This window comes from Bubalus kerabau, chromosome 2 (genome assembly GCF_029407905.1).
Source record: "Bubalus kerabau isolate K-KA32 ecotype Philippines breed swamp buffalo chromosome 2, PCC_UOA_SB_1v2, whole genome shotgun sequence".
NCBI classification, from domain to species: Eukaryota; Metazoa; Chordata; class Mammalia; order Artiodactyla; family Bovidae; genus Bubalus; species Bubalus kerabau.
This window is the reverse complement of record NC_073625.1, coordinates 47,474,677-47,546,765: the sequence shown is the minus strand read 5'-3', so window position 1 is coordinate 47,546,765 and position 72,089 is coordinate 47,474,677. Positions and strand designations below refer to the sequence as shown.

Below are 72,089 nucleotides of genomic sequence, written 5' to 3'. Positions count from 1 at the left end.
GGGACACTAGCTAACACTAATCCTTGAATCCCCCTCCCTGTTCTCTGCCTTCCCTCCTTCCTTCCTTTCTTCGTTCTTTTTTTCTCTAAAAGTTGACAAGAAGTAAATATGACAAAGGCACTCCCCTGATCGCTCAGTGGGTAAAGAATCTGCCTGCAATGTAGGAGGCACAGGAGACTCAGGTTTGATCCTTGGGTTGGGTTCTATCCTGGGTCGGGAAGATCCCCTGGAGGAGGAAATGGCAACGCACTCCAGTATTCTTGCCTGAAAAGTCCCATGGACAGAGAAGCCTGGCGGACCCCAGCCCATGGGATCGCAGAGTCAGACACGACTGAGCATCTAAGCATGCATGCAGACATGACAAAAAGTTAACATTTGTTAACTCTAAATTGCAGGAATATGGAAGTTTAAGTTATTCCATTATTTTACATAATTTTTATTTTTTATTGTAGTATAAGTTATTAACAATGTTGTATTAGTTTCAGGTGTGCAGCAAAGTGATTCAGTTATACATATTCTTGGATCCGTTCTTCTCCAAATTCTTTTCCCAATTAGGTTGCTACATAATATTGAGGAGAGCTCCTTTTACTATAAGATAGATTCTTGTTGGTTATCCATTTTGAATATGGCAGTGTGTTCAACTTTGAAATCTCCAAAAGCAGAAACCAAACCAAACAAAAACACCCCTAAATGTTATACAAATAAATAAAATAATAAACTATTAAAGCTCTGGTTAAGGGAAGTAAGGCTTTCCTGGTGGCTCAGCAGTGAAGAATTCACCCACCAATGTAGGAGACGCATGTTGGATCCCTGGATCAGGAAGATCCTCTGGAGGAGGGCATGGCAAACCACTCCAGTATTCTTGCCTGGAGAATCCCACGGGGATGAAGAGTCGGACACCACTGAAGTGACTGAGCACACAAGGGAAGTAAAGTAAACAAAGTGTGATGCTGCGTACGCTGTGTTCCTGAGACGGGAGCGATTCCTCACAGTTGGGAGTCCCCACTGGCTTTTCAGCTGGAAAGTACCATATAGACATCTGGAGCTGAGCCCCTGTTTTATGTACCTTGTGAATGACCTCCAGTCTCTTGAAACACTATGGTAGGGGAGTCTTCCTCCAGTGCCGGAAACTGGCTGCAGTGTTCTGAAGCAGGTGGTTCCATTTCCCAGTAGCTTAAATGATTAAGGGAAATTCTTATTTCTGAAAAGCATTCTATTCCTGTAGCTTCTGTTCTTTGGTTTCATTTCTTTTCTTTTTCTTCCCCCTGGAGCAGCAGAGATTAAATCCAGTGCTCCTTTAACAGAAAAGTCTTTCAAAATGTGAAGACAGCTATCCCACATTTATAAGTTTTTACATCTAATCATTTAAAGGGCTTTTTAACACAAATACAAACATGCAAGCACCACATGGAGACATTGCAGTAAAATACAAATAGGCTGAGAAATTGAACTTTTAAAATTCTCTTTAAGAACATGGAAGAAACTAACTTGAGAACGCAGAGATCTTGGTCCATCTCGGGGAATGAATTTTTCTCTGGTCTTACAGGCAAAGGGGTCCCCCTCTCAGGAGGGAGAAGAATGTAATTGATGACCAGTCCTTATCAGACTGAAAGGGCAAGATGTAAAGGGGAACTGGATGACTGGTTAGGAATGATACTTCAACAGACATAAGTGGAAGGTTATTATCTCCATTTTAATGACATTGTATATTTGATGAGAGTAGCAATGCCTTGCAAACTTCAGTGCCCATGTGAGCTAAGAAAGGGATCTAAATGCTGACTTAAGAAAGTTAATCTTAAAGGCAAAGGCCTCTGAAGACACGTCCCCCAATAGATTGATGTTTATTGCTTGGTTTCTTTCTGAAAGTCTTTGAAAAGTGACCAATGCACAAGAGAGCCTGGTGGCATTCAGTTGGAGTGTTTATTGGTTGACATTGTTCAAGTTACCTGAGACACTGTATGTCATTGTGGGTAAGAGGAAGAGGGGAGGAAAGAATCTGAAACTTAACTTCCCACTGTTAGTAGTGGAACAAGGCTTCCAATGCAAGTTCTTCCTGGAAAATAACTGTCCCTCATTTTATTTACTTTTGTTTCAAGCCTCACCATCTCAAAGAGACTGTGAAACCGCAATAGCAATAACACAAATATTTAATGACTGGTTTCATCCAATCAAAATGGACCATGGTTGCTATGCCCTCTGGGGATATCCTGGTGGAATACCTGCCCTGTTCTCAGCTCCCATCAGTCAGACCCCGGGAAACCCTTCTGAAGGTGAAACAGAGCAAGTGAAGCTGTCTTTGTCTTTGATAAAGCAGCTTTATGGCACTCCCTGAAGTTATAGTCGATGTGTTAAAATGCTTGTTTGTAAAGCCTCTCTTTAGAAATCACTTCCGTCTGCAGAAGGAAATAAAGGAGATTTATTTTCCCTTTACAGGGAAGGAGTGGTTTAGAGTGACTCTATTTTGGGTTGACTGACAAAGCTCATTCCTTCTCAAATGTCTCCGGGTGGCCAGAACTAAGAGAAGGGATGTAGCAACCTTTCTAAGACTCTTCAAAGTCTTCTACCCCCATGGTTCCACCTTTGGAGAAATTTCTTCTCCAAACCCCATCCTCACGCTCTGCTTGCCACCATCTTACTTTCCGAGTCATCTCTATGCCACGCCCAGCATGTTGCTTTCCTTTCCTCTCAGCCGGTTCCATTGGCCCCTCCTTCCCGTGGTAAATCCATTTCCTAATCCTGACATCTCCCCAGGGGATAAATAAATCTTTAGGTGGTGGTTCCGACACATCATCCCATAATCCGGGGGTGTCATGACCACCTAGGATGGAAAAGTAATTTCACAACGATTCCCTCACTCTTCCCCTGCCCTCTCCTAATTGCTCATGTTTATTTTTGACTCTAGACAATTAAAATCAGTTCTGTTTGGAGGATTTCACAACACTCCTCGACATTTTTGGAGATGCAATGGAGAAAAACTGAAGAGAGAATGAAAACCTAAGGTCTGTGCAGCATCTCCCAAGTTGGTGGGGCTTTTCCTCTTGGTTGTGCAAACCCAGTCCAGTGGGATAGAGACATGACTGCCGCAGGAAATGCATTTTTCTGTTAGCCAAAAAGCAGTGCTGTTGAATGGCTTGATAGACCACAAAATTACATTCCTCCACTCAGCACTGGGAACAAATGTAATGGGAAAGTATATTACCAATTTGCATCACCTGGGTCCACTACAGCCAGAGGTAAAGAGGTTAATCCAACCCACTCACTTACTTGCACTGGATTAATTTGCTGTGAGTGTTTTGGAGTCTTTGTGCTATCTTTTGAGTCAACCACATAACTGATGAAATTAAGCACTGGAGGTTGCCTGGCTTCTTAGTTTTGAGGCCGCTACCTCTAGAACTTGCATCATTCAGATTAAGAAAGAGATTAAGCTAATGAGGAAAATTCTGGACTGAGTTCGCCACAGACATAACATTTGGTGTCAGTCCAACACTGGCCCCAGTATTTTAGGTGCATGAAGACTGGCTGGCTTCTCAAGAAGTTCCATGGGCTGGTGCCCACTTAAGAAGTCTGCTCTCCAAAGCTCAAACCTCAGTAATTGTAAAAACTTATTGGAAATACTTGCAATATTTTCAAGTTGAAAATATGCCCATATATTTTAAACAATCCCAAAGGGATCAAGAATGGAGGAATGGCAGGGCTGGGTAAGAAGCAGCCTCGTGCTGAAGGCCCAGGAGGGAGAGTGCCAATGTCAGACTATTGGATGAGATTTCTGAGCAAGAACCAAATATTTTAGTCCTCCGGCATTTGTGGAAATTATTTTAGCAGGGAACAGCAGTGGCACTAAGACAATGATTTGTTTTCTCAAAATCCAAATTAAGAAATTGTATGGCTCTGTGTTTACCCTCTAACTAAGAATTTAACCTTTTCTTTCAAACACTGTGCCTGAATTATGAGAGCCCAAGAGCCAGAGCTCTATATTTTTAAATGGCAGGGGGGTCTTAAAGACCCCCCAGAATTGCTTGGTAATAGATCAGGGATCTCCAGCCTCAGATAACTTCCACATATATAAATTGCAAGCCAGAAGGAGGCACTAAGGAGAAGAACAGAAAGGTTTGTTTGGAGAGCACCACAAATAATTATAAGTTATGGGAACAGAGAAGAAAATAAAACATGCTGATTAGAAACATCAGGATGAATTGGCATTGATTTTGCTGTATGATAGAAAATCGGTTTCAATTTTTTTTTTCCAACAGATGCATAGCATGGTGAGTGAGGAATTAAATTTTATTCCAGGTTCAAATTTAAGTTTGGAAATGAAATTTGGGAAGGTAAGCCTCATTTCACAGAAACTAAGCAACTTTCTGAATACTCTTATATGAGGTATCCAAGAGACGACTGATTTGATTATCCAGTATCTGTAGCCTCAGAGAAATTATTCTCTTGCTTTTGAGTTTCAGTGCATGTTTAGTCCTTTTTTATTCATTTAGTGATGCTTTCTAACATTCTTTTCTGTGAATCTTTGCCTATTCTGGTTCTGTCTTCTCATCTCTGAGAAAACCAGAACTGGCAATAAAGCCCTTGCTTGTTATAAGGCTGCAGAATGTGTCAAAGCATCCATTCTGCTCAGTTAAATTGCTGCTGTTAGTTTCTCTTTCCTTGTTGTTTAGTTGCTAAGTTGTGTCTGACTGTTTGCAACTCCATGGACTGCAGCACACCAGGCTCCTCTGTCCTTTATTACCTCCTGAAGTTTGCTCAGATTCATGCCCGTTGAGTCAGTGATGCCATCCAACCATCTCATCCTCTACCACCCCCTTCTCCTTTTGCCTTCAATCTTTCCCAGCATCAGGGTCTTTTCCAATAAGTCAGCTCTTTGCATCAGGGGTCAAAGTATTGAACTTCGGCTTCAGCAACAGTCCTTCCAATCAATACTCAGGATTGATTTCCTTTAGGATGGGCTAGGTTAATCTCCTTGCTGTCCAAGAGACTCTCAAGAGTCTTCTCCAGAATTCCTTAAAAAGCTGGAAATAGAACTGCCATATAACCCAGAAATTCCACCGCTGGGCATACACACTGAGGAAACCAGAACTGAAAGAGACATGTGTACCCCAATGTTCATCGCAACACTGTTTACAATAGCTAGGACATGGAAGCAACCTAGATGTCCACTGGCAGACGAATGGATAAGAAAGCTGTGGTACATATACACAATGGACTATTACTCAACTATTAAAAAGAATGCATTTGAATCAGTTCTAATGAGGTGGATCAAAGTGGAGCCTATTATACAGAGTGAAGTAAGTCAGAAAGAAAAACACCAATACAGTATACTGCTGCTACTGCTAAGTCGCTTCAGTCATGTCCGACTCTGTGCCACCCCATAGACAGCAGCCCACCAGGCTCTGCCGTCCCTGGGATTCTCCAGGCAAGAACACTGGAGTGGGTCGCCATTGCCTTCTCCACTGTGTGAAAGTGAAAAGTGAAAGTGAAGTTGCTCAGTCATGTCCGACTCGTAGCGACCCCATGGTATATTAAAGCATATATATGGAATTTAGAAAAATGGTAATGATGACCCTATATGTGAGACAGCAAAAGAGACATAAATGTAAAGAACAGACTTTTGGACTCTGTGGAAGAAGGCAAGGGTGGGATGATCTGAGAGAACAGCACTGAAACATGTATATTACCATATGTGAAACAGATCGCCAGTCCAGGTTTGATGCATGAGACAGGGCGCTCAGGGCTGGTGCACTGGGATGACCTTGAGGGATGGGATGGGGAGGGAGGTGAGAAGGGGTTCAGGCTGGGAAACACATGTACACCCGTGGCTGATTCATGTCAATGTATGGCAAAACCACTACAATATTGTAAAGTAATTAGCCTGCAATTAAATAACTTTTACAAAAGAGTCTTCTCCAGGACCTCAATTAGAAAGCATCAGTTCTTCAGCGTTCAGCCTTCTTTATGGTCCAACTCTTCACATCCGCACATGACTACTAGAAAAACCATAGCTTTGACTATACAGACCTTTGTTGGCCATTTCCCTTTAGGTTCTTAATAACTGGAGTAAATACAAAGGTGACATGAATATTTTCTTTCTCCTTTTTAGTGAAGTGTTGGTTACCATCATCAATTCTGTGTCTTAAAGTATCTGTTTCTGAAAGTAACTTGCGGGCTAACTTTCTTCTCAGAGGTACAGGTCCTGTGATGTCATGACTGGGTAGACCTGTCACTTGGCCAGCCAGGGCTGCAAGCATGTTCCTTTGGCAGAACTGGCAGATGGGCACAGCCTCTGGATTTGGTCATGGCTGTTCCCTCTGGCCTCCTGAGAATATCTGTGTGTCGCAAGAGCATCTGTCCTCACCCCGGGCTCCACTGGCCTCCCCTGGCCTCCCCTGGAACCATACCACTTAAAGGCCACTCAGACCTCACCCAGTTGGCCTCCCTCTGCCCAAATCTTCAACATAGGCTGATGTTAAGTGTTCCCATGTCCCCGCTCCCAAGCCTCAGAAGATCCCTGCTCGTGTGTGTCTGTTTGCAAAGTGGTCTTGGGAATCTCTGCAGGGCTGGTGATGAAGTCCAGGGAGTGCCAGCCCTCTGCCCAGGGCAGCTGCTCCTACCCTGGGGCTCCTCTGAGCCCCCCATGCCCTTGCCACTGCCCATCTCATTTGTACCATGGACACGGGTCCTAGGAGGAGACAGGACAACCCACGAGAAGACAAGCACCATGAAAGCTCATGCCTGGGCTTACCGATGCCCCCTGGCCTAAACGTACCTGAACCATGCCTGAAACACCCTCTGCGCTCAGAAAAGTGTTGTTTCACATGAGATGAGCCTCCCTTCCTTCTTTTTACCTCTTCCCTTCCTTCCCCTTGGAAAAGAAGACGTGGCCTCTCTTCCAGTCGAGGAGGATCTCACCTGCTGTGCCAGTCTCGCCTCTAGAATCCTAGCCCTTCTTTGGTTTCCTTCCTAGAATTATCAATGTCAACTTCTTCTTAGCCTCAGCATTATCCCTCTTCCAATGACATTCTTTTGATACTTCTCCCCTTTCCCACCATTCCATACTCAAGGTTGACAACTTGTTCTTACCAGGGTAAATAAAAATGCTACCACTCAGAGAAGGGACAGGCACTCTCATAAGGAGCTAAGAGGATACTACATGAAGGGACATTGGACAGTGGCTTTGAAGTGTTCAGAATTAGTTTTCAGCATTAAAAAACAAATAAGATATTTCAGCTACCTTACCCTAGTAGCTCAGATGGTAAAGCATCTGCCTACAATGCAGGAGACCCGGGTTCGATCCCTGGGTTGGGAAGATCCTCTGGAGAAGGAAATGACAACCCACTCCATACTCGTGCGTGGAAAATCTCATGGACCAAAGAGTCTGGTAGGCTATAGTCCATGGGGTCACAAAGAGTCGGACACGATTGAGCAACTTCACTTTCACTTTTCTTTCAAGATATTTCAGCTAAGAATCAGATTTTTGCAGGCTGCATATGTGCTAAACTACTTCAGTCATGTCCAACTCTTTGCGATGCTATGGACCATAGCCTGTTAGGCTCCTCTGTCCATGGGCTTCTCCAGGCAAGAATACTGGAGTGGGTTGCCATGCTTTCCTCCAGGGGAATCTTCCCAACCCCGGGATTGAACCCATGTCTCTTATGCCTCCTGCACTGGGTTCTTTACCACTAGTGCCACCTGGGAAGCCCTTTCACAAGTTACTCCTGAAAAATTAGATCTGATCATGCCAGGCTTATATGTCCACATCTCAACTGTCCCTTTCCAGAAGGTCTTGCACCCAAATGGATGCCACACGTGTCATATCCTGCACGTTCTCCTGCAACGTGGCCTTGCCACTCTGCCACCAAGAGATGGGGTCTGATTCCTCTCGCCTTGAGTCTGGAGAGAATCTTATCCTCAGTCACTTGCTTGCAACCAATAGAATACAGAGGGAGGAGGTGCTGCATGATTTCTGAAGCCAGGAATGCCCACAGTTCGCCAGAGAGAGGATCTGCTTCCATAGCTGCCATGTGTACATGTGTACAGAGATATCACCAGTTACATAATCCTTGTGGGCAGACACCCTCTCTGGTCCCTGTTTGTGTTGTTGTTGCTGTTCAGTCACTAAGTCATGTCCAGCTCTTTGTCACCCCATGGGCTGCAGCACACCAGGCCTCCCTGTCCCTTACCATCTCCTGGAGTTCACCCAAGTTCATGTCCATTGGATCGGTGATCCTACCCAACCATGCACTCTGCCACCCTCTTCTCATTTTGCCTTCTATCCTTTCCCAGCCTCAGGGTCTTTTCCAATGAGTCGGCTGTTTGCATTCATTCCAGCATCAGTCCTTCCAATGAATATTCAGGACTGATTTTCTTTAGGATTGACTGGTTTGATCTCCTTGCAGTCCAAGGGACTCTCAAGAGTCTTCTCTAGCACCACAGTTTGAAAGCATCAATTCTTTGGTGTTCAGCCTTCTTTATGGTCCAACTCTCACATCCATACATGACTACTGGAAAAACCATTGCTTTGACTAGCTAAGAGTTTTTCTGCTGAACTTGGATGTGGGCTGTTGGACTTACGGGTGGAGAGAGGGAAAAACTGAGCTATTGACCCCTCTTCATTCTGTCCTTCTATCTCCAAGATCTCACCTTTCCCCACAAAACTACCACAACCGTCTCAATAAAACCCACCTAAGCTTCCTCACCATCCATGAAAACCACACTCTGAAAGACAGAACCAGGCAGAGACAAGAGACCTTTTGTTGGTGAAGCATTTACTCCCATATTTTTGAGAGATTAACAGGCATCAGGATATGAAGAGGGGCTAGATGCAAATACCCTCCATAAGAATGTATTTAAAAACCTGATTACAAACATAATTCACATTGGCTACAGAAAACTCAAAAACACAAAGAAGAAAATTAAAATGACCTCTCTCATCACACCTAGATATAAATATCTTATAGATATTTAGGCTACATCCTTCTGCTTTATTTTGTATTCCTATAAATGGAACAATAATGTTTCAAAGTTCAGATTTTATTGTAACCCCATGTCCTGAATATTGTATATATTTTCCCATGTTACTAAATATTCATGTACAGTGTGATTTTATATATACTTTTATACATAGTATTCTATTTATGAAGTGTCCTAATGTATGTAATCATCTCCTATTATTTGATATTAAGTTATTTCCAGTTTTCTCTTATTATCCATAACATGGCAGAGAACATCCATCCTTGTCTACATATCTTTTCACTTGTCCTTGATTGTTTCCTGGGTAAATGTCTATAAATGGGATCACTGAGTCAAAGAAACCATATTTTCAAGGCTTCTGCTATTTATTGCCAACTTATCCTCTCGAATCATGTTCTTACCAACAGGAGTGTCCATTTCATCAGATCTATACCAGATGGAAAATATCTTCTTATGCTTTGGCAAATCAACAGTTCTAGGACTTTGGATTCAACAATAATTTGCCAATAGACAATGAGAAAGCACAGAAAATGGAACAGAAGAAATCTCTGAGAATGCAGAATGTCTCCTTTACAGAGGAGGAAAGTGGGACCCAGGAAACGAAGTGATTTGCCCAAAGTTATACAGATAATTGATGGGCCTCTCATTGACACTGGTCATTGCAACACAGTGACTGATTCTGGTCACCATGTTGGATCAGTGAGCTAATGATTAACTAGGCTTTCCTGACCTCCCTGTGCCCCTTCCATGTTAAAGAATTGTATTTAGGCAGCTGCACATACTGGTCTTGAAGGGTCATGATGGCTAGAAGTTCTCTTGGACCCCCAAACAGTGCCAAATCCTCTCCATGTTTGCTTTTCAGTATATATTCTGTGTCTGGTCAAACTTGCTAACAATGAGCCTTGTTTCAGGTTCAAAGAAGGGCTAAATGGTCCATGAACTAGGGTAGCAATGTTCCTAAGGAAGAGCCCTGACAGCCCCCCCCCCCCACCAAAGAAGAGTCCTGTCCTCCCCAAAGAAGAGTGCACACAATGGTATCTATTCAAATTCAAGATGCAGGACACGCTGTAGACACAAGCAGCTTGGAAAGTTGAGAGAAGCACTGTACATCCAGCCTCTGTCCCTTGAAAGCTCACTGCCCCATTCCTCATAGCTTGCTCATGCAAATCTGGCTCATCCCTGGTTCTTAAGGCTCTAGTGTCTACATCATAGTCCACACTTTGTGGACCTTCTTTCTCCTCTGATTACTGTGATACCCATCTCTCTTTTTCTCAGTTTTTGTCCTACCTTCTTATGTCTATTGCAAAGTCTCTGGCTTTTCCAGTAGTCATGTATGGATATGAGAGTTGGGCTATGAAGAAAGCTGAGCGCTGAAGAATTGATGCTTTCAAACTGTGGTGCTGGAGAAGACTCTTGAGAGTCCCTTGGACAGCAAGGAGATCAAACCAGTCAATCCTAAAGGAAATCAACCTTGAATAGTCATTGGAAGGACTGATGCTGAAGCTGAAGCTCCAATACTTTGGCCACTTGATGCAAAGAACTGACCCATTTGAAAAGACCCTGATACTGGGAAAGATTGAGGGCAAAAGGAGAAGGGGCAACAAAGGATTAGATGGTTGGATGGCATCACTGACTCAGTGGACATGAATTTGGGCAAATTCCTGGAGATAGTGGAAGACAGAGGAACCTGGCTTGCTACAGTCCATGGGGTCACAAAGAGTTGGATGTGACTAAGCAACTGAACAACTCTTTCTTTTAGCCTTAAATATGTGGCAGACATCTCAAATCCTGAACTCAGAAACATGCATTCTTTTTAATTTAAAAGAAAACCCAAATTGATTTTACCTTCCACTTTAAGATCCTGTTTTGCCAGATGGTGGAAAGTGAAACGTCAGTGGCCTCAGGGTGGTCTCACATCCTTGCTCGCTGCCCTGCTCCCCCTGCTCTGGGACCCTTGTTCCTTCTGCGGGGAGGGGGCTGGCATCTGTTCATTCCTCATCATTTTCCAAGCACACTGGCACACCTCGGGTTCCGTCACCCCTGTCAGGCCTCTGTCCTCAGCAGTGTGTGTCACCACAGTGTCCTCCTGGGCCCCCTGAGCTCTTGTCAGAACTACCCCTCCATTCGTCTCACCCTCTCCTTCCTCCCCTCATAGGCTAGTGTATGTAAAATATATAGGCAACGAGAATTTGCTGTATGACCCAGGAAGCTCAAACAGGGGTTCTGGAACAATCTAGAGGGGTGGGAAAGGGTGGGAGGTGGAAGTGAGGCTCAAGAAGAAGGGGACATTTGTATACCTGTGACTAATTCATGCTGATGTATGGCAGAAACCAAAGCAGTGTTGTAAAGCAATTTTCCTTCAATTCAGTTTAGTTCAGTTCAGTCGCTCAGTCGTGTCCGACTCTTTGTGACTCCATGGACTGCAGCATGCCAGGCTTCCCTGTCCATCACCAACTCCCGGAGTTTACTCAAACTCACGTCCATTGAGTCGGTGATGCCATCCAACCATCTCATCCTCTGTCATCCCCTTCTCCTCCCACCTTCAATCTTTCCCAGAATCAGGGTCTTATCAAATGAGTCAGTTCTTCGCATCAGGTGGCCAAAGTACTGGAGTTTCAGCTTCAGCATCAGTCCTTCCAATGAATATTCAGCACTGATATCCTCTAGGATGGACTGGTTGGATCTCCTTGCAGTGCAAGGGACTCTCAAGAGTCTTCTCCAACACCACGGTTCAAAAGCATCAATTCTTCAGTGCTCAGCCTTCTTTTAATCCAACTCTCACATCCATACATGGCTACTGGAAAAACCATAGCTTTGATTAGATGGACCTTTGCTGCAAAGTAACGTCTCTTTAAAAATAAGTAAATAAATAAAAGATGCTGGCTCTCTGTCCATCACCTTTGTGCTACTCTGGGGCACGTGAGAAACATCTAGTTACTCTCAGAACTAATGTGGGTATGGGGAAATTGTGCTGTAGGACTGGACCATCTGCTTGGTGACGTGGACCCCATTTCTGCTTCTCCAGTACTCATGCTTGGAATGGAAGTGCCCTCCTAGGCTCTCCCCTCTTAGGAATCCTCTTGGGTAGGATCCTAGAGAAGAGCAGTGCTTCACACATGAGCTCGCTGTGCCTCTGGGACATTGCTGTCATTCCTGTTCCCACCCTGTGCCCCACCCCCATCATCACGCATCTTCACTCCCACCTCGCACCTTGGCTGGATCAAATTAAAAATTCCTAACTTTGGAGTGCCCCAGTTTACAGAATATGAGAAGTAGCTGGTGAGCAGAAAAAGGAATGTCTGGAACTAAAAGCATTACTTTTTCTTTAAAAAATTGAGGTATATTTGATTTACAAAGTGTTAATTTCTGCAGTAGAGCAAAGTGATTCAGTTATACATATGTATACATTTTAAAAATATTCTTTTCCACTATAGTTTATTGCATGGTATTGAATACAGTTCCCTGTGCTCTATAGTAGGCTTTTGTAGTTTATACATTCAATACGTAATAGTTTGTATCTGCTAACCCCAAACTCCCAGTCCATACCTTCCCCACTCCTCTTCCCTTGACAACCGTAAGTGCATTCTCTGTGTCTGTGAGTCTGTTTCTATTTTGTAGATAGGTTCATTTGTGTTGTATTTTATAGTTCACATATAAGTGATATTATACAGTATTTGTCTTTTTCTTTCTGACTTACTTCACCTAGTATGATAATCTCTAGTTCCATCCATGTTGCTGCAAATAGCATTATTTCATTCTTTTTTATGACTGAGTAAAGTATTCCATTTCTACATATATACCACTTCATTATCCATGCATTCGTCAATGGACATTTGGGTGGCCTCCATATCTTGGCTATTGTGAAGAGTGCTGCTATGAACATAGGGGTGCACGTATCTTTTTGGATTATAGTTTTGTCTGGATATATGCACAGGAGTGGGTTGCTAGATCATATGGTAATTCTATTTTTTAGTTTCTTGAGGAACTGCCATACTGTTTTCTATAGTGGCTGCACCAACTTACATTGCCACCAACAGTGTAGGAGGGTTTCCTTTTCTCTACACCCTCTCCAGTATTTGTGATTTGTAGACTTTTTAATGACCATTCTAACTGGCATGAGGTGGTACCTCATTATACTGTTGATTTACATTTCCCTAATAATTAGCGATGTCAAGCATCTTCTCATGTGCCTATTGGCCATCTGTATGTCTTTGGAGAAATGTCTAAAAATGCTAGAAATCACATCACATCATATTATTTAATCCGTCACACCATTGTTGTGCTACCCATACATCTATTGTCAACCCTCGATACTCAAATTCCTTCTGAGTTTGTCCCCATTTAGCTCTGATATGTGCTCACATCATCTTTCCATAGCTCGGCTCTCAACAGCTACCCCAGATGTGATGGTTGCACCTCACATGTGTCATGGCCAAGACAGAAATCAATTTCTACCTCTCTTATTTCATTTACTCCAACAGACTAAAACTACACCCCACTACCCATCCCTTTTGATTCCCTAAGGTCCACCCTGCCACCCTGCTTCTTCCTGCCAGGAACTTCACCTGACCACTCCGTCGCTCAGTAATGGCATTCTTCTCAAGTCCTAGAGCGCTCACTCGCTTCTCGCTGAGCACTCACTACATGGTACTGTTGTTTTATGAGATCATTGCCGTCTAAGGGGCAGAGACTCTGCCTCTGTCACTGCTGTGTCCCCAGGACCTGGTACAATGCTGGGCACACAGTAGGTACTCACCAGACATTTTCTTAATAGATGAATTCTGTTAACAAGTTTTCAGCCTCAGTAGAAAAAGCTGTGTCTTACACCTCTAGAGAAGCATGGAGTCTGAAAAGTTCATGGCTTTGAATGAATCTTTGCACATGATGGTGGTTCAGATAATAAATCTGTCTGCAATATAGGAGACCTGGGTTCGATCCCTGGGTTGGGAAGATTCCCTGGAGAAGGGAATGGCTACCCACCCCAGTATTCTTGTCTGAAGAATTCCTTGGACAGAGGAGGCTGACAAGCTATAGTTAGTGCAGTGGTAAAGAATCTGCCGGCTAATGCAGGAGATGAAGGAAACGTGGGTTCAATCCCTGGGTCGGGAAGACCCCCTGGAGTAGCAAGCGGTAGCCCACTCCAGTATGCTTGCCTGGAAAATTCCATGGACAGAGGAGCCTGATGGGGTTGCAAAGAGTCAAACATGACTGAACATGCACACACTACTACTTTGCTCATGATGGTGATGATTAAATGAGGAAAGGGTATAGTGCTTATCGTTGAATTGAGATTTTTTAAAAATTTTAATTTTTATTGGTGTATAGTCGCTTTACAATGTATTATTTTCTGCTCTACAGCAACAGCAAAGTGAATCAGCTATGCATGCATGCTAAGTCACTTTAGATGTGTCCGACTCTGTGCAGCCCTATGGACTATGGCCTGCCAGCTGTCCATGGAATGCTCCAGGCAAGAATGCTGGAGTGGGTTGGGTTTTCTTCTCCAGGGGATCTTTCCAACCCAGGGATTGAACCTGCCCTCTCTTACATCTGTATTGGCAGATGGGTCTTTACCACTAGCGCAACCAGGGAAGCCCTACATATACATATATCTCCTCTTCTTTGGATTTCTTTCCATTTAGGTCACCAGAGAGCATTGAGTGAGTTCCCTGTGCTATGCAGTAGGTTCTCATTAGTTATTTTATATATAGTAGGATAAAAGTGTTTTTAAGTTAGGGAAGTCCTGATAAAACACCCCCATCACTAAATACTCAAGCATACCCTACCTGGGTCTGCTATATTAACTCCTCCCTTAACAAAACTTTGACTTTGTTTATTGGGGTATCTGTAGTGTAACAGAATCATTCCATATGCATCTGAAACCACTCAAATAATGAGCATGCATTGAGTATCTAATATGTGTCTAGCACTAGGCATGGAAAGAGAATGAAAAAGAAAGGAAGATTATTTCAAGAAATATGCTTGTCTCCCAAAGATTTTACAATCTACTTAGGGAGTCAAGAAAATAACAAGAGGGAAAGAACTTGGTTACAGAGCAGAAACTCAAGAAGAAGGCCTAGCAGCTGAAGAATTAGGAGATAAGAAATTCCTAGAGGGATTAAAGAAAGCCTCACAGACATGGTGGGGCTTAGGTTGGAGCTTATGTTCCTAGGTCCTTGGTAACAGGAGAATGCCTTTGCAAATATTCAAGAGCTTTGAGCATAAAGAACAATACTATGTGTGGTTAATCAAATGCACAGTTTATTAATCTCATAAGCCTATTAAATACTATTATTCTTCAAATGCCACTTACCCAACCAATAACATAAACAAAGATTAGATCTGCTAGACAAAGTGCCTGAAGAACTTGAAGGATGGAAGTTTGTAATGTACAGGAAGCAGTGACCAAAACCATCCCAAAGAAAAATAAATGCAAGAAAGCCAAGCTTATCTGTGGAGGCTTTACAAATAGCGGGAAGAATGAAGAGACGTGAAAGGCAAGGGAGAAAGGGAAACATTTACCCAATTGAATGCAAAGTTCCAGAGAACAGAAAGGAGAGATAAGAAGGCCTTCTTAAATGAATTAGAGCTTCCCTGGTGGCTCAGATGGTAAAGTGTCTGCCTGCTATGCGGGAGACCAGGGAGATCTGGGTTCGATCCCCGGATCAGGAAGATCCTCTGGAGAAGGAAATGGCAACCCACTCCAGTACTCTTGTTTGGAAAATTCCATGGAGGGAGGAGCCTGATAGGCTATAGTCCATGGGGTTGCAAAGAGTCGGACACAACTGAGTGACTTCACTTTCACTTTCTTAAATGAATAATGCAAAGAAATAGAAGAAAACAATAAGATGGGAAAGACTAGAGATCTCTTCAAGCAAACTGGAGATATCAAGGGAATATTTTGTGCAAGGATGGGCATGATAAAGGACAGAAACAGTAAGGACCTAGCAGAAGAGATTAAGAAGAGGTGGAAGAATACACAGAAGAACTATACAATAAAATTCTTAATGACCCAGATAACCATGATGGTGTGGTCACTCACTTAGAGCTGGACATCCTAAAGTGTGAAGACAAGTGGACCTTAGAAAGCATTACTATGAACAAAGCTAGTGGAAGTGACACAATTCAGCAGAGCTATTTAAAATCATAAAAGAGGATGCTGTTAAAGTGCTACACTCAATGTATCAGCAAATATGGAAAACTCAGCAGTGGCCACAGGACTGGAAAAGTTCAGTTTTCACGCCAATCTCAAAGAAGGGCAATGCCAAAGAATGTTCAGACTAACATACACTTTCTAGCAAGGTTCATTTCACATGCTAGCAAGGTTATACTCAAAATCCTTCAAGCTAGTCTTCAGCAGTATATGAACTGAGAACTTCCAGATGTACAAGCTGGGTTTTGAAGAGGCAGAGAAATCAGAGATCAAATTACCAACATTCACTGAAGCATGGAGAAAGAAAAGAGTCCCAGAAAAACATCTACTTCTGCTTCATCAACTATACTAAAGCCTTTGACTGTGTGAATCACAACAAACTGTGGAAAATTTTTAAAGAGATGGCAGTCAAGATTATTTTACATGTTTCCTGAGAAACCTGTATGCAGGTCAAGAGTTCAAAGCAAGGGTTAGAACTTTATATGGAACAACAGACTGGTTCAAAATTGGGAAAGGAGTAAGACAAGGCTGCATATTGTCACCCTGCTTGTTTAGCTTATATGCAGAGTACATCATGTAAAATGCTGGACTAGATGAATCACAAGCTGGAATCAAGATTTCCAGGAGAAATGTCAACAGATGATACCACTCTAGTGGCACAAAGTGAAGAGGAACTAAAGAGCCTCATGATGAAGGTGAAGGGGGAGAGTGGTTTAAAACTCAACATTCAAAAAACGTAGATCTTGGCATCCAGTCCCATCACTTCATGGCAAATAGAAGGGGAAAAAGTGGAAACAGTGACAGACTTTATTTTTTTGGGTTCCAAAATCACTGCAGATGATGACTGCAGCCATGATATTAAAAGATGCTTGCTCCTTGGAAGGAAAACTATGACAAACCTAGACAGCATATTAAAAAGCAGAGACATGACTTTGCTGAAAAAGGTCTGTTTAGTCAAAGCTATGGTTTTTCCAGTAGTCATTTATGAATGTGAGAGTTGGACCATAAAGAAGCCTGAATGCCAAAGAACTGATGCTTTTGAACTGTGGTGCTGGAGAAGACTCTTGAGAGTCCCTTGGACTACAAGGAGATCAAACCAGTCAATCCTAAAGGAAATCAACTCATTGGAAAAGACCCTAATGCTAGGAAAGATTGAAGGGGATGAGAGAGGATGAGATGGTTGGATGGCATCACTGACTCAATGGACATGAGCTTGAGCAAACTCTGGGAGATGGTGAAGGACAGGGAAGTCTGGAGTGCTGCAGTCCATGGGGTCCCAAAGAGGCGAACATGACTTAGTGACCGAACAACAATAGTATCTGTGGCTTTGGTAGAAGCAGATAGGCGTTCAGATGCTCTGATGCCTGAAGGAGTAACTTTGCCTGGCTAGCCAAAGGCAGGGGCAGGAAGGGGTCTCAGGGGAAGGGTGCTGACTTTCCAAGTTGGTGTCCAGTTTGGTCAATGTGGCCCAGATGGCTGACCTCAGGTATTGGGCCTGCCTTGGACACCTCCTGCAGGGAGGGGATGAGGGATCTCTGAGTAAGGGGTAAACCATCCAAGATGACAAGCTTGATTCTGGGACCAGGATGATCCTTAAGGTGGGACTTTTCCCTTCCAGGATGACCATGGACCACCAGCAACAAAAGCATCCATGAAAGCCACGGACATAGAAAGCCTTTAAATAAACTGCAGGCTATTGGCTGCAGTCAGGAGCTCAGCAGAGCCTAGCTGTTCCTTTATTAAATTGGCATCCTTCCTATCATTGCCTGGCTTCCAGTGTGCTCCCTAAAGGCGAGCTGGTGATTTGCGAGGTCCCGTCTGCCTGGACAAACTGGAGAAGGAAGGCAATTATGCAGATAATTCAAGCAAGAGCCTGGCTCCACCGAAGCTCTAAAATCACCTGAAGAGCCTGTTTGTCAGAACATCTCCAATGGCACAATTCAGACAAAAAGAATTTTGTTTTCTGGATGATTGCCTCACTCTTTTGGCAGTGTGATTTTAGCCCCAGTGGAAAACTGATATTTATCATACTCTGGTCCTAGAGCCTGCGGAATCAATAAACAAGATGTCGCGATTGGGACCGGTAACAGCTCCAACTGTGCAGAGCAAAAAAACAAAGAAAGAAAAAAAAGGAAAAAAACCAGAGCTGACTGTGCTTCCTTTGCATAGCTACCTTCTCGTCCTGCTCCCCGCTTCAGGGCCAGGATTCATACAGGCCTCAGAAACCTGCCTGGGCCTGGGCTCTGCCCCTCCTTTGTTTCTTTTCTGGCTGTCGGTCACCACTGCAGAACTCAATCTTTCACAGAACTCATTTAAGTAGCACAGGAACCTCTCCTGCCTCAATCTGACTCACGAAGACCTTAGGCCAGTGTTGTGTGTGTGTGTGTGTGTGTGTGTGTGTGTTAGTCGCTCAGTCATGTCCAACTCTTTGCAACCCCATGGACTGCAGCCCACCAGGTTCCTATGCCTGTGTTAGGGAGACGACTCAGCACTTTGTGCCGGTCAGCTTGGTGGCACTTAACTTGGGCCATGAGTGTGATCAGGACGTATGGGCAGCTATCTTGGTGAGACAATGTAGAGGGTGCGAGGAAGGCCCCTTGGCCTTCCAGGGTGCCTGGAATTCTTCTGTTAGAGATGCATTTATTTAGCTCTCCAAGTGTTGTCTACCTCTAAGAGCCTCCTGGGCTTCCCTTGTGGCTCAGCTGGTAAAGAATCTGCCTGCAATGCAGGAGACCTGGGTTCGATCCCTGGGTTGGGAAGATCCCCTAGAGAAGGGAAAGGCTACCCACTCCAGTATTTTGGCCTGGAGAATTCCATGGACTGCGTAGTCCCTGGGGTCACAACGAGTTGGACATGACTGAGTGACTTTTTCACTTTTTTTCCAAGAGTCTCCTAGTGAAATACCACCACTAAGAGGAGGAATCATTCCTTAGACCACAGGAGAACGAATAACCAGAGCTGGTGCTTACTCAGTGTTACTTCATCCTCACCGCGTTCACAGGAGGGAGGTGCTGCTATCACTCCCGTTTTACAGATGCAGGGTCCAAGGCACAGAGAGGTTTAGTGACTGGTCCCAAACCACACGGGGAAAAAGTGGAGGGGCCGGGACTGAACCTGGGCAGTCCACATGGACACTGCAGCATAAGGGCCCCTCCCTTCTTCCTCTTGGGGACAAAGTTGGGTCTCTGTCCGATGGTGACAAGTCAGGAAGGGAAGCGAGCGCCTCACAGCTAGCTTTGGTTGGGGAGGAATTGAGGACAAGGCAGAATCCAGGACGTGAGTGAGGTGTCAGGGACCTCGCCTGTGAATGTCAAGGTCTTCTCGAGATGGCTTGGGGAATCCCTGGAAGAGGACAGGCCCCTCTGGCCCAAGGGTGCCCTGAGTGGGCTGGGGGTGTGGAGTGGCACCCCAGGGTCACACGGTTGGATGGACACAGGACAGCAGGAGGGTGAGGCAGACGTGCTCAGTGGAGCCTGCTTCTTGACCATTGAGTTCTGGCTCTGCTATGTTTCAAAACGGAGGCCCTAGAAAGTAAAGTTTATCCTCCTTGGGACTCAGTTTCCTCACCTGTGAAATGGGAATAAGTATGGCAACAGTACATACTCCATGGGTTGCTGGGAGGACAGAATAACTGCAGGATGACCTGGCCTGAGGTGGGTATTCAGTGGAGCTCATTGGGCCTGTAGGGCAGGGCGGAGCAGATTGGGTGGAGGGAGTCTCTAATGGATGTGGGAAGATGCTGGGGAGGGGCCTGATTAGACTGGGGGAAAATTGGGCAAGACTTGGAGGAGATGGAGACAGGCTGAGCAGGCTGACACATTTGGGGTAAAGGAAGTTGTGGATCACAGAGGAAAAGGAGGTGACATGTCTAGTAAGCTGATGATTGACCTCTGGGTACCTCTGGACTTTCTGGAGTTTTGCTGCAATTCTGTAATCTCCCCACAAGGCCAGGGGTCTCAGCCAGGCGTGGTCTCTCGCTCTCCTGCAGGTAGTCTATCCTTCTTCAGCCTCCCTCCCCAGGGTGGGAGTCTGCCCTGGGGCTCTATCTTTGGGCTTGAGAGTAAGACTTTCATTTGATGGAGCAGTTAGATGATAATCAGACTTCAGATGTTCCAGAGTGAGCAAGTGGTTGTGAGATGTGGTGGTGGGTGAAGACCTTGTGATGAAGAATCTTGGTGAAGAAGATGTGGTACAGAATGGCAATGGAATATTATTTGGCCATGAAAAAGGAAATTCTGCCATTTGAGGCAACATAGATGGACACTGAGGGCATTCTGCTGAGTGAGGTAAGTAAGAGAGAGAAAGACAAATACTCTATGAGCTCCCTTATATGTGAAATCTAAAAAATCCAAAATCCTGAAAACAGAGAGTAGAATGGTGGTGACCAGGGGTTGGGGTCAAGGAATTGATGGGGGAGATGTTATTTAAGGGTATAAACTTGTAACCAGTAGTTAAATAAGTCCTAGAGGTCTAATGCAGAGCGTAGAGATAGGAGTCAACAATACTGTGTTATAAAGTTCACAGTTGCTGAGAGTCTAGATCTTAATTGTTCTCATGACAAAAAAGAAATGCTAAATTATGTGATGAGATACAGAGGTGAACTAATGCTACCATGGTCATCATAATCATAAGTGTATCAAATCAATATATTGTGCCCTTACACAATGTTACGTGTCAATTATATCTCGATAATGTTTTTAAATTTTCATTTCATTTAATTAAAAAAAAGAATTTTGGCCATGAGAGATGGTCAGCTAGGGAAGAGCATAAGCTTAGGAGAAGATGGTTTTGCAATGTCAGGAAGGAGACAGTGGGGAAGGAGCTGACAAAGGTGTATGAGGAAGGTCCTCTAAGGTGAGGGCAGGCAATGGGTGAGAGTTTAGTCAAAGTTGTTGGCCCTGGGGAGGGTGGATGTGCTGCTTTCCTGAGACCAGGTGGAAGGAAAGGGTGACCAACATGGAGTAAAGTCATTATCAAGAACAGAGAGTGGTCCTTAAAAAAATAAAAACAGAACTACCATATGACCCAGCAATCCTGCTATGGGGCGTATACCCAAAGAAAACCATGATCAAAAAGACACATGCACCCCAATGTTCATAGCAATGCTGTATACAGTAGTCAGGATGTGGACGCAACCTGAATACCCGTCAACAGAGGAATAAAGAAGATGTGGCACACATATGCAGTGGGAATACTACTCAGCCATAAAAGAACAAAACTGGGTCATTTGTAGATATGTGGATGGACCTGGAGATTGTCATATAGCATGAAGTAAGTCAGAAAAAGAAAACAAATATCATGGATTAACACAATATGTCCATCCAGTCTAGGAAAAAATGGTTTAGATGATCTTTTCTGCAAAGTTGAAGTAGAGACATAGATGTAGAGAACAAATATATGGATACCAATGGGAAAAGGATGGGGTGGGATGAATTGGGAGATTGGGATTGACATATAGACATTATTGATAATGTGCATAAAATAGATAACTAATGAGGACCTACTGTATAGCACAAGGAACCCTATTCAGTGCTCTGTGGTGACCTACAGAGGGAAGGAAATCCAAAGAAGAAGGGGTGTATGTATATGTACAGCTGATTTACTTTGCTGTACAGTAGAAACTAAGGCACCATTGTAAAGCAACTATACTCCAACAACAATTAATTTTGAAATAATAGAAACAAATAATAATAATAAAAAGAACATTGCTGTGTGGCACAGGGAGCTCAACCCAGTGCTCTGTGACAGCCTAGAGGGGTGGGGTGGGTGGGGGGTGGGAGGGGGGTTCAGGAGGGAGGGGACATGTGTATACCTGTGGCTGATTCATGCTGATGTATGTCAGGAATCAACACAAGGTTGTAAAGCAATTATCCTCCAAAAAAAAAAAAAAAAAAAGGAGAAACAGAGAAGTAGTTGGTGTAAATGAAGACAAGTCACTTTTCATGACCTGAAAATCCTGGGAAAGTTGTCAGCCAGGGATGAGAGAGTATATTAAAAGTTGAAAAAATAATTAAACATAAAACTGTACATTTATCTCTGGTGTCACGGTTTCCCAAGTGCTTATTGTACATCATCTCATTTAAATAGAGAGGAGAAGTCTGAAATAGATGCCGAGTTGAGCCAACTTTGCACGGCATGAATGTTTACAGAAAGTTATGTCTAAAAGGAGTAATCAGGCAGAGGAAGCGGAGCCCTCAGAAACTAAGAGCCAAGAGGGCCCTTTCATTCAGAGACACGAAGGCAGAGACCTGTGGCCAGGATCGGAGCCAGCGCTGGCTGCAGAACTTTTAGGGAGATTGTAATTAATCAGATTGGAGGTTTAAATTCAGGAGTGGTCAAAGTCCAGTATTTTCAACGACTAGCAAAGTAAATGTACATCAATGGCCAGGACTGTTGGTGAAGGATGGAACCCATCATTATATGTGGTCATGGTGTCCCCGGAAACCCTACTCCACAAAAAAGGCTCAGTGTGCATGTCACATGGCACAGAATTGAGAGAAGACAGAATCACTGATCTTTTTAAAAAATGATCTTTTTAGTGGAAAGAAAACAGACTATACAAGAACAAAATCATGCCTGGCCAATCTATTAGAATTTGACATGAAGGTGAGTAGTCTTCCGAATGTAACTTATATAGAATTTCAACACAGCTTTGTCTTGTCAGTGGATACTATGTGATATGGACTTTCTGTGAAATAGGTAAGGATGTAAAGTTATGAAAAGAGGTCAGTTTAAGGAGTGAATGTACCCTCTGGAGTCAGGCAGCCTGGTGGCCCAGAGAAAGTGACATTTCCAAGGGTTGCCAAAAACACTAAATTCTTTGGTGCCAAATCATCAGATCAATGGATAGAGACCCTAGCTACATTTAATAGGGATTCTAACATGTTTAATAAGCAACACATGGGGCTTCCCAGGTGGCATAGTGGTAAAGAATCCGCCTGCCAAAGCAGGAGATGTAGGAGACGCCGGTTCAATCCCTGGGTTGGGAAGATCACCTGGAGAAGGAAATGGCAACCCACTACAGTATTCTTGCTTGGAAAATTCCATGGACAGAGGAGCCTGGCAGGCTACAATCCATTGGGTCGCACAGAGTTGAACACGACTGAGCACTCATGCACGCAGAAGCAAAACATACACATTGATTGGTCTCTCTTAATAGTAATGACAATCCTAACATTCACAAGAATTTAGTAAGTATCTGCTCTACGTCAGACCCTGCTCCAGGTGCCTTGTCATCTGTAATCCTAACCCTCCCAAGAGCTCTGCAAGGCAGAAACAAATATTCCTAATTTACAGATGAGCAGCAAAAGCTTGGAGAGGGCTCCTGGATTTCTGTTCTTTCTCCAGTGTATTAAATTGCTAGGGCTGCATACAGAATACCACAGTCTGGATGGCTTAGACATCAGACATTTATTTTCTCACAGCTCCGGAGGCTGGAAGTTCATGATCAAGATGTCAGCCTATTTGTTTTCTCCTGAGGCTTCTCTCCTTGGCTTGTAGACTTCCGTCTTCCTGTGGTGCCCTCAAATGGTCTTTCCTCTCTGTCTGTATCCTAATCTCTTCTTATAAGGACACCAATCAGATAGAGTTGGTCGTTGTGTTGTTCAGTAGCTAAGTTGTGTCCGACTCTCTGTGACCCCATGGACTGCAGCAGGCTTCCCGGGCCTTCACTATCTCTTGGAATTTGTTAAAACTCATGTCCATTGAGTTGGTGATACCATCCAACCCTCTCATCCTCTGTCATCCCCTTCTCCTGCCCTCCATCTTTCCCAGCATCAGGGTCTTTTCCAATGAGTCAGTTCTTCGCATCAGGTGGCCAAAGTATTGGAGCTTCAGCATCAGTCCTTTCAATGAATATTCAGGGTCAATTTCCTTTAGGATGGACTGGTTGGATCTCCCTGCTGTCCAAGGGACTCTCAAGAATCTTCTCCCACACCACAGTTCAAAAGCATCAATTCTTCAGTGCTCAGGTTTCTTTATGGTCCAACTCTCACATCCATACCTGACTACTGGAAAAACCATAGCTTCGACTAGACAGACCTTTGTCCGCAAAGTAGTCTCTGCTTTTAACTTGACACTTCTTTGAAGGCCCACCTCTGAGGACAGTTACATACAGAGGTGCTGGGGGTTCAGGCCTCAACATGTGAATCTGGGGTACATGCAGTTCAGCCCACAGCTAACAGCTAGTAGAGTAACATAAGGGAAAACTGGGGTAAGCTGGTCATGGAGCCTCATAAGCACGCCTCTCAGAAGCTGTGAAGGTGTGCTTTCTTCCCTGGGGGGTTGGGGAGGATGGGGACAGTAAATGAACCCCACAGTAAACTTCCAGAATTTTCTAGGAGGTGAAAGCCTCTCTCTCCCCCTCCTTCCCACACACCCGCCCTTCCATCCCCAAATGAAGTCTTTCCTCTAGGTCAGAAGTGCTGAGTAACGTTATTCCTTTCCTTCACCCCAGGGTCGAAAACACAGAGTTAAAACGAGAGACCCGGCCTCCCCCACCCCAACTCAGGGCTCAGTCAGAGCTGCTGGGGAGAGGCCCACAGAACACAACTGAGGTGGGGTGTGCGGAATGGAGCCGACTCCAGAGCCGCCCAAGGCACAGAAAACCTCTCTGCATTCAATTTGTAGCAAAGTAAACAATTTGCAGCAAGTAAACAGGGCACCTATTGTGTCCGGTGTTCTGTGGACTGGGCTTCTAAGAGGACTTTTGTTCTAAAGGATATTTTAAACTTCTTCATTAGCTAGGAAAGCTATTTTAAAAACTATTTCCCAGACACCCAAATACCTATCATAAAAAGAAGAAGAAAAAAATCACAACACTTATGAATAAGCAGGAATGGTCATGTGTAGGCCCGGCTTCAAGACTGAGACTGATCAATGTGGCTTCCCTGGAGGCTCAGGGGGTAAAGCATCTGCCTGCAATGTGGGAGACCTGGGTTTGATCTCTGGGTTGGGAAGATCTGGAGAAGGAAATGGCAACCCACTCCGATATTCTTGCCTGGAAAATCCCATGGATGGAGAAGCCTGGTAGGCTACAGTCCATGGGGTCACAAAGAGTCAGACATGACTGAGCAACTTCACTTTGCTTCACTTTGCTGTCTACTCCTGAGTGAGGCTTGGAGAGAGATGCAGGTGAGGAGGATAAGTCTCTTGCCTTGAGGGCTAAGCGGGTGACGAGGATGAGCCATTGGAAACTGGCTGTGAAGGACAGCACCACTCTCTCCCCCGCACACAGCTCTGCTTGGGAGGAAGTTGAAAGGGGAGAGGGATTAACTACACAACTCCAGGGGGCGCCCTCCACCTCGGCAAAGCTCAGCTATTTGTCTCAACTCCTGTGGAGAAGGAAATGGCAACCGACTCCAGAATTCTTACCTAGAGAATCCCATGGACTGAGGAGTCTGGTGGGCTACAGTCCAAAGGTTGCAAAGAGTCTGACACGACTGAGCGACCATGTATGCCGTGTGAGAGGAACCCCTCTGGGAGTTAAACTGAGGAGGTGGGAAACAGGGCTGAGGGGCCAAGGAACACCTCAAGGAGTTAGGACCGGAAAGAAAGGGGTGGGAGGGGTCTGGGTAGTCCCTGTCTAGGGGCTTCCCTTAGGGACACAGGAGAAGCCCTAGCAAGTGTCCTACCAAATCCTCATTATGGCACCAAAATGCTCCCCCAGGCATGCTGAGAGCCGGCAGCTTATGTCCCGTCCCGAGGGCCCAGCAGACACCGTGGCAGCCTTCCTGGAGGCCGCGGCAGGTTGCTCCTTGGAGGGGGTGCCACAGCTCTCAGGCTCTAAGAAGCAGGCTACCCGTGGGATCACTACATCTTCATAAACACACCCAGCTCCTTCTCAGGGGCTCCCGAGAACCTCCAGCAGACCTGCCACCCAGGGCTGGCCACGAGGGAAGCCACATCAGAGTCCCCTACATGGTACCTACCTCTCTTCACCCTGGGGGAGGAACTTGAGACCCAGCAAAGGAAGCCGACACACAAGGCATCCGGGAAGAGAAGTTGGAGAGGTCATTGTGACGCTTGCCTTCTCCTGCTCTGGCTCATTCTTCAGTTTCCTCAATGAGAGCTGTAACCTTTTGATGTTGTTGTTTAGTCACTCAGTTGTGTCCCGCTCTTTGAGATCCCATGGACTGTAGCCCGCCTGGTTCCTCTGTCAATGGGATTTCCCAGACAAGAATACTGGAGTGGGTTGCCATTTCCTTCTCCAGGGGATCTTCCCCACCCAGAGATCGAACCCAGGTCTTCTGAGTTGGCAGGAGGATTCTTTGCCACTGAGCCACCTGGGAGCCCCCGCAACCCTTTGTCTGATGGCATTTACTCTCATTGTAATGTCAATACACTGATACTTGACCTGTGATCAGGATAAGGACAGTTCCATCAGATCCTTTCCTAGGAGCAGATTGGGGTGGGGAAGGAGGGGAGACCCTAAGCCATTCTTGGTGGTGGTGGTGATGGTGATGGCGATGGGGTTGTGGACTAGCAGGAAGGTGGGCAAGAAGCAGGAAGAAGGCAGAGAGGAGCCCAAAACGAGTCTGCCCACTACACAATATTGCCTCCATCTGGCCTGGCTTGGACAGGCTGAATGATTGTGATATTATCCAGAATACTAGGCCACTGACCAAAGACGTCTCCAGATGCTCAGAAGTTGTACTTCCAAGCATAATTCTTGGCTGTCTGAGAACCACAAGTAATTGATGACGCGCCCCCCCCCCAACCCACCCCCTTTCCATATCTTATTCTTTCCAGCTCCTGGACAGATACATTTTCTTGTTTGCAGACTCATTCATTCCAGGTTTTGCAGCAATCTCAGACTTGAAAAATGCAAGCGCAGTGTGGTTGCGTTCATCTGTGGTCACCTGGTCCTCATTAAGGCCATCGGAGGCAGCCAGGACCCGGTTTTGTGATTAGCGGTTCTCCTCCATGTAGGCTTGAGAGCTCTCAGTGGGCTCTCGTTGTTTGCATGAAGTCCTCGGAGGACAATGCCAGGCTTAGCTCCACGTTTTCCACATGACCGATGGCATTCAAAGCTTTGCAATCCCAATAGGCACATTTCTTGACTGGCTTTGTTTCTCATGGGTTCAGGTGGAATAAAAAGGTTTTCTGCTGCCAAGAATGTCAGTGTGTGGTTGGGAAGTTGGCATTTTTCTCTAGGAGGAAGGGAAGTCAGTTGGTAAGTGACTGGATGTCTGATGCCAACAGTGAGAAAGGTTGTTTCAGTATTTCTCAGTTTTAGTGAAACTAGAGTCTGCCATCACGGGTAGGAAGGGGCCAGGAGTCTTCCTGGGGGGCTTGTGAATGTCTCCCGCCAGCAGCAGGCTGTTGTTAAGCCCTGCTGTGTACATTCTCCTGAGGCCGCGTGGAGGCTGGGGCTGGGGATGGGGTAGGGTGGGGGGTGCGCTGGGATTCTTCTTTCATTTCTGCAGCTGGGAAGATGGCTCGGCCTCTGCCAAGGCCTTTTGTCCCATTTTTCTCTTGCTTCATTGGGACATTTCCGGAACCAAATATATTCAACTAATCCTCAGCTTCAGGAGGTGATTGAATATCCAAATGCTGGCCCTTCCATTGTCCGATGACTAGGACCAGCTGAAACACTCAATTTTGCAAAACAGTCACACTCCAGCCATTGGCCCAATTATCTCTTCCAATTACAATGTCTTCCCATCCTCTTCTCATGGAAGTGTTTGAGGCCCCCCATGGATTCTGGGAATTCTCAGGCTGAATTCCACCCTTCATGCACCAGAGACACGAGGCAAAGTCACCTGCTCCATGGGTGTTTGGTTCTACTGTACTTTGACATGGATTCCAAAGTCTGTGTCTTACTGAAGACAGGCTATTGTTGTCTTTATTATTTTGAAATGGACACACTGCTGAGCGCCTGGATCTGAGCCTGAAGATAAATACGGGCACTCAGGGGCCTTGAAATCCATTCTTGCAGCTTGCTAATCCTTGCAGGCCTGTTAGAACAGAGCCAGACTAAACAGAGAGCTGCCACTCCCTCCCCGGGGCCAACATTTTGGGGCTTTTGTCAAGTGGGCAGGAGTGCAAATCCTTGAAGATACCCTCCATAGAAAGCCTGTTTCTTTATATTCTTTGGCTCGGACCTTGGCCAATGTTGGCAACGTGGCCTTGTGTGGCCCTGGAGAACCTCGACATTTCTTCATTTGAGTGTCCGGGGTCTAGACTCCAACTCGGCTGCTTGTCTCAGGGAGCAGGAAGGAGGTGTTCTCAGCCTCTGAGATTGAGAGGAAGCTTTGGAATTAGGAAGAGTCCAGTTTCTGACAAGACAGTGGAATGGGAGTCAGGGAGGAAGGCTTTGGAGTGACAAGACAGGGAGGGAAGATGGCGAACAAGCAGGCAGTCCGTGTTGATCATCCTGTGCTAAAGGCGCATCTGGTGTCACTCAGAATCACTGAGAGCTTGGGGAACTGTATCCTTTCACTCAGCCAGGTGCCTCCCAGACACGCAAGTGCCAGGTACCACCTGCCCCCTCAGACATACAAGGGCCAGGTAACCCCCCCCCCAGATTTTATGCAAGGGCCAGGAACCCCCCCAAACATGAAAGTACCAGGTATCCTCCCCCTGACATCAAGGGCCAGGTACCTCCACCCAGACATGCAACTGCATTAGCTCTGCAGCTATATATGATGCTTCACCCAATGTGGCGACCTCCAGCCCCACTGAGAACCACTCACAGACTGTCCCCTGGCAGAACCTGGCACTGCAGGGTGGTCCACAGTTCCTCCTGTAGGGGTTGCCTCTCCATCTTCCCCTCCACTTCTCCTGTGGTGTGTGTGTTAGACGCCTGCCTGCTGCCTGCCTGCCAAGTCGCTTCCATCGTGTCTGACTCTGTGCAACCCCATGGACTGCAGCCTACCAGGCTTCTCCGTCCATGGGATTCTCCAGGCAAGAACACTGGAGTGGGTTGCCATTTCTTTCTCCAGTGCATGAAAGTGGAAAGTGAAAGTGAAGTCACTCAGTCGTGTCTGACTCTTAGTGACCCCATGGACTGCAGCCTACCAGGCTCCTCCATCCATGGGATTTTCCAGGCAACAGTACTGGAGTGGGGTGCCATTGCCTTCTCCCGTTAGACGCCTAGCCGTGTCCAACTCTTTGTGACCCCACGGACTGCAGCCCTCCAGGCTCCTCTGTCTATGGGATTCTCCAGGCAAGAATACTGGAGTGAGTTGCCATTTCCTCCTCCAGGGGATCTTCTCAACCCAGGGGTCGATTCCTGCCACACTGCAGGCAGATTCTTTACTGTCTGAGCCACGTCAAAAAGCTTTCTGTATCCCCATCGCTCTTCCCTTATCTGAAAGACACCAGTGAAAAAGGGGAAAATCCTCCTGTTTGGGAGAGCTCCCTCTTTTAGTTCTTTCTTTGAAACCGTACCTCCAGCAGTCCCTTGCCCCAGCTGGGTGACACTGTTTCAAGACGACCCACTTTGGGGACCTGATTTCACTGTCTTTGGAAAGCCACCCTGAAAGGAGAGTCCAAGTTCAAATTCAGCTCCTAAGAATAAGGGAATCCACACATCCACTGTGACTGGGATGATATGGGGGACTTATGTGGACGTTGGGGGCAAGGATCAGGGAAGGGAACCAGGTGGGGTGGGGGCGGGGTGGCAAGTCAGCCATCTTGTCTCAGGAGAACCTCAGCTGAGTCACAGAAGTGCCTCTATGGCTGTCATGGAAACCTCTGGACTACACAGTAAGCCCCCTACATATGAATGAGTTCCATTCTGAGAGCACATCTGTAAGTCCAATTTGTTTTTAAATCCAACAACATCAGTCTAGGTACCCAACTAAAACATTTGACTACATAGTGCTATACTGTAATAGGTTTATAATAATTTTCACACAAATAACACATATGAAGCAAACACAAGAATTCTTTTTTTTTACTTTACTTTTTTTTTCTTTTTAATCAGAGGATAATTACAATATTGTGATGGTTTCTGTCATCCATTAAGAAGAATCAGCATTAGGTGTACATATGTCTCCTCCCTCTTAAACATCCCTCCCACCTCCCTCCCCATCCCACCCCTCTAGGCTGTCACAGAGCACCAGCTTTGGGTTCCTTGTGAAAGTTGCTCAGTCATGTCTGACTCTTTGTGACCCTGTGGACTATACAGTCCATGGAATTCTCCAGGCCAGAATACTGGAGTGGGTAGCCTTTCCCTTCTCTAGGGGATCTTCCCAACCCAGGGATCGAACCCAGGTCTCCCACATTGCAGGCGGATTCTTTACCAGCTGAACCACAAGGCTCCCTGTGTCATACAGCAAATTCCCATTGGATATCAGTGGTAAAGAACCCTGCTGCCAATGCAGGAGACATAAGTGACGCAGGTTCGATCCCTGGGTTTGGAGGATCCCCTGGAGGAGGGCACGGCTCCCCACTCCAGTATTCCTGCCTGGAGAATCCCATGGACGGAGGAGACTGATGAGCTACAGTCCAAAGGGTCGCAGAGTCGGACTTGACTGAATGGCTTAGCATGCACACATGCACGCATACATTCCAAAGGTGGAATTCAGATCCTCTCAGAGGTGAGAGTTATACAGTCTATGAGTTCACAAAGAGTCCGACACTGCGACTGATCAGTGTCCTCAGTCTGAGTGACTGAGCACACAGCGCACACATCTACATGACATATGATAACATATATGTTTCCATGCGACTCTCAAATCATCCCACCTCTCTCTCCTCCACACTGTGTCCAAAAGTCTATTCTCTATGTCTGCATCTCCACTACTGCCTTGAAAGAGAAAGACACATACCATATATTAATGCATATATATAGAATCTAGAAAGATGGTAGTAAAGAAAACATGATTAATCTTACAGCTGGTCCCATCACTTCATGGCAAATAGATGGGGAAACAGTGGAAACAGTGTCAGACTTTATTTTGGGGGGCTCCAAAATCATTGCAGATGGTGACTGCAGCCATGAAATTAAAAGACACTTACTCCTTGGAAGGAAAGTTATGACCAACCTAGATAGCATATTCAAAAGCAGAGACATTACTTTGCCAACAAAGGTCTGTCTAGTCAAGGCTATGGTTTTTCCTGTGGTCATGTATGGATGTGAGAGTTGGACTGTGAAGAAGGCTGAGCACCGAAGAATTGATGCTTTTGAACTGTGGTGTTGGAGAAGACTCTTGAGAGTCCCTTGGACTGCAAGGAGATCCAACCAGTCCATTCTGAAGGAGATCAGCCCTGGGTGTTCTTTGGAAGGAATGATGCTAAAGCTGAAACTCCAGTACTTTGGCCACCTCATGCGAAGAGTTGAGGAAAAGACTCTGATGCTGGGAGGGATTGGGGGCAGGAGGAGAAGGGGACGACAGAGGATGAGATGGCTGGATGGCATCACTGACTTGATGGACGAGAGTCTGGGTGAACTCCGGGAGTTGGTGATGGACAGGGAGGCCTGGCGTGCTGCGATTCATGGGGTCACAAAGAGTCGGACACGACTGAGCGACGGAAATGAACTGAACTGAACTGACAGTACCTTGAAAAGTACAGTAGTACCGTATAACGGCTGGCACACAGGGGCTGGCATGGAGTGAACAGGCAAGAAGGGTTACTGACTAGAGGAGAGAGAAGAGGCGGGAGATGGTAGAGCTGAAGGATCATCACCAATAGGAGATGGAGGGCAAGCTGTAATTTGACTCGCGCCTGATGTTGATGGCACAGGTTCGGGTTCCTTGCTCGATTCAATTCTATCTATCCTCTTGAGTGGGTTGACTTGCAAGAATAGCACTGAAACACATGCATTCCCACATGTAAAGTAGATAGCCAGTGGGAGTCTGATGTATGATGCAGGGAACCCAAAGCTGGTGCTCTGTGACAACCTGCAGGGATGGGACAGGGAGGGAGGTGCAAGGAGTGTTCAGGAGGGAGGGGACACACATGAAAAAAGAACACGATCCAGTGATGTCTGGGTAGCAGCTGTTTTTTCTCATCATAGATGACATGGCAGCACTGGATTGCATTCTGAACGGCTGCTGAACCATCCATGAACCATTCTACATTTGGGTCCTGGGTCCCAAAATCTAACGGTGCCCCCTCAAATAAAGAAAGCACCCTTGCCGTCTCCAGTGTCATGAATCTCTTTGGTTCTTCAGTTACTTCTTCCTTTCTCTCTCTCCATGCTTTCTCTGGATCTCCAACTCCATCAGGTCTTCATTAGTAAGCAGCTCAGGAGTTCAAGGAAGTTGTCCTCTTGCAGATCTGGCTTGAAATAAAGACTCTGTACTACTATACGCCACACAGTGCTCTAAAGTACACAAAAGCACAACCACTTGTAGGACACGTGTGCACATGACAACATATGCCAATAAGTTACGTGACTGGACATATGAACACATATTCACATCTTTGAAATTTCACAACTTGAAGAGTTTGTATGTAGGGAATTTACTGTAGTGTCAGGTCACCTTTTTTTCACTTTTCACTTTCATGCATTGGAGAAGGAAATGGCAACCCACTCCAGTGTTCTTGCTTGGAGAAACCCAGGGACAGTGGAGCCTGGTGGGCTGCCGTCTATGGGGTCACACAGAGTCGGACACGACTAAAGCGAATTAGCAGTTAGCAGTAGGTAGGCAGATGGAAGAAATGTACACGATCTTCTGCAGTCTTACCGTTTCCCCCCAAAATCAGCAAAGAACAAAGGCCCAGAGGCTCAACCCAGTGGAACAAATTCAGCTCTTGCCTGACTTACGATCCTTGAGAACAGGAACCATACCTACTCATCATGTCAGTTCAGTGTCAAATACAGTTCCGGGCTCAAAATCAAGGCACAAGGAGTGCCTGCTGAGCTGAAGGAGTCCAGGCTGGCCAGGGCCCAAGTGTGAGAGGAAAGACCAATGACATTAAGACAGTTGGGAATTGGGTCCAGAGCCATGCATGCCATTAGATGCTGGGCTAAGAGTGTCCATTGACAAATGAGCATCATGAGAGGGCATTAAAATATTTTTCTTTGTCAATTTTAAAATAATGAGTACTCATTTTTATTTGCAAAACAATGCAAAGATATAGAAAGAAAAAGTAGTCTCTCCCTTCGTTCCTCTCATCTTCATAAACAAATTTTCTCATCCTTAGAATTCCAAGGTTTCACCAAGTTATGTCTAGGTGTTTGTCTTTTAAAAAAAATAATCCCATCTGGAACTTGGGCTTTTCAATCTACAGGCTTAGATCTTGTGTCACAACATGGAAAATTTCTTCTGTTATTTAACTATTGTTTCTCCTTCATCATCTGTCCTCTCCTCCCAACCCACTTCTGAAACTGGTACTGTCTGAAAGTCATCTCTTGTTTGGTCCTCTAAGTCTCTTACTGGTCCCGACTGGTTTCCATCCCTTTGTATTTCCGTATCATGAGCTATTTCTTTCCCTTGGTCTTCTAGGCCTATAATCACAGCTCAGCAGTGATTATCCTCTTTTCTGTTTATTTCTGAAGTTTATAAAATAAAGAATAATTTTCTTTTAATAGTTCCAAGAAGTCCATTTCTCAGACCCTAGTTGTATCCTCTGAGCATCCTCATTGCTTGTTTGTTGAAGCTCTTTCATCAGTCCTCCTCCAACGGGGGTAGTGGCTTGGTCTTTCCAGCCCTCATCACAGAGACCCTTAAATGCTCCTGATTTTGTAGTCCACTGGCAGATGGATCAGGATGAAAGCATTTGCAGTGGCAAAGCCCATAGGCAAGGGAAGGTTCAGCAGTTTCTGCTTGTAGGAGCTAGCCATAAGTTAACTGATCAACCATTTCTCTATTGCTCTGAGCTGATCAACCTCTCTTTGAGCTCCTGGAATCAGGGTCTAGATCTTAAAGAAGGTGAAGGGGTGGGAATTTAAGAGCACAGGTGGGAGAATTGGCTTCAAAGAGGAGGAGAATATACCTTCTTCTGACCCACAAGACTGGCAGGAGGGGTTATAAATACAGACACTGCACTTGTCATTTTGTGAGCAGTAAATTGGGGGAATTCATGGTCCATGGCAGAGATGTGTTTGGGGTAGCCATTTGACTGTTTCTCTGATTCAAAGAGAAATAGCCACTGAGCTATGTTCTTCAACCTCCCAGGGTGTTCATCTCTCACCATCAGCTAAAACAATCAATGGCTTGAACATCCATCTTTGCCTTGTCCAACATGATGTCAGGTGCTGTGAGGAACAAAGTATGATAAGAACGCAGAGTTCCCACTTGGAAATGCTACCCCTGACCCTCAAGGATCGGCTCAGTTGCCGTATTCTGAATTCTCCCTCTTCCAAGGGACCAGGATCCTGTCCCTCCACGTGCTCCACGTGCTCCTTCTCTGGGGACATGGAAGGATGCTGCAGCTGCCCTGGGGGCAGTTCTCTGTACAAACACACTGGTGTGGGGTGGTTTGGTAGGAAGTCCCTGAGGCTTTAGCTTTCCTGAGCTGTCTTTGGTTTACCTGTGGTGCGGTGAGATTAAGGAGGAGCCAGGGGTCTGGCTAGAGTAGAACAGGGGAAGTTACAGCCAGACCTCAATAGGGAGGCCAAGTCATAGGAAGCAGGTGGCTTTGCATGGAGCCAAGAGTTGAAGACTGACCACATGGCCTTGGCTTTTGGCCACCATTTCCGGCATGATGAAGTTCAACTTGCAGACAAGGGCCATTGCCCTGGAGCCAAGCAGAAGCAAAAGTCACCACCCTAAAGATGCTGAGATGTCCCCTCTGCCTTGAGGTTACTGAACCATCACCACCCCATACTCTCAGAGGCCATGACTATCTTCGGATCAGAGAAGAGAAATCTGAGAATTTGAGTATGTTTTGTTTTTTTCTAGAAAGACTGAACATAACTGACAGGACTGTTTAAATTTGGGGGTCTAAATTATAGAGCAGAGTGAATTAAAAATTAATCTATTCCCATTAGCCAACAGTAAAGACCAAAAAGGAAGACAAATTACAGACAAAATAAAGGAGCTTGTTTTATTCCCTGCATATTCAAGCTGTACAAGGAATTTGAATATGCATAAACACACACACACACATTTTCATATCTTTGGATTTTTTCCTGACCCCATTGGTTAGAAAATGACCCAAAATTCATAGGGTCACAAAAAAGACAAACCACAAAAAAGACAAACAACCCAGTTAAACAATGAGCAAAGAACTTGAAATGAACAAAGGACTCAAAAAAAAAAAAAAAAAAAAAAGAGGTATAAATGACCAAGGAGCACATGAAAAGTTGCTCAATGTCATTAGTCATCAGGGAAATGCAAATCAAAACCACAACGAGATATCACTTCAAACCCACTAGGCTGGCCAAGACTTTTATAAAAGGGTGAAATAGAAAGTGCTGGTGAGGATGTGGGAAAATGAGAACACTCATACATTGCTGATTGAAATATAAAATGGTGCACTCTGGAAAATAGGTAATTCCCCAATAAGTTAAATATAGAATTACATGCCACCCAATAATTCAACTCCTACATATATAACTCCCAAATTGAAAACAGGTGTTCAAATGTAAACTTGTTCACAAATGTTCATAGCACAACACCCCAGAAGTCAAAAGAACCCAAATGCCAATCAACAAATGAAGAGAATAACAAAAATAGCGTACCCATACAATGGAGTTGAGCACGACTTAGTGGCTGAACAACAACAACAATACAATAGAACATTGCTGCTGTTGCTGCTAAGTCACGTCAGTCGTGTCCGACTTTGTGCGACCCCATAGACGGCAGCCCACCAGGCTCCCCCATCCACAGGATTCTCGAGGCAAGAATACTGGAGTGGATTGCCATTTCCTTCTCCAACATTATTTAGCCATAAAGAGAATGAGATACCAATACATGTTACAGCAAGAATGAACCTTGGAACCATCATGCTAAGTGTAGAAGCCACACACGAAAGACTATATACTGTGTGATTTCGTGTATTTAAATAACCAGAGTAGGCAAATCTATAGACACAGAATGCAGATTGGTGGTTTCTAGAGAGGAGGAATAGAAAGGGACAACTTCATGGGTTCAGGGTTCCCATTTAGGATGATGAAAAATTCTGGGACTGGAACATGGTGGTGGTCGCACAACACTGTGAAGACACTTATGCCCCTGAATCACACACTTCAAAATAGTGCATTTTATGTTATGTGTGGTTTGTTGTTTCAGTTGCTAAGTCATATCCAACTCTTTTGCGACCCCATGCACTGTAGCCTGCCAGGCTCCTCTGTTCATGTGATTTCCCGGGCAAGAATACTAGGGTGGGTTGCCGTTTCCTTCTCCAGGGGATTGTCCTAACCCAGGGATCGAATAAGTGTCTCCTGCGTTGGTAGGCAGATGCTTTACACCTAAACCACCAGGGAAGCCCTTATGTTATGTATATTTTACCGTAATTTAAAAGAATTCGTAGGATTAAATGGATTAAAGATCTAAACATAAGACCAGAAACTATAAAAATCTTAGAGGAGAACATAGGCAAAACACTTTCTGACATACATCACAGCAGGATCCTCTATGACCCACCTCCCAGAATATTGGAAATAAAAGCAAAAATAAACAAATGGGATATAACTAAAATTAAAAGCTTCTGCACAACAAAAGAAACTGTAAGCAAGATGAAAAGACAGCCTTCAGAATGGGAGAAAATAATAGCAAATGAAGCAACTGACAAACAACTAATCTCACAAATATACAAGCAACTCCTACAGCTCAACTCCAGAAAAATAAATGATCCAATCAAAAAATGGGCCAATGAACTAAATAGACATTTCTCCAAAGAAGACATACAGATGGCTAACAAACACATGAAAAGATGCTCAACCTCACTCATTATCAGAGAAATGCAAATCAAAACCACTATGAGATACCATTTCACACTAGTCAGAATGGCTGTGATCCAAAAGTCTACAAGCAATAAATGCTGGAGAGGGTGTGGAGAAAAGGGAACCCTCTTACACTGTTGGTGGGAATGCAAACTATTACAGCCACTATGGAGAACAGTGTGGAGATTCCTTAAAAAACTGGAAATAGAACTGCCTTATGACCCAGCAATCCCACTGCTGGGCATACACACCGAGGAAATCAGAATTGAAAGAGACACGTGTACCCCAACGTTCATTGCAGCACTGTTTATGATAGCCAGGACATGGAAGCAACCTAGATGTCCATCAGCAGATGAATGGAAAGGAAAGCTATGGTACATATACACAATGGACTATTACTCAGCCATTAAAAAGAATACATTTGAATAAGTTCTAATGAGGTGGATGAAACTGGAGCCTATTATACAGAATGAAGTAAGCCAGAAAGAAAAACACCAATACAGTATACTAACGCATATATATGGAATTTAGAAAGATGGTAACAACAACCCTGTACGCGAGATAGCAAAAGAGACACAGATGTATAGAACAGTCTTTTGGACTCTGTGGGAGAGGGCAAGGGTGGGATGATTTGGGAGAATGGCATTAAAACATGTATAATATCATATAAGAAACGAATTGTCAGTCCAGGTTCGATGCAGGATACAGGAAGCCTGGGGCTGGTGCACTGGGATGACCCAGAGGGATGGTATGGGGAGGGAGAGGAGAGGGGGGTTCAGGATGGGGAACACATGTACACCCGTGGAGGATGCATGTTGATGTATGGCAAAACCAGTACAATATTGTAAAGTAAAAAAAAAAAAAAAAGAAAAGATGTTACACCTAAGTCATCCAGGACCAGAATATGAAAATGTAAAACTTTCAATAAATATCATTATCATAATCAATAAAATTTTAAAAAATTAAAAATAAATAAATAAATAGAAAAAATTCGTAGGAGTGATGCTATGGCTGAAATATCTACCCCCTGCTGTTAACAGCCTGTATCCATTGGGTGCTTACTGCCTGCTGGGCATTTTACAGAGATTATCTCATTTTGTCCTCAGAGCAATCCTAGGAGGTGGTGTCATTATTCCCATTTTGCAGGTGAGAAAGCAGATTTAGACAGCTGAAGTAGTCACCCAAGACCCCAAGCAGTTAGCCCTCTCACCATGCAGCGAGGTGAGAGAGCGAGGAGCTGCCAGGATCTCCCCCAACCCCTGTCCTTAGAGTAGTAGGTAAGCGTTCAGGACATAGCATCCAACCTGTGAGGGCAGAAGAGGGTCCTCCTCAGACTCGGTCTGGGAAGGGGAAGGCATCATTGCAACTGCAATTGCATCATTGCAATTTGCTCTCTCATGTAGTGAACCCCAGAGAGGGAAAGGGATCTAGGAGGTGCATCCCAAAGGCCATTGGAAGGAAACCCAAGGACCGTCATCCAGGAAGGAATGGCTGGTGTTACCTGGATCCTGAACTAAGGCCCTTCTCCTCTGGGAAGATTGTGGACCTGACCCCAAGGGAAGCCAACTTGTAAAGCATTTCCCAGCCCGGATGGCCAGAGTGACCCCAAACCAGAGCTACATACTAGTTTCTTATGAACAAGTGGACAAGCAGGGCTGCTGAGAAAGAGTGAGGGAGAAATCCACAGCCAGAATCATTGTGGACAGGGCAGCATGAGAGCCTTTCAGGGTGGTAGCCCCTCTGTCCCTGCTGCAGCAGACTGGACGCAAAATCTGCAGTTGAGGAAGTCTCTGGTGGTTCAGTGGTGGAGAATCCACCTGCCGACGCAAGGGGCGTGGGTTTGAGCCCTGGTCGGGGAAGATTCACGTGCTGCAGGGCAACTAAGTCTGTGGGCCACAACTACTGAAGGCCCTGCACCCTATAGCTGGTGCTCTGCAACGAAAGGAGCCACCACAGTGGGAAGCCTGTGCCCCACAACTAAAGAGTAACTCCCGACTCATAGCGGTTAGAGAAAGCCCGCATGCAGCGAGGAACACCCTGCACAGGCCAAAATAAATAAGTAATTAAAAACGTAAACGCTAAATTGAAATAATATTTTTTTATTATACAGAGTGAAGTAAGCCAGAAAGAAAAACACCAATACAGTATACTAACGCATATATATGGAATTTAGAAAGATGGTAACAATAACCCTGTATACGAGACAGCAAAAGAGACACTGATGTATAGAACAGTCTTTTGGACTCTGTGGGAGACGGAGAGGGTGGGATGATTTGGGAGAATGACATTGAAACATGTACAATATCATATATGAAATGAGTCACCAGTCCAGGTTCGATGCACGATACTGGATGCTTGGGGCTGGTGCACTGGGACGACCCAGAGGGATGGTACAGGGAGGGAGGAGAGAGGAGGGTTCAAGATGGGGAACACGTGTATACCAGTGGCGGATTCATGTTGATATATGGCAAAACCAATACAATATTGTAAAGTCAAAAAATAAAATTTAAAAAAAGAGAGAGAGAGAAAAAAAATAAACCAAAAAAAAAAAAAAAAAAGAATATTTTTTTTAATCCCCAGTTGAAGGACAAGCTTCAGGTACAAGCTCAGTAAACAGAAGAGACATGCCCTTGGCATCAGCTGACCCAGCCCTGGGCCACTGCGCCCGGGTCCCTGGTGAAATTCCGCCCTGTGTCATCTTCTCCGAGGAAGATCATCACCAGAGCCCACTCTCTGGAGAGCAGCGATAAGCATTCTCTGTTTGGTCGGTAATTGGCATGAAAGGCCACAGTCCTGAAGTAGGACATCACTGGATTCCTGTCGACGCAGAAACTTTGGTGAGATTGTAACTCTGGCCTCTTCTGAGTTACCAAAATAGAAGTGGCAAATATTTGTCAGCTCTCCTGCCAATTCCTGTTCATTTCTAGTGGCTTCCTGGGGTACAACGCTGAGAAAGATCCTGAGCCCATGTCTGAGGCTCAGTGGAAAAGATAACCACTGTTGATTAGCAAGGTCTGCAGTAGATGAATAGCAGAAGCACAGTAGTGGAGGCTGGTTCCTGTCCCGTGGGCATTGCTGCTAAGTCGCTTCAGTCGTGTCCGACTCTGTGCAACCCCATAGACCGAAGCCCACTAGGCTCCCCCGTCCCTGGGATTCTCCAGGCAAGAACACTGGAGTGGGTCTCCATTTCCTTCTCCAATGCATGAAAGCGAAAAGTGAAAATGAAGTCGTTCAGTCCTGCCCAACTCTTAGCGACCCCATGGACTGCAGCCTACCAGGCTCCCCCGTCCATGGGATTTTCCAGGCAAGAGTACTGGAGTGGGGTGCCATTGCCTTTTCTGCCCGTGGGCATTAGACGCTGTCAAAGGGTGGCTCAGGGGTCCTCCCTGGTGGTCCAGTGGCTAAGACTTTGAACTCCCAAAGCAAGAGGCCTGGGTCCAATTGCTGGTCAGGGAACTAGATCCCGCATGCTGCACATTAAGTTCTCATGCCACTGCTAGGACTTGGTGCAGCCAAATGAATGAATATGTGATAAATGGTGGCTCAGTTGTGGGCTGGGATGACAACCCCTATTATTACAGATATTCTTATAAAGAGTGACCAGGGCATCCACTCCAGTATTCTTGCCTGGGAAATCCCATGGGCTGAGGAGCCTGGTGGGCTATGGTCCCTGGGGTCACAAAGAGTTGAACACGACTGAGCACACAGCACACACACACAGGACATTCATGCTGTGGAAAAATCTTTGGAGGTGATGATCTCTCCCTTCCATTTGAGGAAAAAAAGCTTCCAGAAAGATGCCTTTCTTCTCCGTTATCTGAGCTCCTGAGAAGGGCAGCAGGTCAAGGGCCATTTCCTCCTCTATCCCCCGAGGAGTGAACTGATGGTTGCCAGCAAGGGCCTCTTTCTCCAAGGCTGTTCTGGATCTCTTGTTTGCCCAGGGCAGCTGCAGTCACACAGTTTGTTTCTTGTCATGGAAAGCTGAAACTTCTCAGAGCCCAAGCTAAATACTGGCTACGGCAGAACATCCAGTTTTTTTTTTTTTTTCCATGAGCCCCTGCTGAATTGAAACCCAGAAGCCAGTGGCCCACCTGCCAATTATTACAGTTAATTCTGTGCAGGCTTGACTCAGGAACCGAGACAGAGAGTTCTGTTTGCTGCTGGGGGCACACAGGGCGGGCGGGAGGGGCCGTGAATGCCCGTGTGTGTGTGTGCCTGGGCTGGTCCTGGCAGCCACGGCGCCCTCCCCTGCTCTGGGAGTCTGGCATCCAAGTGTGACTTCAGTGGGGCCTCCTTCTCCTTGAGTCGGCCTCTGAGATCAGAGATGTTGACGGTCAAGAGCTTCTCTTCCTCCTGCTCCACACCACGGCCACCCGCTTCTTCTTCAGAACTCAGTGAAGAACACTTGTGTTTATTTTTTTTTTCCCCCAAAGGAAAAGAGAGAAAGACATTCAGGTTAAAACTCTGGGAGTTTTCTGTTGCCTTTTCTCCTCTGACCCCACTGCCTTGTAAGATCCCATTAACTCGGGGAGAGAACAGTCGCTCTTTGTTCCCCAGAAGCGAAGAGTGAGTTTTGTGGTGGACCACGGGATGAGTTCCAGTTTGGTCTCGCCTGAAGGTGACCTCAGTCCTGGTTGCTCAGGGCTCTCTGTCCTAAGTTTCTTCAGGTCTCCTTCAGTGATTCATGAGTTTATCCATTCATCCATTCATGTGTTCATTTGCTCCTAGTAAGCCAGACGACTAGGTGGGACATCTGGTTGACCGTGAAAGGGAGGAGGAGTTCCTGCCCTCTGGGAGTGAAGTGGGAAAGTAGAGAGTAAGCAAATAATTACAGGAACAACCAAGGACCGCGTGGCCAGCACTAGGTAGGGGATGCTCGGGGGAAGACCTAGCTCTGTCCTGCAACAGGGGAGTGAGTGCACAGAAGAGGCTAGAGCAGCCACTCGGGATGTGGTGCAAACCTGTTAGGAGGAGACAACATCTAGAAAGTTCAGTTCATAATCTAGAACGTTCAGAAAGGAAGTGGTCCCTAACTTCCTTGTTATTTTAAGTAGAGAGCTGAAAGGGGAGTTGGATGAAGCAGAGAATGGATCTGGGTAGTGGGACAGCAGGTCTCAGGAAAGGAAATAGTGTACAAAGGCCCCCCAAGACCCACGGTCCTTCCAACCACTGAAGTCTACAGAGACCAGAGCATCGAGGGTGGCAGTTGGGGGAAGTCCTGAACGAGGTGAGCTGCAGCAGGCAGTAGGGCAACCACGCTCGGCCTCATGAGTCTGGAGAACCAGGGCCTCCTTCTTCAGGATGCAGGGAGCCATGGGGTGAACTGAAGCTCTGTTCATAGCATTGCTGTTCCTGCTCCCATCCTGTGGTCCCTGGATATTTTCGGTGGTGGTTTCATTGCTAAGTCGTGTCCAACTTTTGCGACCCCATGGACTGTAGCCTGCTAGGCTCCTCTGTCCATGGGATTCTCCGGGCAAGAATACTGGATATTGTCTCCCCCTAATTCAGCAAGACAAGCCATTGGCCAAAAGTGACTGCCCATGGTGGACACTGTGCCAGGGCCAAGGCTGGCATAAAGATGACAAGACCCAGGCCTGACTCCAAGGTGCTCACCCATGAGTGGGTGGATGGACCTGGAGGTGGGTGCCCTTGTCACCCCAAGGAGGGAGCCATGACTTGTTCCAGGCAGGGAGGGGTGGGAGGATGTCTGGGGGAGGAAAGGAGACTTGAATGAGTCTCGTGGAGAAAGCCATTCGCACATGGAGGCTGGAGATCCAGAGGTAGGATGGCCATGGTGAGTTTGAGACCAGGGATCGCAAGGTATATTTAACTGGGCTGTCTGGCCCCTTAGCCTAGAACATTTGAGCCTTCTGACTGACCCAGAAAGTGGGTGGCTGATTGGAACCACATGTTGGCACCAGCCTTCTCCTGTTGATGCAGGAGGGGGGCTTCATGCCAAACATGGTGCTGAGAGAGGAGCGGCTGGTGGAGGGGGGCAGTGCTGGGCTGGTCTCTCTTCTATGAAGAGTGCTCCATCCTCCGTGATGGACGGGAGGCCAAGAATGTCAGCTTATGACTCCTGCCCTGCATTTTAGACGTGACCACCCTGGGAGATTTCTAGACCCAAAAACTCATCTTAAAAAAAAAAAACAAAAAAAAAAACCCACACCTGCCCAGGGTCCCAGGGGACACTGTGCCCTGTGCTCCCCTCTGGTCTCAGCTGCAGCAAATGTCTCCAGACCGTGGCCACCTAATCACACGGTATAAGCGTCTATTTTAGTTACATAAACAGAGTTGTCTACATTTGGACTCCGGGGCTGGCTGCAGGAATTTGTAAACAGCGTGGCGTACGCGTCTCACAGAAAGTTGCCAGGACATGCTCCTTTCCCACTGCCTGTTGTCCAGTTTTCCCTTTTATAGAGAGTCTGGCTGGGAAAGGGAGACGGAACTTATTTGGGAACAGGAGACAATCTCTCAGGCAAATTCCTCTCTCCCGTTTCTGCAACCACTACCTCCTCTTCTGAAATGTTGAGGTCTGGTATGGAATGAAGGCTGCTCCTGAGTTATGAGTCCCTCGTAAATACTAGCTTCTCACAAATATAAATATCAACCTCACGCAAAACAAATTTGGGGAGTTGTTATTCTCGGAAGGATAACAAGGGATTATGAAGCTTGAGGCAGGTTCTAAAAGCTGTTGGACAGCACTGTTTCTATCAGGGCCAAGACCCAATGTGACATCACAACGTCTCCTTTGATACCCCCGCCTAAGAATGTTCTTCAGCTTCAAGCAGGGGCTGAGAAGGTTCTAGAATGAAGATAGGCTTGGAGCCACGGAGAAGTGGTAGCCTCAAGGGGGAGAGGGGCATTCTTCCTTTTCCTTCATTGAACAACCATTAAGGAAGCATCTATTCAGATTAGATGCTGCATTCAGCACTGTGAGCCTTAGAAGATGTCTAACACACACCGTCGGCATCAGACAACATCAGCGAAAGGTGGAAACATGAAGAGTCACGTAGATGGATTTGGACTGGCAAAGGGAGTCGAGTTTTACTTAACATGTACGTGTCTGCTGAATGAATAAGTGAATAGATGAGTGAACAACAGGTCTGTGACTGAGAATGAAGCCTGCTACAGTGGCTGGAATTGAATGCTAATCTTAATTTCATTGCAAGTTCACTTTTACTCAGACTTAAAGCTAGAGTCACAAGCTGTCCCTTTCAGCCTGGAACTTAGGGGGCAGGATGGAAAGCAATTCCCAGGCAAACCAGCACAAATTGCTCCTCCTGCTCAAAACTTTGAAGGAAAGAGAAATAGGAAGAAGAAAAGCTCCCGTCGATGAAATACCTAAACTGGGGGGAAATGCGAGGAAAAATCAGAGGTCATTGAGACATACAGCATATATACAGCAGTTGTGTCTCTCCTTTCATGTTTAGGAGAACAAAGAAGCAGAAAACAATTTAGCCACGTAGAAAGACACAGGGAAATTAGTAGGTTATGGGGAATTGGGCACTGACAAGCAAAACAAGAGGGCTTCAGTTCTTAAAATATTCTCAAACAAGCTCCACAGTAAACAAAGCTGCTGCTGCTGCTGCTGCTAAGTCGCTTCAGTCGTGTCCGACCCTGTGTGACCCCATAGATGTCAGCCCACCAGGCTCCCTCGTCCCAGGGATTCTCCAGGCAAGAACACTGGAGTGGGTTGCCATTTCCTTCTCCAATGCATGAAAGTGAAAAGGGAAAGTGAAGTCACTCAGTCGTGTCCAGCTCTTCACGACCCCATGGACTGCAGCCTAGCAGGCTCCTCTGTCCATGGGATTTTCCAGGCAAGAGTACTGGAGTGGGTTGCCATTGCCTTCTCCAAAACAAAGCTACAGGTAGCCTTTTGTTTCATCTCTGCAGAGAATGGCCGAGAAATCAGGACTTTGAGTCACTGAAAATGTTGTATATGTCTGGAACAGTTGCCTATGTTTCAGGAGCATTTACACAAGGAAAAACTGAAGCTACAATAAGCAGGAATTTAAAGCAATTAATGTTTAGTGTAAAGGTTCTATCTTCTGCCTAGGCATTTTATTTCTTTAGTTTTTTCTGTAAAGTGTAACCCTTTTAGAAAGGTGGGTGGGTGTTAATATTTAGTGATTTGATTTTTAAGGAAGCAAAGGTGTCTGCTCATTTAATAAAAGAGTTTAATGTGTTAGAGATGCTGTCACTGAGTGGGAAGCAGCAGGATGTCAGAATCAGTGACCATGCAGGGAGACAAGTCCCGTTGGTCCACGGGATGAAAAAGCTCAGCTTTGGCGCCACCTAGTGGCACTCACCTAAATAAGAGGGAGGCATATTGTTCATTTAAGCTCAGAAAGTGACAGAAAAGGTCCCTAAGGTCATCGAAAACATTATTTCATGCGTTTTTGCACCGTGAGCAGTTATAAACTGAGAGTTTATAAAACTTGAGTCTGATGGAAAATGATCTCTGAAGCCTTTTTATCTTTTATATATATATTTTTTAAGTTTCTTAAAAAATTGAAGTGCAGTCTATCTACAACATTGTGTTGGTTTCTGGTGTACAACAAGGTGATTCAGTTTTACATACATGTGAGTCCTGTTTCATACTCTTTTTCATTATGATTTATCACTGGGCTTCCGAGGTGGCGCAGTGCTAAAGAACCCACCTGCCGATGCAGGAGACACAAGAGATGTGGGTGTGATATCTGGGCTGGGAAGATCCCTGGGGTAGGCAATGGCAACCCGCTCCAGTGTTCTTGCCTGGAGAACCTCATGGACAGAGGAGCCTGGAGGGCTACAGTCCATGGGGTCACAGTCAGACATGACTGAACACACACACATATGATTCATCACAGGATACTGAATATAGTTCCCTGTGCTCTACAGGAAGACCTCATCCTTCCTTTATGATGCAAGCGACTTGAGCATGTGAATTCAATGCCTTGTGCCTGGGGTTTCTTATCTGTATAGTTGGGGCATCGATGAAACCCATTTCATGGGATTATTGTGAACCTCAAATGAGCTAATATATGTGAAGAATTAAACTTTTTGAGTCCAAGATTATGACTTCCGGTCGTCATCTTTTCCTCATCTGTCAAGTCTCAGATGGGGCTTGCAGGTCGGGGTAAAGAACAGAAGTGCCTCAAACGTTGCCTGGCATACAGCAGGTGCTCAAAACTAGGAGCAGCTGAGCTAGTGGCAATGGCTTTGACATTATTGTTGGGCAGGGGTAGGGTGAACCTGGGAAAGCTGGGCAGTGGGCTACAATTTTCGACAGTATTTGAACTTTGGTGTTGTTAGTGATTTCTTGAGAGAAAGGGATGCAATGGTCCATTAGATCTGTGCAGGAAACCACAAAAGCAGCCACAGCCTGGTTTCTTCAATGACAGCTAAGTGTGAGGTTGAACTTCCTGAGCAAGACTTTGCCCCGAGGCTTGAACACCACTCTTAGGTCCTGCCCAAATTTTGACAAATTCACAGAGCCATCAGAGAGGACACAGCTCTGCCTGAGACTGTCACTGGGGCAAACAGGGAAGACAGTGGTAAGGGGAGAATTGGAGAAAGTGGAAATGATGGTCGGGACCCTTCTCTGTGTCTTGATTCCTCTCTGTGCTGGACTGGAAGATCTTTAAGACCCCATATGGTCCTAACGTTCTACTCAGGGTTCATTACCATGGAAACAAACACAAAGCTATCCTGGTGAGGACATGGAGAAACTGGAATTTTTCACTCCTTCCTGGCTGGAATGTAAACTGGTATAGCAACTCTGGAAACTAATTTAGCAGTGTCTTAGAAAACTAAATAAGCATCTGCCCCATGACCCAGCTTGGAAAGAAAGCTATGACAAACCTAGACAGTGTATTAAAAAGCAAAGACATCACTTTGCCAACAAAAGTCTGTAGAGTCAAAGCTACGGATTTTCCAGTAGTCAAGTACAGATGTGAGAGTTGGACCATTAAGAAAGCTGAGTGCTGAAGAATTGATGCTTTTGAACTGTGGTGTTGGAGAAGACTCTTGAGAGTCCCTTGGAGAGCAAGGGGATCCAACCAGTCCATCCTAAGGGAGACCAGTCCTGAATATTCATTGGAAGGACTGATGATGAAGCTGAAACTCCAATACTTTGACCACCTGATGTGAAGAGCTGACTCATGGAAAAGACTCTGATGCTGGGAAAGACTGAAGTTAAAAGGAGAAGGAGGCAGCAGAGAATGAGATGGTGAGATAGCATCACCAACTCAATGGACATAAATGTGAGCAAACTCTGGGAGATAGTGAAGGACAGGGAAGCCTGGCATGCTGCAGTCCCTGGGGGCCCATGGCTTATGGACTGAACAGCAACAGTATGACCCGGCAATAGAGCTCTTGAACATTAATCTCGGAGAAATGAAAACTTAGGTTTACATCCAAACCTGTACATGAATGTTCATAGTAACTCTTGTTTGCCATAGCAGAAAACTGAAAACAATTCAAATGTCCTTTAGCAAGTGAAAGGTGAAACATTGCTAGAATGGAATATTACTCAGAAACACAAAGAAACTAGCCATAGACATACACAGCAACGTGGATGGATCACAGGGACATTATGCCAAGTGGGAAAAATCCATTCTCAGAAGGTTGTTTACGTATGATCCTATTTACAAAACATTCTCAAAATGACACTTTTGTAGAGGGTGAAAACAGAAGATAGAGGGTGGGAGAGAGGGGTGCAAGTGCAAAGGGGATTGTTAGGGGGTTTCTTGATCTTCCCAGATGGCACTAGTAGTAAAGATTCTGCCCGCCAATGTGGGAACCACAGGAAACACAGGTTCGATTCCTGGGTCAGGAAGATCCCCTGGAGGTTGAAATGGCAACACGCTCCAATGTTCTTGCTTGGGAAATCCCATGGACAGAGGAGCTTGGCAGGCTGCAGTCCAAGGGGTTGCAAAGAGTGGACTAGACTGAGCACACAGAGGCTTTCTTAGAGGTGAGATGGGGGTGGGGCAGTTCTGTACCTTGGTGGTGGTAGTTTCATGAATCTACACATTAGAGGAAAATTGCACCAAACTATACACATATATCGATTCAATGGACATGAACTTGGGCGAATTCCAGGAGATGGTGAGGGACAGGGAGGCCTGGCGTGCTGCAGTCCATGGGATTGCAAAGAGTCAGACACGACTTGGTGACTGAACAACAGCAACAAGCACACAGAGATGAATGTCGGTAAAAACAGTGAAATCTGAATAAGGCTTGTGGTCTACTTAACTGCGTTGTATTGGTATAGATTCCCTGGTTTCGATATTTCATCATAGTTTTATAAGATGTCATTTACTGAGGAAAGCTGAGTGAAGGGTACATGGGACTCAACATGTTCGCAACGTCTTCTGACTCTACAGTGATTTCAAAATAAAAATGATAAAAAAGAAATGTATAGAACAGTTGTATCCATCACTGTCTAATATAAAAATGAATAAATAAATAAGCCCAGACCTTGTTCGGGGCTATTGGCTGTGAGATCCAGCAGTGAGGGAAGCCCACCACCTAAAGCACAGTGCATCTCTGATGCCCAGTGCTGACCACGGCTGGACCACGCGGCTCTGTGAGCCAGGCATGCCTGACAGCGCTGTGGGGACACAGTGTGGTCGTTTTGAGCACCGCAGCCTCTGGTTTAGATTTGCTTTCCCTAGCCTGAGCTGAGGAGAACCTATAATAAACACCATGCCTAGTTAGGTCTGAAAGACCACCGGCAAGAAAGAGGTGGTCAGGAATTCTCCAGACAGCAGGAGTCATCCCTCTGGGCCATCTCTCTTCTGGATACCCATAAAGCTGTTCTGTCTCCTTGAGGTTGCTAATCTGAAGCAAATTGTCCTGCTTTTAATTTAATTTCATTGTTGTAAGAACATTTAACAGGAGATTTACCCCTTAAAAAATTTTTTAAATGTACATTATTGTTGACTCTAGGTGCAATGTCGTACAGCAGATCTCTAGAGCTTGTTCATCTTACTTGACTGAAAGTTTATGCCTAGTGATTAGTAATTTCCCATTTACAACCCCCCCCCAGCCCCTGCAACCACCATTCCACTCTTTGATTCTCTGAATTCGACTATTTCAGGTGTCTCACATAAGTGGAAGCATGCGGTGTTTGTCTTTCTGTGGCTGGTAAATTTCCGTCAGCATGATGCCCTCAGGTTCCTTTGTGTTTTGACATATCACAGAATTTCCTTCTTTGTAAAGGCTGTATAGTATTCCATTATAGGTTCTACCATATGATCTTCATCCATTCATCCACTGAAGGGCACTTAGGTTGTTTCCATGTCCTGGCTCTTGTGAACAGTGCTGAGATGAACATTGGGAGTGCAGATATCTCTTCAAGATCTTGATTTGGACTCGTCTGGATACATACCCAGGGCTGGGGTCACTAGATCACGTGGCAGTTCTAGATTTAATTTTTTGGGGGCCTCTGTACTGTCGTCTATAGGGACATGGCCATTCTGCATTTCCACCAACAGTGTGCAGGGATTCCAATCTCTCCACATCCTCTCCAACACTTGTTGTCTTTAAAAAAAATTAATAATAATAACCATCCTGACATGTGTGAAGTGAAGCAGATTCTTCAAGCTACCACACTTTGGAATCTAGGAGAGTCCTGAAGACAGTTTTCTCCCAGACAAGGCAAGGACTTGTTCTAAATGTTCAAGGAGATGGAATTCTTACAAATCACTTCTTAAGGGAGTGGGTACTTGAGTTTGGTGGATGTCCCTCCTTGAGATCCAATCTGAGTGCATCAGGAGGGCAGAAGGGCTGGGTGTCCACAATGATGGGGCCTAGGTGGGGTTGCTGGGGCATCTGGGGGTCTCTTCCAGCCCCAGACACTCCCCATCCCAAGCTTCTGTCTTTGAATCAGACACAAAAGTTCCAAAGAAAACCCACTCAACAATCTGCCTAAATGAAGCAGTCAGGACTAAGGAGGGATGTTGTCATGGACATATCTGGGAAGCATTTCTCTGGATACATTCACGGGAAGCTGGGTTCTAAGTAGAGACCAAAAGGCAGGTCTGATTCCTGGCAAAACTGGAAAGCAAGACAAAGTTTGCTCATGAGAATCTTCTTCTCTGTTCCCCTTTGGGGTTGATCTGCTTTTCCCTACAAGGGTCCAAGGCCTCCCAGTACTTCTAAGGGAGACAAAGCCCCCATGGTTCTCCTTCTCCACTTTCCATCCAGTTTCAGTCACCTGCACACCTGTGGCCCACATGTTGAGGATTCTTCTTTCTTTGTTTTGATTCTCCTCCTCTTTGAAAATCCTCTTTGTAAAATAACCCTGGTATCACAGTAAGGCAATCATTCATTCCAGATTAGCACAGGGGAGGAAATGATGCTGAAAGCTCAGTTTCTAGCTACATGGGTGCTGAATGGAATCTCAGAGACAGAGATTTGGGTGAAGTGGGAAAGGACAGCTTTATTACCTTGCAGGAACTTCAGGAGACACAGTTTTGATCCCTGGGTCCAGAAGATCCCCTGGAGGAGGAAGTGGCAACCCACTCCAGTATTTTTGCCTGGAGAATTCCCATGGACAGAGGAGCCTGGTGGACTACAGTCCATGGGGTCACAAGTCGGGCATGACTGAGAGGCTTAGCACACCCATGAATCTGGAAAGCACGGAGAGCTTTTGTTCAACCAGACTCAAAATGAGAAATTACAGACAAGATGCCTGCTGTCGTGGAACTCAAGTTCTAGTTACAGACAGGGCTTGGGGATCAATAAAACAGGGTCACTTCAGAATTCAGAGATGCCATCATGCAAGGTGGTCTGTGCACAAATTCCTCTAACACTCTGAGTGAAGGGTGTACCCCGGTTGTGCACTGACAGTGTATGGAACAGGATGGGGCAGCCCTACACACTTCAGATAATTTAAAATTGTTCTGAGTGACTGATGACTGGGCTGGGCATCCATGTTACAGATCTGGTGAGCAGGGGAAAAAACTTGTTTGAGAATATGTCATTTGAAGTGAGCAAGAAGCAAGCCGTACTAAGATCTGCAGGAATATTGTTCCAGGCAGAGAGAACAGCTGATGCAGAGATGTTGTGGCAGGCCAAATGATGGCCCCTCGAAGATGCCCAGCTCCTGATCCTTGGAACCTATGAATAAAGGTAACTTACATGGCAGAAGGGATGTTGCAGCTATGAGTAAGTGAAAAGCCTTGAGGTGAGATTATTCTGGATTATTTGCGCAGGCTAGGTGCAATCACAAAGGTCCTTATAAGAGACAGGCAAGAAGGTCAGGGTGAGCGGTAAGAAATGTGAGGATGAAGCAGAGGTTGGAGTCACATGAAGAAGAGGCCATGGGCCAAGGAATGTAGGCAGTCTCTAGAAGCTGGAAAAGACAAGGAAACAGGTCCAAACCCACAGAATCTCCAGAGGGAATCAGCCCTACTGACACCTTGACTTTAACCCAGTGAGACCAATTTTGGACTTCTGACCTCCAGAACTTAGAGATAATAAATATGTGTTGCTTTAAGCCACTAAGTTTGTGACAGTTTTTTGCAGCAACAGTGAGAAACTAATACAGACGCTAAGGCAGAAACTAGAACAGGGAAGCACGATCAGGTTACAAGGGGCAGGTGAGATCAGAGAGGGGACCAGGGGTCCTGCACTGGCTTGCAGGCTGCACTAAGGAGTCTGACCTTTACTCCAAAGGTGATGGGAAACCAGTGGAGGGTTTTACACAGGGCAATAGCATGTTCTGATCTATGTTTCTAAAAGGTCATGCTGGTTGCTCTTAGACCTGGATGAAAGAGGACAAAGAGCAGAAGAGGGCTGAAGGCAGAGAGCAAGCCATGACAAAACCACAAGGCGGGTGGTTCAAAGTAGACTGAGTTTGGAAGTGTTTTGAAGTGTCAGATTAAAACATGAAACCACAAAAGCAGTAAGAAATAAAGCTGGATCTATTGCTTGCCAGGCAAAAAGACATGATCAAAAGGTCTGCCTGTGCAGAAATAGGAAGAACAAAGCTTAGGGTAACAATAGAAAAAAAAATTACAATAGAAGAGGACAGGTTTCTGAGAACAGGTGTCCGTTGGTGCCTGAGATGGACTGCAACTCTTCTTTGCGGTTGGCCACCACACCAGTCACAACACAAAAGCCCAGACGCAGTTTCCAATGAAGTGGAGTTGGGTTGCCACAGTTCTGGTGGGTTCAATGTTCCCCAGAGGTCACACTTACACATCCAAGCTCAAGACTTGGAGAGATTTTTCTTGACGGGAGTGAATCTACCGTATCTGCTGATGGATTGGATATGGGAGGTGAGGAAAAAAAAGGAATCAAAGCTTATTCTTGGGTTTTTCACTTAAGGAACTGAGAGGATGGTGAGTGTACCTTTACTGTGATGGTGGAGGAGCAGATCTGGTGGAGAAGTAAGCATTCTGTTTGGACCTTTAAGGCCAGATGTCATCAGACAAGCAGAAATGTCAAGAAAGCATCTGGACATTTGAGACTGAAGTTCAGAGGAGAGAACTGGGCTGGAGACATAAATTTATAAATATGTATTTTTAAGATATCAACTTAATTGTTCAGTTCAGTTCAGTTCAGTCGCTCAGTCGTGTCCGACTCTTTGTGACCCCATGAATCGCAGCACGCCAGGCCTCCCTGTCCATCACCATCTCCCGGAGTTGTGGTATAGTTTATATCACGTTACACATACCCATTTCAAGTGTACAGTTGTATGACAAATGTGTACACTTGGGTAACCACCACCACAATCAAGATACAGAACAATTCAGTCACCCGCAAAAGTTCTCTCTTCATCCTTTGCATTCATGCCTCTCCTCACTTGGCCCCAGGACACAACTGATCTGCTTTCTATCACTATAGATTACTTTTGCCCTTTCTGGAATTTCTAGAAATGGACTTACACAGTAGAACCCCTTTTTTGTCTGACATGTTTTGCTCAGATAATGTTTTTGAGATTCATCCATGTGGTTGCATGTATCATTGGTTTGTTCCTTTTTATTTTTGAGCAATATTCTATTGTATAGATAGACCACAATTTGTTTACTTGTTTGTCTGTTGAAGGATATGTGGGTTATTCCCAGTGTTTATATTATGAATGTAATTGCTATAAACATTCATATGTAAGTCTTTGTGTGGACATACTTTTTCATTTATCTTGGGTAAATACATAGAAGTGGAAATTGTTGAGGCCCTTTTTAAAAATTAATTGATTTGGCCGTGCCAGTCTTAGTTGTGGCATGTGGGATCTTTTTTAATTGCAGTATATGGCATCTAGTTCCTTGACCAGGGATTGAACCTGGGCCCCCTGCACTGTGTGGAATCTTGGCCACTGGACCACCAGGGAAGTTCCCACTGGGGCCCTTTTGCTAAATTATTCAGAAACTACCAAACTGTTTCCAAGTGGTTGTATCATTTTCCATTCCCACCAGCAATGAGGAAAGTTCCAGTCACTCCTCAGCCTCACCAACAATCGGTGTTGTCAGTCTTATTTAAAGCTTAGCCATTCCAGTATATGAATGGTGGCATCTCACTGTGCTCGTAAGTACATTTCCCAGCTGACTAATGATGTTGAGCCACTGAAGGGTATAGGAAGAAGTTCAAGGGTAGCTAAAAAACAAAAGAAAAGAAATAATGATTAACTCCAAGGGGAGGGGGGAAAGCGTGTACAGCAAAGATGTAATTACAGTTCACAATGTGATTTCATCAAGAAACAAGGTTTCTATTACCATAGAAACGCAAACTCTGAGATTGGATTTAACCCTAAATTGTGATGTAATTAACTTCCCAGGTAGTGCTAGTGGTAAAGAACCCACCTGCCAATGCAGGAGATGTAAGACACACGGGTTTGATCCCTAGGTTGGGAAGATTCCCTGGAGGAGGAAATGGCAACCCACTCCAGTATTCTTACCTGGAGAATCCCATGGACAGAGAAGCCTGGTGGGCTACAGTCCATAGGGTCGCAGAGAGTTGGACTCTACTGAAGTGACTTGGCACGCACGTGACGTAACTGCATTTGGAGGGTGTGGAGGAAGGCAGGTGCAGAGGTACAGCCACCGGCCGTCACAGGAAGACAACTGAGGCAGACTGTGCAGGGTATCTCTCCTTGCAGGACTGAGGCAGAGACTGACTGATCTGCAATTCTCCAAAGACAATTAGCAACCCTCTACCTTCCCCATCATCTGTCATCAGAGTTATGTTCTTCTTAAGAAGTGGTGGTAGCCTCTGAGTTTGTATCCATAGTGGTGCCCGAAGAACACTGCAGGGAGCTTGAAAGGCAGACAATTCTTTTTTAATTTGTTTAAATTTTATCAATACAGTTGGGGCTTCCCTGGTGGCTCAGTGGAAAAGAATATGCCTGCCAATGCAGGAGACAAATCAGAGTTCAATCAAATCAGGGTTTGATCCCTGGTCTGAGAAGATACCACATACCATGGAGCAACGAAGCCCCACCTGCCACAAAAAAGAGGGCTTCCCTGGTGGCTCAGTTGGTAAAGAACCTGCCTGCAATGCAAGAGATCCAGATTCAGTTCCTGGGTTGGAAAGATCCCTTGGAGGAGGAAATGGCAACCCACTCAAGTATTCTTGCCTGGAAAATCCCATGGACAGAGGAGCCTGGCAGGCTGCAGTCCATGGGGTTACGAGAGTCGGACATGACTTAGCAACTAAACCACCACTTTAGCAACTAAACCACGTGCCCTAGAGCCTGTGTTCCACCACAAGAGAAGCCACAACAATGAGAAGCCACTGCAACTCTTTTTCCACAACCAGAAAAAAAGCCTGAGGAGCAACAAAGATCCAGCACAGCCAAAAAATGAAATTAAAAAAAAATAAAATTATTAAAAATTTTAGCAATACATTTAATGCAAACTAATATATCCAAAAAGTTATCATTTTGATAACACATTAATATAAAAATTATTAATCAGATGTTCTGTATTTGTCAGAAGTCTTCAAAATCTGGTTTGTATTATACACTTATAGCACATTTTGATTCAGATCAGCCATATTCTGAGTTCAGTAACTGTCTTATGGGACAACTTATATCTAAATGCTGAGAAGGAAAACTGAGGCAGCTATGCAGTTCAAGCTAAACAAACAAGCCAACGTACTTTTCTTTGCATAAGTTATTTAGATATTTCAGGATAAAATGGTTTTAAGCCTATGTGTTTACTAGAGGTATTAAATTTGTTTCACCTTATTGATATTTGGGATAAAAATAAAATCTGATAGACTTGAAAGAAGGGTCAGTGTTAAGTTCTTATAAGTATTTAAGCTAGCATACTGCTATTTTATAGGGTTTCTCTGGTGGCTCAGTGGTAAAGAATTCACCCGCAATGCTGGAGACACGACAAGAGCTGTGGGTTCAATCCCTGGGTTGGGAAGATCCTCTGGAGAAGGAAATGGCAACTCTTTTCAGTATACTTGCCTGGGAAATCCCATGGACAGAGGAGCCTGGCAGGCTACAGTCCATGGGGTCACAAAGAGTTGGATACAACTTAGGAACTAAACACACACACAGTGCTATTTTGCATGTATGAAATTCACTAGATTTGATGTTCAAGTTTTCCAAATATTCCATAATTCTGTTTTAACCAACTTATTATCTGAGTTTCTATAGTTGAAAGGCAGACTCAGTTCTAAACAAAGTCTTCTACGCTCTTCTCTTTCAAAGGAATGTTGGGTTTTGTTAGTGCTGGATGTCAGACTGAATTTTAAATCCAAAAGCAGATTCAGCTCTCTAGATTTTAAAAACTTGCCCTGTGTATGCAGGGGTAAGTAAAGCTGTATGTGAAGATGTGGACTGCAATGCAGTTTTGAAAGAGAATATTTACTTTCATGTCCCTTACTTTCTGGGCAGGTAGCATTTTATTGTTGGGGACAAGGCAGAGCAAGTCTATCGAGAGCCTTCTGCAGAGGTCAAGAAGGCTGATGTCCATCAAGGGAAACAGGAGACAGCTCTGTCCCCCTTCCACTTTCTTCTCCAGCTTGTAACAGATACTTCAAAGAAAGTGAAAGTGTGAGTCGCTCAGTCATGTCCGACTCTTTATGACCCCACGGACTGTAGCCTGCCGGGCTCTTCTGTCCATGGAATTCTCCAGGCAAGAATACTGGAGTGGGTTGTCATTTCCTTCTCCAGGGGATCTTCCCAAGTCAGGGATCGAACCTGGGTCTCCTGCACTGCAGGCAGATTCTTTACCATCTGAGCCACTGCGGAAGTCCCTTACTTACGAAACCGAATCACAGACATAGAGAATGAATTTGTGGTTGCCCGGGGGACGGATGGGAGGAAGGGACAGTTAGGGAGTTTGGGATAAGCATATCACACTGCTATGAGTGTATTTAAAATGGATAACCAACAAGGATGTACTGCACAGCACAGGGAAGTCTGCTCATGTTGTGTGGCAGCCTGGAGGGAGGGGAGTCTGGGGGAGAATGGATACATGCGTATGGATGGTGAGTCCCTTTGCTGTCCACCTGAAACGATCGCAACATTGTTAATTGGCTACTCCTCAATTAAAAACAAAAAAAGAGCTACCCTTCTCATAATAAGCCTGGCCAAGTTGTGCTTCTCACTGCCACGTCGTCTTTTTATTTCTCTGAAAAATAATAGCAAAAGTTAACATGTGTAAGGCACTTACTGTCTTCTTATGTGCCAGGTCTGTACTAAGTGCTTTATGTTCTTTATCTAGTCTCATTTTTATGACAACCCAATGAGATAGAAACTCCTTTCCATCTTGCAGCTGAAGAATCCACAGATCAGGAACACTATGTAATTTGCTCTCCAGGTTTGTCAGCCTCCAAAGCCAAGCTCTTAGCCTCCAGGATATATCACCTTCCAGTCTTGCTCCAATTACCAAAGTGTAGACTCACTCACTCTTTTCATTCTTCTTAGCTCTGCACCAGGAAAATTCAAGTTATAAGGTTAAACTGATGCTGAAGCCGAAGCTCCAATACTTTGGCCACCTGATGTGAAGAGCCGACTCATTGGAAAAGACCCTGATGCTGGGAAAGATTGAAGGCGGGAGGAGAAGGGGATGACGAAGGATGAAATGGTTGGATGGCATCACCGACTCAATGGACATGAGTTTGAGTAAGCTCCGAGAGTTGGTGATGGACAAGAAGGCCTGGTGTGCTGCAGTCCATGGGGTCGCAAAGAGTTGAACACTGAACTGAACTGAACTGAGGCTGAACTGAGTCGAACTGAACTGAAAGTTAAACCACCAGGGCTGCCTGAAGAGGGAGATCAGCATCTGTTCCTTCTTTCACCAGCAGGGGGCACAGTCCTCTCAGTGGAATTTCCCAGGGAGACATTTAAATGTCCTGCTTCTGTTTCTATGAAGGCACTCTCAGTCCACTGAGGCCATCAGATCCATCCTTTCCGGTGGAGTTTGCCTTGTCTTGTTCAGAGAAGGCAACTTTAGAGAACTAATGGTGTCATAAGAAGCTGGTGCAGAGTTTTAGAAATCCTTGTATTTCTTCAGCTCAGTTCAGTTCAGTCACTCAGTCGTGTCCTACTCTTTGAACCCCATGGACTGCAGCACGCCAGGCCTCCCTGTCCATCACCAACTCCCGGAGTTCACTCAGACTCATGTCCATTGAGTCGGTGATGCCATCCAGCCATCTCATCCTCTGTTGTCCCCTTCTCCTCCTGCCCCCAATCCCTCCCAGCATCAGAGTCTTTTCCAATGAGTCAGCATTTCACATCAGGTGGCCAAAGTATTGGAGTTTCAGCTTCAGCATCAGTCCTTCCAATGAACACCCAGGACTTATTTCCTTTAGGATGGACTGGTTGGATCTCTTTGCAGTCCAAGGGACTCTCAAGAGTCTTCTCCAACACCACAGTTCAAAAGTATCAATTCTTCTGCACTCAGCTTTTTTTATGGTCCAACTCTCACATCCACACATGACTACGAAATAAAAATAGCCTTGATAGATGGACCTTTGTTGGCAAAGTAATGTCTCTGCTTTTTAATATGCTATCTAGGTTGGTCATAACTTTCCTTCCAAGGAGTAAGCGTCTTTTAATTTCATGGCTGCGAGCACCATCTGCAGTGATTTTGGAGCCCAGAAAAATAAAGTCTGACACTGTTTCTACTATTTCCCCATCTATTTGCCATGAAGTGATGGGACCGGATGGGCCATGATCTTAGTTTTCTGAATGTTGAGCTTTAAGCCAGCTTTTTCACTCTCCTCTTCACTTCCATCAAGAGGCTCTTTAGTTCTTCTTCACTTTCTGCCATAAGGGTGGTGTCATCTGCATATCTGAGGTTATTGATATTTCTCCCGGCAATCTTGATTCCAGCTTGTGCTCCCTCCAGCCCAGCGTTTCTCATGATGTACTATGCATATAAGTTAAATAAGTAGGGTGACAATATATGGCCTTGACGTACTCCTTTTCCTATTTGCAACCAGTCTGTTGTTCCATGCCCAGTTCTAACTTTTGCTTCCTGACCTGTATACAGATTTCTCAAGAGGCAGGTCAGGTGGTCTGGTATTCCCATCTCTTTCAGAATTTTCCACAGTTTATTGTGATCCCACAGTCAAAGGCTTTGGTGTAGTCAATAAAGCAGAAATGGATGTTTTTCTGGAACTCTCTTGCTTTTTCCATGTTCCAACAGAAGTTGGCAATTTGATCTCTGATTCTTCTGACTTTTCTAAAACCAGCTTGAACATCTGGAAGTTCAAGGTTCATGTATTGCTGAAGCCTGGCTTGGAGAATTTTAAGCATTATTTTAATAGCGTGTGAGATGAGTGCAATTGTGCGGTAGTTTGAGCATTCTTTGGAATTACCTTTCTTGGGGATTGTAATGAAAACTGACCTTTTCCTGTCCTGTGGCCACTGCTGAGTTTTCCAAATTTGCTGACATATTGAGTGCAGCACTTTCACAGCATCATCTTTTAGGATTTGAAATAGCTCGACTGGAATTCCATCACCTCCACTAGCTTTGGTCGTAGTGATGCTTCCTAAGGCCCACTTGACTTCACATTCCAGGATGTATGGTTCTAGGTGAGTGATCACACCATTGTGATTATCTGGGTCATGAAGATCTTTTTTGTACAGTTCTTCTGTGTATTCTTGCCACCTCTTCTTAATATCTTCTGCTTCTGTTAGGTCCCTACCATTTCTGTCCTTTATCAAGCCCATCTTTGCATGAAATGTTCCCTTAATATCGCTAATTTTCTTAACAAGATCTCTAGTCTTTCCCATTCTATTGTTTTCCTCTATTTCTTTACATTGATCGCTGAGGAAGGCTTTCTTATCTCTCCTTGCTATTCTTTGGAACTCTTCATTCAAATGGGTATATCTTTCCTTTTCCCCTTTGCTTTTTGCTTCCCTTCTTTTCACAGCTATTTGTAAGGCCTCCTCAGACAGCCATTTTGCTTTTTTGCACTTCTTTTTCTTGGAGATGGTCTTGATCCCTGTCTCCTGTACAGTGTCATTAACCTCCATCCATAGTTCATCAGGCACTCTGTCTATCAGATCTAGGCCCTTAAATTTATTTCTCACTTCCACTGTATAATCATAAGGGATTTGATTTAGGTCATACCTGAATGGTCTAGTGGTTTTCTCCACTTTCTTCAATTTCAGTCTGAATTTGAATTTCTTCAGATCACATCTAACACATTAGCTATGGTACTTGGTTGTTGCTGTTGTTCAGTGTCCAACTCTCTGTGACCCCATGGACTGCAGCATGCCAGGTTCTTCTGTCCTCCACCATCTCCTGGAGTTTGCTCAAACTCATGTCCATTGAGTCAGTGATGCCATCCAAGCGTCTCATCCTTTGTGTTCCCCTTCTCCTCCTACCTTCTATCTTTCCCAGCATCAGGGTCTTTTCTAATGAGCCGGCTCTTCACATCAAGTGGCCACGGTACTTTGTAGGTCATTTTAAACCCCAGCCCTCTTCCTCTTGCCAGCCAGAGTACTGCAATACATATTGTTTAGAGCATCACTTAATGAGAAAATCCAAGATGAAACAAAGTTAACGTTCCTTTACACTGGAACATTACTGAATAATGACCAGTTCTGTGACTCTCAAGTGACTTTGGTGGAGTGTAACTTCTGCAGCTGCCATTCAAGAACCAGACTCAAACCCTGACTCTACTTCTTTAAAAACAAACAAACAAACAAAAACTTGCTTTTAAAATTTACTCATTTGGTTGTGTCAGGCCTCAGCTGTGGGACAAAGAATCTTCCTGCATCTTGGGAGACATTTTTTTGTGTGCCCCACAGAGTTTCCCAGGTGACTCAGTGCTAAAGAATCTGCCTGCCGATGCAGGAGACTCAGGAGACATGAGTTTGATTCCTGAGTTGGAAAGATCCCCTGGAGAAGGAAATGGTAACTCAATCCAGTATTCTTGCCTGGAAAATCCCATGGACAGAGGAGCCTGGTGGGCTACAGTCCTTGGGGTCACCAAAGAGTTGGACATGACTTAGCAACTAAACAACAACAACACAGACTCTAGTCGTGGCTTGAGGGCTTAGTTGCTCTGTGGCAAATGGAATCAGTTTACACCATCAGGAATCGAGCTCACGTCCCCTCCATTACAAGGTGGATTCTTAACCCCTGGACCACTAGGGCGACTTCCCTGGCCCTACTTCTATTTCCTCCCGACCTGTTGACCTTACTGTGCCTGGATTCCCTAGTTGTCAAGTTCACAGCACTTTTCACACTGGGTTGTGGAAACAATCACATGATGCTGATACAATAAAAGCATTTGAGAAGAACTTGGCACATGGTAAGTACTCAAGTGTGTCAGCTTCTATGAAGTCCCACTCTGCTCAGTTCCAGTGTCTCCAACTATCATAGAAAGGATCATTCAATAAGAAGAGTTTGTTCAGTTTTTCTTATTCTTTGCAGACTTGCTTCCATTTCCTCCATATAACACCTTTTGTGACCAGTTTCTATTTTACCAGACAACAGTGTTGTTATAATTCATTTGGAAACTGTTCCCAGAGAGAGGTGAAATGAAGTGAAGTGAGAGTCGCTCAGTTGTGTCTGACTGTTTGCAACCCTGTGGACAATACAGTCTATGGAATTCTGCAGGCCAGAATACTGGAGTAAGTAGCCCTTCCCTTTTCCAGGGGATCTTCCCAACCCAGGGATCGAACCCAGGTTTCCCTCATTGCAGGCAGGTTCTTTACCAGCTGAGCCACCAGGGAAACCCACAGTATTTAACAAAATTTGGCTTATGAGGAGGTGGTCAGAATAGGCGGCCCTGGCCTTGAAATATACTGACCGTCTTCTCACTTCAGTTCAGTTCAGTCACTCAGTTGTGTCCAACTCTTTGCGACCCCATGGACTGCAGCATGCCAGGCCTCCCTGTCCATCACCAACTCTTAGAGCTTGTTCAAACTCATGTCCATTGAGTTGGTGATGCCATCCAACTATCTCATCCTCTGTCGTCCCCTTCTCCTCCCGCCTTCAATCTTTCCCAGCATCAGGGTCTTTTCCAAGGAGTCAGGTCTTCACATTAGGTGGCCAGAGTAGTGGAGTTTCAGCTTCAGCATCAGTCCTTCCGATGAATATTCAAGACTCAACCCCCACCAACCACCCATGGCCATATTCATGTCAGCTCTCTGGGACACATTCCCTCCTCATGAGGTCTGCAGGGAAGGGTGCTGTCCACTGAGATTTGCCCCGGGAATGGAGGCTCCCGGTACCCCGACTGGAGCTGGCATCATGGGGCTGGAGGAGGGGAACTTGTGCCCAAGGCCAGACTCCACCCAGGCACACCCCTTCCAGACACCAAGGTGAATTCCCAACTGCTGCTCAGTATTTGACTTTCCACATAAGATTAGATTAAATATTTGGGTTCATAAACATCTAGGACTGCAGACAGCAGTCAGCGAGGGCTCGGCTGGCTACAGGCTGAAGCTGCACACAGGCCAGATTTATGCAGCACCCTGGAAGCCCCCCAAGCCAGCAGAAAGGTGCAGTGAAGAATTTCCTACCGCTCACACACCACACAGGCAAGTTTCCATCACAAATTCTTTATTGTTTGAGGAATTAAGTAACAAAGCTATTTTTTTTCACCAGAAAATGATAAAAGGAATGATTTTCCCGATACAAGACCTGGCCTTTCCTTCCTTTCTGCTTTCCTTCCTTGCTTTTTTCCCTCCTTCCTTTTCTGCACCCTTTTGCTCTCTCTCTCTCTTCTCTCTCTCTTCCTCCTCTTCCTCCTCTATTTTCTTCTTCTCCTTTCCCTCTCTTTCCTCCTTCTTCTTTTTGTAGGGCTTTCTGTACTTTTTTCTTCAGTAGTTGCCTTTGCCTGGGCACTTTGAATGTGTATTTCTTTATTTTTTAAATATTTTATTTAATTATTGCACCAGGTCTTAGTTGCCGTATGTGGGGTCTAGTTCCCTGACCAGGAAACGAACGTGGACCCTCTGCACTGAGAGGGTGGAATCTTAGCCACTGGACCACCAGGGAAGTCCCTGAATATTTAATTTTCTAAATGGAAGTTTCATGGTAAATGCAGATACTCGTCTTTTTCTATTCCTGTTACAAAAGGGAAAGACTGCTGCCTTTAGGTCCGGATGATACTGGTGAGCCACAGTCTTTGTGGGAAAGAGAGTTTTGGGTTTGAGAATCAAGGGCATGTTGCTTTCCTCATAGTGTCCCTTTGTCCTTGTCATGAATTATGCACATTTATGACGGGGCTCCCCTGGCGACTCAAACAGTACAGAATCTGCCTGAGGTGTAGGAGACCTGGGTTCAATCCCTGGGTCAGGAAGATCCCCTGGAGAAGGGAATGGCAACCCACTCCAGTATTCTTGCCTGGAAAATACCATGGACAGAGGAGCCTGGTGGGCTACAGCCTATGGGGTCACAAAGAGTCAGACACAACTAAGCCATTGACTCTTTCATTGTGTGACAGTTTAGGGGTTATTATGTGTCCTGAAGATAGGGCTCAACCCACTGATGTGTGTGGAGTCAAGCTTGGATCTTGGTCTCATTTCTTTTTGCCCAGTGAGCTGACTGGTTGCAGGCGATGGAAACAGGGAGTTTCTGGACTTTGTGACCTCTTCTAGGACAAAGTAGGGGCTGGGTGCCAGCCTGGGTGAGTTGGGTTTCGAGACTCAGCACTGTGACCTTGGACAGGGGATTGAAGCTTGTCTCGGGCTATAGCTACTCTACTCCCCAAAGCAGCAGACAAGCTCCAAGAATCTCTAGGGACCCATCCTTTTTTTTGACTGAGCAAGAACCATCTATTAAGAATGCCTGAAAATGTAGACCCATTTGTATTAAACTGTATGACCTTGCTAATATCTGACAATTTTTAACCTCTATAAATGGCAACTTCAAATGGTTCAACAGGACGTAAATAATAACGGCCTCTCCATTCCTTCCTAAGGTGAGTGCCTATTATGGTATTCAACTTAGAGGAGGAAAAACCGTTTATACTAAATGTGGTCAACGTCTATCAGTTAAATAGTTATTCTGGGTATCAGAAATATTAATCTGTTTGTTTCAGCAGAATGTCCATCAATGAAACAGCTTTCACACACCATGATTTGGTTTTTGCCTGTGGGTATGGGATGAGTTGCCCAGCCATGTCTCATGCAACAGTGTCTGAATGGTGAATCCTCCTTGGCCTTGACTTTTTCAGTCTGGCCAGGGGTCAGCACTGAGGCATTTTATCCCCAGAGGCCCTTTTCAGCTCTGTGCTTAAAAAGCACCTCCTGCTCTGCTTATCAATGGCCTCTGTCCATATAAAAGAGCTGAACAAATAATCAGCAGTATTAGCTCTAAGAGGCCGGTCAATGCAGCTTTGTCCACACCCAGAAACAAAGCCAACTCCAGGGGAACTCTGAACTCCTTAATCTCAAAGCTACTTTGTGGCAGAGATTCTTGGTTGGGTTTCAGGGGCCCAGGAGTCCCCCAAAAGTGAATGTAGAGCTTCGTGTCTGCATACATATACTTTTCTGGGGAAAAATAGTCATATTTTTCAATTTTGTTTTTCAAGGAATCTGGGGACCCTCCCTACACCTCCCCTCCCACAAATAATTTAAGAATCACTATTGTAGTTTCATGTTGAAATCTGCAGAACACAGGTGAATGAATATTCATTCATTCACCAAACCAGTAATAAAAGTCTGCTCCCCACCAAGCCCGGGCTTCCCTAGGGACTCACATGATAAAGAATCTGCCTCCAATGCAGGAGACCTGGGTTCAATCCTTGGTTGGGAAGATTCCCTGGAGAAGAGCATAGTAACCCCTGCAGTATTCTTGTCTGGAGAATCCCACAGGCAGTGGAGCCTGGCGGGCTACAGTCCATGGAGTCACAAAGACTTGGACATGATTGACTTTCATGTCACCCAACAACCCCTGTGCAGGTCCCGGGATTCAAAGATGCATAAAATGATCCCTGCCCTCCAGCAGCTCTGTTCTCTTGTCTTTTGAAATAAAAGGATTTATTCTCTAAACATCAGTTTCCTTATTTGTAAAACAGATTCAATTCAGTTCAGTTGCTTAGCCATGTCTGACACTTTGCAACCCCATGGACTGCAGCATGCCAGGCTTCCCTGTCCATCACCAACTCCCAGAGTTTACCCAAACTCATCTCCATCAAGTCAGTGATGCCATCCAACCATCTCATCCTCTGTTGATCCCTTCTCCTCCTGCCCTCATACTTTCCCAGCATCAGGGTCTTTTCCAATGAGTCAGCCCTTCGCATCAGGTGGCTAAAGTATTGGAGTTTCAGCTTCAACATCAGTCCTTCCAATGAATACCCAGGACTGATTTCCTTTAGGATGGACTGGTTGGATCTCTTTGCAGTCCAAGGGACTCTCAAGAGTCTTCTCCAACACCACAGTTCAAAAGCATCAGTTCTTCAGAACTCAGCTTTCCTTATAGTCCAACTCTTACATCCATACATGACTACTGGAAAAACCATAGCCTTGACTAGATGGACCTTTGTTGGCAAAGTAATTTCTCTGCTTTATAATATGCTGTCTAGGTTGGTTATAACTTTGCTTCTGAGGAACAAGCATCTCTTAATTTCATGGCTACAGTCACCATCTGCAGTGATTTTGGAGCCCAAAAAAATAAAGTCTGTCACTGTTTCGACATCTATTTGCCATGAAGTGATGGGACTGGATGCCATGATCGTAGTTTTCTGAATGTTGAGCTTTAAGCCAACTTTTTCACTCTCTTCTTTCACTTTCATCAAGATGCTCTATAGTTCTTCTTCACTTTCTGCCATAAGGGTGGTGTCATATGTGTATCTGAGGTTATTGATATTTCTCCCAGCAATCTTGATTCCAGCTGTGCTTCATCCAGTCCAGCATTTCTCATGATGTACTCTGTATATAAGTTAAATAAGCAGGGTGACAATATACAGCCTTGACGTACTCCTTTCCTGATTTGGAACCAGTCTGTTGTTCCATGTCCAGTTCTAACTGTTGCTTCTTGACCTGCATACAGATTTTTCAGGAGGCAGTTCAGGTGGTCTAGTATTCCCACCTCTTGAAGAATTTTCCACAGTTTGTTGTGATTCACACAGTCAAAGGCTTTGGCATAGTCAGTAAAGCAGAAGTAGACATTTTTCTGGAACTCTCTTGCTTTTTCTGTGTTCCAACAGATATTGGCAATTTGATCTCTGGTTCTTCTGCCTTTTCTAAATACAGCTTGAACATCTGGAAGTTCTTGGTTCATGTACTGTGAAAGCCTGGCTTGGAGAATTCTGAGCATTACTTTGCTAGTGTATGAGATGAGTGCAATTGTGCGGTAGTTTGAGCATTCTTTGGCATTGCCTTTCTTTGGGATTGGAATGAAAACTGACTTTTCCAGTCCTGTGGACATTGCTGAGTTTTCCAAATTTGCAGACATATTGAGTGCAGCACTTTCACAGTATCATCTTTTAGGATTTGAAATAGCTCAACTGGAATTCCATCACCTCCACTAGCTTTGTTTGTAGTGATGCTTCCTAAGGCCCACTTGACTTCGAATTTCAGGATGTCTGGCTGTAAGTGAGTGATCACACCATCATGATTTTCTGGGTTGTGAAGATCTTTTTTTTTTCTAGTTCTGTGTATTCTTGCCACCTCTTAATATCTTCTGCTTCTGTTAGGTCCATACCATTTCTGTCCTTTATTGAGCCCATCTTTGCATGAAATGTTCCCTTGATATCTCTAATTGTCTTGATGAGATCTCTAGTCTTTCCCATTCTATTGTTTTCCTCTGTTTCTTTGCATTGATCACTGAGGAAGGCTTTCTTATCTCTCCTTGCTATTCTTTGGATATCTGCATTTAAATGGGTATATCTTTACTTTCCTCCTTTGCCTTTCACTTCTCTTCTTTTCATAGCTATTTGTAAGGCCTCCTCATTTTGCTTTTTTGCATTTCTTTTCTTGGGGATGGTCTTGATCACTGCCTCCTGGAGAAGGAGGTAATTGTCTACATTTAAGAGAGGTTTTGATCATCCTGTGAATAGCACACAATGAACAGGAAATTCAAACTAAGCAAGCAAGCAAACATGACCAGGAGCTTAGGGAAATGCTTGTGTTGGGCTGACCACTGACCTAGGTACCTGAAACTACAAGGGCAAACCACCTTTCTACCATGTGCAAATCCTGGGCTTTCCTGGTGGTCCAGTGGTTAAGAATCCATCTTGCAATGCAAGGGACACCAGTTCAATCCCTGGTCTGGGAAGATCCCACATGCTGTGGAGCAACTAAATCACAACTTACTGAGCCAGCACTCTAGAGCCCACAAGGTGAAACCACGGAGCCCACATGCTGCAATGACTGAAGCCCATTCACCTCGAACCCATGCTCTGCAACAAGAGAAGCCACCGCAGTAGAAGCCTGAGCATCGCACCGAAGAGTAGCCCCCACACAACTAGAGAAAGTCCGCATGTAGCCAAAAGACCCACCACAGCCCCAGACTAAATAGATCTTAGAAAAATAAAATAAAATGAAAAGTGTGAATCTGGAGACACCCAGCTCCCTCCTCTAGTGGAGCTGTATTTCTTCCTTCCTCTGCAGTGACCCTCACTCAAGATTCAAAGTGCCCCATCCTCATTCCGATGTGAACAACTGGGGCTTCCCTTGAGGCATCCCATCCTGGATGGCCTTGCTAAACATCAAAACACGCCTTTCCTGTGACCACTATGTTCTCTCGGAGCCCTGAAGGAACAGGGTGCTAATGACTGAACTCTTCTTATGAGTCAGGCTCTGGCCCGGAGTGTTCATAGGTGATGAAGAACTTAGGAGCTGCTTCAGTGAAAACATTCACAGAACAGTGTTGGCAGTGAGCGTGACTGACTCTACCGTCCCTTCCATGTGACACTGGGACTCTACTGCCTCCGCCTGGAGGAGACAGGAATTACAGGCACAGAGACACAGCCCACAAAGGAGACTCATGGAAGGTGGGTAGGCCAAGGAGCTCAGTGCACAGAGGAGCTTGTAATGTGACCACCTCTCTGGGGGAATCCCGATCCTACGTGGGCCTCCAAGGTGGGCCTGAGGTGGCCCAGGGCATGCTGGAGCCACTTCACAGAACAGCACTTCAGTGAGCAGAAACAATTAGAATAGTTCTCATCTCGACAGAAAAAAAAAAAAAAAAAGACAACAAAATATGAAGGGGATCCAGTTCTCTGCCCAGAAGAGGTCCCTTCTTCCCCTTCTCAGTTGCCTCCTACTCCACAGTTGCTTAGGGTCTTCTCCCAGACTAAACTTCCCACATCACCCGCCAACCAGCCTTTTAATTTTGTAAACTTAGCTCTTCTGGGATTTTTGTTTGTTTTGCTGGGGGTTTTTCCCCCCATTGTCTCTATGTTCCAACCATTTTTCTATTTGACTTAACCGAAGGAAACTGAATTCTCTCTAGGGGGTGTGGCAGGGGGATGTATACACTGGGAAATCAGTTTTCTTTATTGGCTGAAGTTGTGGGAAAGGGTTGGAAGGACCAGAGGGTGAGAACACTGGTGGGTGAAGCAGTCGGGCTCCATCACATTTGTGAGGTGAGCCCGGGAGAACACAGGAAGGGCTGGTTGTCTGTTGATGCATGAGACACATGTGAGGTCCCCCCAGATGAGTAGACCTGGACTCTTAAAGGTTGAAGAAGCCAGTGGTGATGATGTCTTGAGTCTGGTTAAAGTCAGTTCAGCTACACTCTTAAACATTGAACTGCTATTTTAAGGGGGACAAGCATACCTCTGTCACATTGCTTGGAAAATGTGCTTGGCGAGTTGTTGTTCAGTCACTCAGTTGTGTCCAACTCTTTGGAACCCCACAGACTGTGCATGACGAGTACTTCAGGGCAATCTTACATCTTTGTTAAATTTCTTTTTGACCTGCTCTGTTCACACCTGTTACAATGCTTTGCACCTCGCATGCTCCTTTGTTTCCATCTCTCCCACAACACTGAGCTTCCACAGGTAGAATTTTCATATTCGCTGTTGCTGCATTTCCAATGCCGGCACATACCTGGCACATTCATTTATTCATCAAACATCCATTGTGTGCTCAGTGTGTGCCAGGCTCTGTGCCAATGTTTGCTAAATGAGGGTAGACAGAGGCGTGGTGACTGATGGGAAAGATGAGACCACAAGCCAATAATTACACACATACAAAGTGACATATGCACATAATTACCACATATTGGAGAGAGTGCTTCGAAGAAAAGTAAAAAGACACTGGGCTTACCTGGTGGCTCAGTGGTAAAGAACTTGTCTGCTAATGCAGGAGATGCGGGTTTGATACCTGGGTTGGGAAGATCCCCTGGAGAAGGAAGTGGTAACCCACTCCAGTATTCTTCCCTGGAGAATCCCAAGGACAGAGGAGCCAGGCAGGTTCCATAGAGTCGCAAAAGAGTTGGACATGACTTAGCAACTAAAACAACAACCAAACAACAACAAAAAAAGACACTATTGGAGAGAACTGGGGGAGGGGAGAATGGCTGAGAGCAGGACCAGGGATATTTTCTCAGAAGCAGCAGCTAAGCTGGGCCCCAGAGGTCGAGGAAGTAGCAGAGGGAAGAGAAGGGGAAAAGTATTCCAGGCTGAGGGAATAGAATGTGCAAATGTCCTGATGCAGAAGAATGTTTACTGACCCGGAGGAAGGCAGGCCAGGCCAGTAAGACCAGTTGCCATAAGGGAAGAATAATTGGGGATGTGGTTAGGGGATGGCTTGGCCAGGCCAGGAAGGAGGATTTTACTTTGAGAACAACAGGAGGGTATTGCATGTTTTCAAAACAAGGGAACGATATGCTCCCATTTCCCTCTTAAAAAGAGCACATTGACTGGGCAGAGATAGGCAGATGTGACGCCGGGGAAGCGGTTTTAGGGAGGGTTGTATTGTACTGCACTGTGTCCGCCAGGTGAGAGATGCTGGTGGCCAGGCAGTGGGAACAAGGATGGAGTTGCGAAATATGAGTGATCTCTCACATTCCTTTGTATCACTTACCGAAAGTGCTTCTTTCAAATATGGAAGGACATACTCATGCCTAAGGGATACCTGGAATAAATCACAGCCTGCACATAGGAAACGGAGTGCATCACAACGTCTGTCCATGGCCCTTGCAAACTTCTGCCCCATAATTCTCTAAGAACACAGAACATACATCAGTCATTGCTCCCTTCAGCTGATGTCTGTGGAATATCTATTATGAATAAGGCATTGTGCTAGCTATTGTGAGGTGACCCGTCTATTTAGAAACAAAGTAATGGATGAAAGGTAATCGATGAAAATTTTGAAGGTAAGAAAAATATAAGGAAGAAAAAATCTGAGTATACCAGCCATGTTAACACTTTAAGCTTATTTATTTCCAGGCTTTTTTCATTTTCTTCTACATATATTATTTATTTATATATGCAAATTGGGATCATAATACATATAGTTTTATGTGCTCTGTAACTATTATGTGCTTATGTTACTTTTATTATAAGATACTGTGCATGAAAAACTGCTGCATAAAACATGCAAAATTTAAAGAATAACAAAATATGCACTTAATCACCAGCCAGGTAAAGAAGAAATAATATTACTCCCCCCACCCAACCTTGTCTGGCCTTCCCTCCACTCCTTAAGGCAGCCAAATAGGGAAAGAATTCATTTTCTTAAACTTGTTCACCTATTTTATTTAAATTGCAGCAGGACGGAAATATGCCAACTCTATCCAATCTGACACAGACACTGGAATATGTTTTCAAAAAGATTTTTATCACTTACATGGAAAACTGGCGCAGGAACACAACGGTTGAGCAAGAGGCCCTGCAAGCCAAGGTTGATGCTGAGAACTTCTACTACGTCATCTTGTACCTTATGGTGATGATCGGAATGTTCTCTTTCATCATTGTAGCCATCCTGGTGAGCACGGTGAAATCCAAGAGACGAGAGCACTCCAATGACCCATACCACCAGTACATCGTGGAGGACTGGCAAGGAAAGTACAGAAGTCAAATTGTGAACCTAGAAGAACCAAGGGCCACCATCCATGAGAACACAGGTGCAGCAGCGCTCACAATGTCTCCTTGATCAGAGGTGGAGGCATGGAGTCAACATCTGATATGCAAATAGGAAGAGATGCTGGTTCCATGGAGTCAATCCAAGTTGTCATGCTTCGAAGACACTAAGTTCCTCACTCTGTGTTGAGAATTTTCATCGAGATCCCGTAGTTGATCAGCTAAGAGGACATTTCAATCTCATGCTTCACGTTTGCTCTGTGGAGCAATAATTTATGTCGAAGACCTCTTTTCCTTTCTATGCAATGTCAGTGTCATTTTAATCAATGTCAATAGTGAAAATAAAATCAAATTTGAAGTAATGTGCCTGGGCAGTGGCAGTGGGGATAGAAGGGAGAAATTAACAAATCATTGAATAGTCTCCCTTGTGAAACATTATTCTGTACGTTTGACTGATTCAATTTATAAGTAACCAAGGTGTATTATTCAGAAATGGAGGTTCAAAAACCTATCACTTGCTCACTAGATTGAAGTAGGAGCATTTATTTATTAATTCATGAATATAGAGTCTGAAGTGACAAATGAACAGAACCACAGGTTTCCTTTATGTGTATTGCTTCCTTGGCATTGAGCTTATTTGGAAGTCGGAAGACAGAACCAACATTTCATAAGGGCAGAGTCCACACCAGATAAATAGAATCTTTAGGAACTACCTGGTATAACAGAAACATATTTTTAATTAACATTTTAAATTTTACAGAAGACTAACTTAAAAGTTCTTGTTATTATAGAAAAAAAATAATAATATGTGAAAATGCTGCCTAATAAACCACTCATTATTTTCACTCAATTTATTTTCTTGGTTTACAATTACTTACTTTATGTTTTAAGAAATTTATTTTCATGAATGTATGGAAAGTGGCTGAATTGCTGAGGTCTATTGAAGAGCTAGACAGTAACTGCTTAATATTTTGACGCTGGGGGTCATGATATTATAGAATGTCAGGGCCAAAGGGCACCTTGAAGCTCACAGAATCCTTGTCAGACCATTTCATTTATGGATAGGCAACTCCAGTTCACAGATTAGGTGACTTCATTCCTTAATTCAATCAAGTACCATTTATTCTGTCTACTTGGGTCAATGGCTTCCCTTGTGGCTCAGCTGGCAAAGAATCCGCCTGCCATGCGGGAGAACTGAGTTCAATCCCTGGGTTGGGAAGATCCCTTGGAGAAGGGAAAGGCTGCCCACTCCAGTATTCTTGCCTGGAGAAAGTACATGGGGTCACAAAGAGTCGGACATGACTGAGCGACTTTCACTTTCACTTTCTGGGTCAATGGCCTAGACCAGGAGTATACAGATGAACGTGATTCTCTGAGCTGGAGGAACTCACTCACCAGAGAGCGAGGCAGGCACAGAGAGGGAGTCAGAACATCCTGATTATAACATGACAGGGTTATAATGGAGACCAACACAAAGTGGGAGGAACCAGGACAGAGGGCCTGCCTAACTCGGGTTAAGGTCCAGAGAGCCGCTGAGAGGGGAAAGTCAATAGCAAGATATATGGGGTGTAGCCTCATGAAACTTCATGTCCCCTTGCTTATACTCTGTTCCTTCCCCAGCTCCCCGTCTACTCAGCCGAGACAGGGCATTGTGAACAAAGCCTCAAGTCTCAGAGCACTGAGACAAAATTGAAAAGAGGAGTCCTTCTTCAGCGTCTTATATGGATTACAAGATTTGTCTCTTTAGAGTGAAATACATTAGGTCTGTTTCCTAATAACAAGCATGCG

At 45.1% G+C, this 72,089-nt stretch overlaps 1 protein-coding gene across 3 annotated transcripts; it reads left to right on the top strand.

Annotated features, from left to right (window-relative positions):
- Positions 1 to 20,173: 20,173 nt before the first annotated feature.
- On the top strand, positions 20,174 to 71,109 carry KCNE2 (potassium voltage-gated channel subfamily E regulatory subunit 2). Of its 3 annotated transcripts, XR_008710938.1 has the most exons (3): positions 20,174 to 20,409; positions 22,663 to 22,729; positions 24,579 to 24,902. XR_008710938.1 is itself a non-coding variant. In XM_055570199.1 (2 exons), the coding sequence occupies exons 1-2, from the start codon at positions 20,380 to 20,382 to the stop codon at positions 70,372 to 70,374; spliced, it is 414 nt and encodes a 137-aa protein (XP_055426174.1). In that variant the 5' UTR covers positions 20,174 to 20,379; the 3' UTR covers positions 70,375 to 71,109. The 3 variants fall into 3 exon arrangements, 2 of the variants coding, with proteins under 2 accessions (XP_055426174.1, XP_055426175.1); XM_055570199.1 differs by lacking the exons at positions 22,663 to 22,729; positions 24,579 to 24,902 and adding an exon at positions 69,991 to 71,109; XM_055570200.1 differs by lacking the exons at positions 20,174 to 20,409; positions 22,663 to 22,729; positions 24,579 to 24,902 and adding exons at positions 67,090 to 67,265; positions 69,991 to 71,109.
- Positions 71,110 to 72,089: the final 980 nt, after the last annotated feature.

What these genes read in the sequence shown, in the direction of transcription:
- KCNE2 (XM_055570199.1), top strand. Translation starts at nt 20,380, where the DNA reads ATGGACACTGAGGGCATTCTGCTGAGTGAG. An exon ending in AGGGCATTCTGCTGAGTGAG is followed by an intron (nt 20,410 to 69,990) that starts GTAAGTAAGAGA and finishes TTTAAATTGCAG; the next exon opens with CAGGACGGAAATATGCCAAC.